Consider the following 72,089-nt stretch of genomic DNA (forward strand, 5'->3'; position numbering starts at 1 on the left):
TTGTTGAATGCCCATGTTTTTGAGTAGTATGACAGAATTCAGAGACACAGACTTTTTTTTAATTTCATTTAAGAAATAAGAGCAATATTAGGTTGGTGTTTCTCACTTTATCAGAGGGTTTTTAAACCCCATAGAATTAAAGGCAGAGAGGTTGCTGGAGTGCAGCAGGTTTTTTTTCCCTTGTCATTTATTTTAATATAACAAAGCAAAGCACAATTTAAGCTAAAACTGCAAGTAAAAAATATCTCTCCCTTATTTAAGCCTTCCTTCTCGGTACTAGTAACATTATAATCCTGTTTATTCTCCAGTGAGTTTAGTTTGTAGGTTCTTTCAGGGGAAAAGACTTTGCTAAAGTAAAATAAAACACTGAGGGAAAATTCCACCTTTTTATTGCCTAAACAAAGAAGATAAAACCCCAGACTTCTCCCCTTTTTCAAATCCTCTTTGAAATAACCCAATGAATTCAAATGGTTTAATGGTTCAAACTGAGAACAAACACATACCCAGTTACTCTTTTGAGCAAACATGTAAAACATGGAGCTACAGCGATAAGGTAAGGTTACTGAGGCACTTTGTACTTACCAGAGCTTTAGCCTGTATTACTTGATGGACTCCTTACCAGTTTTGACTTTTCATTGACTTTCCTCACCTTTAATTTAAGACTTCATCGACTTTTCTTGTCACCTTAATCCATTTCTAACATTAAATTGTTGCACAGCTAGCTATAATGCTACTCAGTATTGATTATATTTTTTCCTCTCAATAATGTTTTGTTACATGCATTGAAAAATAATCAAAGAAGCTTCCCAGTGCTTTGCTGGTTTTTAGTAGTTAATAATTCCACTGATTTTTTAAAACACCTTTTTTTGGTGTTTCATTGCTCACTTAACCCAGGTCAGTGTTTTGGTGAAGGGAAAGCTGTAGATGAGATGTGGTGCAGTTGCTGTGCAGAATGTATTTGATCCCTGGGGTTTGATGTAAGCGGCAGCTGCTCGAGAGTAAATCCTTACCAGATCCTGGTAGTGGCTTTTCTAGACAACAATATCTTGTTCCTGTGGCAGATGCACAAATGGTGTCTGAGTTGGGTCACCACAAAAGGAGTGGGTGACAAGGAGAATGAAAGCTGTTCTCAGCCCTGGGACTTCCCAAATATATAACCTACCGATAGGGAAACACAACCTCCCTGAGGATTTGAAGTTCATACTTAAGACACTCTGAGCACCCTCCACTAATGACCAGCTACAGATGAGCCCCTCAGGGATGCAGTGATGATAGAGAAGTGAGACGTTTCCATATGTTAAGGTTTGCACAGACAGTGCCTGGAAAGCCAGGACTAATTTATTCCATGTCCTTGCCCTTAAATGGTGGCAATATTTCCTTTCCACGCATGTTTTTCTTTTCATGTACATTTTTACAACAAGGTAGGGTGTCACCTCCACTATACAAACTCAGGCCTGACTAATAGGCATTTCCTTTTTATGGAAGAATTGGATTTACAGAAGCGAAAATATGAAACAAAATACAGTATTCTACAGGCAACTACTGTATGGAATAACACTGTGTTAGCTGAGGCTTAAAATACTCTGGGGAAATTTAAAAGTTGCCTGAAGAATTACACAAGGAAAGATAAAATCTTTTTTTCCAGCCTCAGGATTTAAGCTTGAATTTATTGTTCCGTGACAGGGTGTCTCCTCTCACCATTTAGTGGATCATAAAAAGAAAACTTAACTTCTCTAGTAAAAAAGGTGACTCATGTTTGCAGGCCAGGCTCTTTAGTGATGTGCCTGGCTGGATAGGTCTTCAATGTTTTTTTGGTAGAGAAAATATGGAACATATCCATGATAAATATAAAATGTTTTCTATATTTTTTTTGTAGGAAGACTGTGTTCATTGCTGTCTCTCTCCTTGCCTGTGTTGTCACTATAAAGGCTCATTCCCTTGCTTGAACATTATGCAGGAGATGTAACACAGGGCTCATGGAGGGCAAATGACAAATCTCTTCTCTCATAAGTCTGCAGTCTCACCCAAGGCAAAAAGGTACAGCTTTGTTGTCCTCAAAGTCAGCCTGTTTAAGCGGATACATTATAAAAAAATAAACTGTAGAGTTTAAAGTTATATAAGGTGATGTGTTCCAATACATAATTCCAGTAGCACCTTTAAAAGTATATTTTGGTTTGTTGGTTTTAGTTTGGTTTTTTTTCTCCTTGTGTCTGGTTTGGTATCTTTTTTTTTTTTTTTTTTTTTTTTGGTTAAGGATGTGTCCTCTCTGACTTTCTTCTTTCCCATAATATTAGAGTAACCGCCTAATGCAACCTGGTCTGTACAGGTAAGTGCTGACAAGTAAATGGTTATGTGTCTCTTCCTGGCAGGGCATTAAAACATGCTCAGAGAAAGCTGTGTAATAGCCTCCACCACAGACCTCAGGTATGACCTCACAAAACTCTGATTTTCCTCATCATGTTCCCTCTCCTCTCCATGGTCTGTCCAGCCCTGGTAGAGCAGAGCCTCCTGGGGGCTGAGCCCATCTCTATCCACAAAAATCTGAGCTATGCCTGCTACAAACTCTACGTGCTAGGAGAATACAAATCAATGACATTAAACTACTAATGAAAACTCTTACTGACTCACGTCTTTTATACAATATTGAAGCCTATATGGTTATTAAGCCTCTCTGTCACAGTTAATACCAGCTTTCAGTCATATCTTTGCAATTGAAACTAAGGAGGGGACTAATGGATGACCAGCTATTTTCTGCTAATACACTGTAGAAATGGGTGTGCCCAATCAATTCTCAAGAACACTCACAGTGAGGAAAGTACTCAGAGAAAGTCAAAACTATTCTTTTTAAGAGATTCTGCATTTAATTCTGTAACTGCAGTTTAAAGGGCAGAGGGAGTTGTTAAATTTCATTTCACATTCACACTCTTCTCCTGTCAGCACTCCTGTGGAATTGTTGCTGCTGCTCATGCATATTGAGGGGGAATGTGCCCCTTTGCAGGCAGAGTACAGCTCTGCAGCTCATTCCCAGCCATTTCCTAGGTGTTTGACACCATGATAACATTGCAGCCCACAGGATTTCCCATTTTATGCCCTCATTATTTTTTCTTCCATCCTACAAAGGATCTGCTTTTGCAAAAACTGTCTCTATGGCAGAGAAGAGCTGGATGTGACATCCTCACAAGCTCATCAGCAGATTCTGCTGCTCCTTCAAAGCGCACCACATCCTTCAAAGTGCACCACACCCTTCAAAGCACAGCATGTCCTTCAGAGTTCTGATAACACCTGCCTGTCAGCAAATGAGAAAGCAGGGCAGGAGCCAAAAGTTAAAGATCCAGGTTGCACATTGCTGCTGGGAAGCACACCAGTCCCAAGCATTTTGACATCAGAATTACTGCCTAGACCAGGAGCTATCCCAGAGTGCCTTATGCCTCTGTGGATTAGCAGGTTGTGCCATGATTCATGAATTCCTATTCTTTCTTATTTAGACAGAAGGTACATAAACTGTTCCAGTCAGCTTCAGTCTCCAAGAAGAAAATTAGTACAGAATATAATGACACAGTAGGAAAAAAGAAGTCAGTGCTTCACCAAAGCCTGGATTGTGGTTCTGCCCTTGCAATTCAGGAAGGGTGCCCATAGCCAAGAAGCTCATAGCTGTACCATGCAAGGAGTCATGTGGTGTGTGTCCCAGCAGGACAGCTTTCATTACATGCCATGGCAGTTTCTATGGTGTGTGGTAAGGAGAGACAGCACAGTATGACAGAACATGTGGCAGTGCAGTTTGGAAGGCAAAGCTACAGAGCCCTGCTGTTAGAGTGCAAGCTATGGGGTAAAATGTCTCTGCTGCCACCAGGAATGTTTCACAATACAACCCTTCTAGCTTCTGTTCATTCATTTCTTTTCATCCTTTTTTCAAAAATCAAAAGTCAAACCCTGAGACTGAAGTGAAAAGCAGACATGTCTCTCATCAACATAACACCTGGGATGGAAAATTGTGAATGTTCACCAGGAACCATGTAATAACCCCTCTGTTGTGCTCCCGTTCCAGACACCGTTCCCACCAGGATGCTATCCAAAGCTTCCTTTGCTGCAGTGCACTCTTGCTAGGCACTGATTGTCTGACACAAACTCCGAGCAGAGAGAAGTTGAAGGAGGCAGTTAAGTAATAGGATGTCTTTAATTCCTTTCTTGTTTAAATTGTGTGTACTCAGGTGAGAAAGGATTTTATTTTTCTTAGCTGAAAGAGATTATCAGCAAGCTTGAGAACATGAAAGAGTACCACAAGCTGGAGATAGTTCAGATAATTTTTTTGTGATGAAAGTTCTAAATGACGTTAGTACAAAGTAAGTACATATGGGTGCTTGACATGGACTAATATGTGATGGCTGGAATGGCTGTTTCTCTTTGGTTTTATTAAGTCACTGTTATGAAAAAAGATGGTGCATTATGCAATGTTTTCAACAAACATGGAGCAAAAGGTAGCTTTTTTCTGAGGAGCTTTTATCTAACACACAGGATGAAGAAGAATGAGAAGGGCTATAAGCAGAAAGGATATGTAACGATATGTAAAAATGCTGGCATTGAAATTTGAATAGGCAGGTAATAGAGCATTGATGAAAAAAGCCAAGTGGGGAAAAATAGAAGAGCAAAGAAGAAGGGAACAATAGTCAAAGAGGATGAAAAAAGGAAGGAGAGCACATTTGCTATGGCTGGGGGGAAGGCACTGGGAAAGGTGTGTTGGGGCATACTAGCTTTTCCAATTGAGGAAAAAGTGTTGAGAGCAAAAACAGATATAACCTCTTGACATTGGAAAGAATCATATTGCAGACCTACACAGTCCTTGTTGCTTAGGCCACTATTGGCTGCCATGGGCAGGGATATCTGTTTGCTTTCCTCCAGAGATGATGAATTACTGTTGTGATTTCTCACATTTAGTGGGCAATATAATCCTCGATTTCATATGCAACTCTCGTAATCACATCTCAGACAGGGGAATACAGAAATATGTCTAGGACTTTAGGTAGAGTAAGAGACCATTCCATTGGTGTTAATGACATATTTGTTGTGCCTTAACTGTTCACAGTTCAAATAATTATAAATACTTCTGTCATTATTTGATGGTCATCTCAGCACACTATTGGTACTTAGACTCTTTGTCAGTGCTGAATCAGGAAAGTTTTGCACTTGTTCATTTCATGATTTCTACTCCAAGAAGTCTTTACTTTCTACAGACTTCTTATCCTTGTGGAAAGGGAAAAAGAGAGAGTACTTTTAGGGGATCAGACAAATATATCATTTACAAGCTGCAAAATGACTACTTTAAAATTTAGAGGAAAATGAATATACTTATGTTCATAAAATTTCGGTAGGGTCTACCCAGTAAAGACATGTACTTGTCCATATGAACTGAACTCCATCAAAAAACAGTCAGGCATCGAAAACAGACCACTTACATGACAAACCCTTTTCCATGTCCTAAGAATGATTCAGCAATTTTTCGTCAGCTTTCTTGTAGTTATTTTTCAGACAATCAAAAAGATGAAAAGTTAATAAAAGTAGACAGGTGTAGAAATTGTCTCTTGACTTCTCAGCCTCTGTATATCGCAGTAGCATTTCTGCAGAAATCCTTCTCGGCCAGTTAGACAGTATCCTGAAAACAACCTTGTATCAAGATAATATCCCTGAGGATCTAACTAGACATGAATGAAGAACAAACATACATTTTACATTCATATACATAGAAGGAGTATTAAATATTCATCTCCTTATAGCAACATTCATAACTACAGGTAAATATTTGCTCTAAATTCATCTTCAGTCTACATGTTTAGGTAAAATTCCCATAGGTCTCTAGATTTTGCTAAAGGTATGTGGTTAAATTCTTTTGCTTGAAATACGTCTACTGCTGTTAACAAACCCGGACTTCTCCTCTTCCTCCCCATTCCTGCCCTGATCTTTACTCCTCACATACCCAGATTACATTACTGTGGATGGAAGCTGCTGCCTCAGCCCTCTCTTAAACCTTTTCTACAATTTTCCCCTGCTTTTTGTAATAAAGTATCATTATTTTGAATTAACTCCTTCTTTCCTTGTATCTCTAGATTTCATTGCTCCTTTTTCAGAAATGCAATAAAACACTTTCCCATCCTTTCAATTAATATGCATTATAGTATCATTATTTTGAATTAACTCTTTCTTTCCTTGTATCTCTAGATTTCACTGCTCCTTTTTCCCAAACACTTTCCCATCCTTTCAATTAATTTGCATGATAGCCTCAGCAGTCCTGGTGCTGACTGCTGCATCTTCTTTCTTCCAACTGCTCTTGTGTTGCTTCCATCCAGCTTTTTCACAGCTCTACCACTCAGCATAACATTCATGGTGGACCATATCACTTTTCTGTTCAAATTTTCTCCAAGATCCTCTATTGCTCTTAAAATTCATGTCTTTTTCTCTATCTTGACCCAAATTTCAGATCTGAATCTGTGTCCTATATGGACATTCTTGTCACCCACTTATTATCTTTTATGTCATCCTTGACCATAAAACTGTGCTGCAGAAGTCACTATTATATCCAGGTCTGTGTCCTCATTTTATTTCAAACATTTGGAAGGATAGTTTTTTTCATATGAAGGCTGCACTATTAACTTGTTCTCCCTAACTAATGAAAAGAATACTCAGGTTACCTAACAAGTACAGCTGAGTTGCCTTTGGTAGGAGGTAACTATGCTAAATTATACCAGAAGAGAAACTGGCCAAAATACAAGTTAACTTCTCCATTTAGAATTTCTTACTGTGCTTTGATTTATCTGTGCCTTATCTTCTGGAGTTTCAGCTGTGAAGGGCAATAATTATCTTTATCCTTATACTGAATACCACTGCTGTGGCCTCAGTTCTTTCAAGCTGGTAAATAATGAGATACTCATGAAATTCTTACTGGGTGTTTTGCTTTAATATCTCATCTGATTTCCGTGGGAGGTTTACCTGACTAAGATCTTCCACAAAGCAGAATAATTTCTTGTTCCCCCTACCAGGTAACAAATGCCAGCTTAATACATCAATCCATCATCACATAGTTATGTGTTAAGTTTAGCCAAAAGCTCCAATAATAAATTCTAATCTCCTTAAGATAATAAAATAGAAAATTAATGTGAACCTATTGTAAATAAAACTGAATTCCCTAAAAAGCAAGGCCTCTTTATACCTTAATAACACAATGGTCCTTCCACCTGTCAGTCTAGAAACTCAGTACCACTTGGTATGACATAATTTATTTTGTTCTAACAAACCTGTTAGTAAGGTGAGCCCTACAGCTGTTGGAGAGAAGATTGTTGAGTGGCAAAACATTAAGTCAGTTCTGCATGGAAAACAAAACTGCACTATTATCAACGGGGCAGAATTGAAGTTGTTTTTTGAAGCACTGGAGCATATATTTTGAAGTGCAACCCTTGCTTTTGCTAATAGGTAAGAGTTTAATTCAGTTGCTTGGGCAAAAATAGAGGCACTGGAACAAGACCTGACTCTTTGTTCAAAGTTCTGCCATGACCATTGCCAGGCATGAAAAGGAGGAAAATTTAACACATCACCCTGGTTCTGGCCAAGACAGGGTTGATTTTCGCAGTAGCCAGGAGGTGGCATGGTTAAGACACAGAGGTTATTCTATACCACCTGACATTAAAACATCACCACAAAACATTTTCCAGGGACAGGGGTTCCATACAGGTCACATAGAGTGGTGGCACAGTGGGGTTTTGTTGGAGGTCTCCATATGGTGTAGTGGTGAGCACTTGCTTGGGAGTGGTTCACCTCTTTACACTCTGTCATTAATATTGTTACTGCTACTGTTCATTTTCTTATTTCATTGCTGTTTCCAGTAAATTGTTCTTATCTCAACCCATAATCTTTACCTTTTGTACCTCCAATTCTCCTCTCCATCCCACTGCAGGGGAGGGAGAAGGGAAATGTGGGAGTGAGCCAGCAGTGCGTGGTTTGGAGTGTTTTGGTAGGAACACTAAATTGGGGAATACCATTCCTAACCCACAACACACATCCTGTTAGGAAATGTGGAAATTAGCTACCTGAAGGAGAAATGCTTCTCTTCCCTTTACAGTGAATGGCTGTGTGATATACCAAAGATTTTTTTTTAATTTCAGGATGTAGTGTTACTGGGTAACACCCCACAGGCTGTACTATGATCTATGACACAAGACAGAATGTTCAGAATGGGCCCCATTCTTCCCTTGCCCTAATTATTGTTTCATTAAAAAATAATTGTCTATCATCCCAACTCGTTGGTACCTCGTGACACGGACACACAAAAGTCCACCCCAAATCTCCTGTCATAACTCATCATGATGCAGTGCTATGTGAGCCATGGGTTGTCTCCATAGTAGAGAATATTGCTCATGTCTGGCAGAAAAGAGTTTGCCTGAGGGCTAGATGAAAGATAAACAGGGCTAGCTAAAAAACCAAAGAGTTATTTGCCAAATGTGAATGGAGTAAATTCTCTTGTGATCCATGATGCAGAGTATGGTACACATTTGATACTTGTATGTATCAGGAAGAGGAGTGTCTGCCAAAAGGCAGGGAAAGCACATGCCACTACCACTTTCTTTCCCAGATCCCTTCATCCCTTGTGGTAATTTAATTTTTCTCTTTCATCCTGAGTAAGTGTTGAGCTTTGCTAACACCAAAAGAACAATTCGTTATGCTTTGTGATAATTGGTCTGTTGGTAATTTGAAGGTTGATTAGTTTTTTGTTACCTGTAATTACAAACAGCCACTCTTAAGTGTTGTTTAGTGCCAATATGCTGCTCTAGTCAAGAATAATTTAGAAATTTCTCTTGTAATTGAAAGAAACTGCTGATGGTCAGGCAATCTGGCTGATGGATGGATCCAATACGTGTTCTCTCGTCGTAGATGATACCAGCAATGAAAGGACCATGCACTGGGCTTGTTATGTCAGTTAATTGCCATTTGTTGTTAATCAGTTACATACAACCAGCACAGATAGTCTCCATTGACCTGCAAGAGGGGTAATCATTATTTGGCACAGAGTCCTGCTCACTTTAGTCCCTGGGCTCTTGACAGAAGATACAGTCTTGTTTCTGATCCTCTCCTGATTCAATCTGGATAGTGATGGAGTGGAAGCTGTAGTGCTCAGACAGGGTTTGGGTAATATCTCTCAAAATCTTCTGGCTGTCTGTTGTGTCTGCTATAGATAGCAAGCAGAAAAATAATCAAAACACATACATTTTTATAATACTTTAAAGAAGAGTAAGTGTTTACTGACAGAAACTTGTACCAATAAGTTTGTTTGAGAAGTGTTTCTTGTCCTTTTTATCCTTCTTTCAAGAACCTCCATGTCAGCAAAAGATTGTTCATTCAAATGTGGTTGGAAAACGCAATTTTTGGCAAGAGCTAAGCTAAGAGTAATCACCATAGAAATTCAGTCTGGCAGAAGACTGGAGAAAACAAGAAATACTTAATAAAGATTAGTTCATCCAGTCACAGGGTAGCAGCAGTGCCCAGTGATTTGGGTGGCTGATAGACCCTCTGTTTTTGGGAAGTGGGGACACCATGGAGGACCTCACCTCCAAACCTGTCCTTGGCAAAAAGCAGGTGGATTTTTTTTATTAAATAGATCTTAATATGTACAAAGCAAACATATGGATGAGAAAATTGATCCGTAGAGTGCACAATTTGTCAACTCAGATAAGAATTACAGTTTTAAAAATATTTTAAAATATTAACTGTTCCCATGGAGTTTTCTCTACATTCTAAACTATGTTTAAAGATTGTTTTACAATTAGAGATGCATCTGCAATGCAGATTTACCCTATAAGTTTTTGTTATAGGGATCAACAGTTTTCAAGTTTGACAAATCCACTCCAAAATCTATTTGATATTGTGAAAAAAATCCAATCTGAGCCTAATTCTTCTAATTTATTTAAAATATCTTGTGGTTTACTTTCTTGCTTCACAGCCTCTGTAGTTTTCAAGTTTTGGACTAAGTAGAGGTCCCTGTTGTTTTGGAAGGATTTCTGGGAAGATAATTTGAGAGCTTTTCTTGTTATTGTTGTTGTTTTTATCTTTCCAACAAAATCATGACAATTTTTAACAAGCAACTGATATACAGTCAGTTTCATCCAAATCAGGAAAGACTGACCTTTACTAGACAGCAGCTGAATACTTACTCCCTGCTTACAGAAATTTACTGACCTGTGGCAACGTGAGCAGACAGAGCAGTTTGATTCATTGTCAGAGACCAAAGATGAAGGTTGTGAATAGACTCCACTTTCTCAACTGCTAAAATCCTTGCTTTCACTTCATCATAAGTAAATCCTTTCGATGTTCCTGAAAAGGGAAAATAAATGAGAAAAGAATATTTTAAGGGATAGAAATGATGATTGATAGAGAAAAATGTATCATGAACCTTTTTTCACTTAGATGTATAATTTTTAAAAAAATATTTAATGCTTTGGAAAGCCCATATATTTCAGAGTTCACTGTGCTATTTAATCCTACCCCTTGTTATATACTTGTCCATGGAAGGTTGAGACTCATGTGTGTTTGAAGAGATACCCTGAGGGTTCTGCTTACATAGGGTGAGCTCTTTAGCCAGAATATGTCCTAGTTTTGCACCAACACAATTTGTAAGTGCAGATTCTGTGGCATCACTTGAACACCTCTGGGGCATTTTGTCCTCAATACATTTACACAATAGAGAAGCATCTTTTTAGCAGAGAAGGAAAGATGAATGTGAAGATTAAAATGATTTGACTCAGGAATCTTAAATGAGATTAGATCCCAGGTCTAGTTATTGAGTAGCCAGTGATTTTTTTCCTAGACAAGTCTTCTTACAATACATGATGGTGGTGACCCTCTTTCAGAGTGAGGACAATTGTGACAGGATGAGTTGCAACGTGAAATTCAGAGTTTAATCTAAATCCAAATTTGAATAAGAAGTTTAACTTCGCATCATCCCTGGAGTGAGGCATGGGAATCTGCAAATGCACGTGAGCAGCTATGAGCTGGGATGCTCATCATGATCCACTTGGATCAGTAAACTGAAAAACATTTTTAATTCCACCACTTATGAAGTATAATAATGATGAGCACAGTAGTGGTTAATTTTGTCTTTTATATCTTAACTGATACTTACTTGTAATTGTCAATGACCTCACTGTTGTATGCTTTGTCCTATCCATTTATTACAACAATGATATGCTCTATGGAGTACTGACTTAATAGAATATGATGCTGACATGCTCATGCTCTTTCAGAGAAAACCATGGACAATCAGTGCCTACGTGACACAGTCAGTCACAGGGGTTGTAGAACTGACGGCCTGGGACAAGGCTGGATCCATGAGATAAGAGCCACCTCCAACACCAGCTCCAACATCCAATTTCTCTTCAGAAAATTCTGGGCAGAATGCTATTTAGGAGACAGGAGACTGGCTTCAGAGCCCCCTCCAGGAGGACAGTGTAAAAGGGCTTGCTGCAGGGGAAACACAGCACTGTGATTTTGGCATATCAGCACTGCTGATGGAAGGTGGGAGTCACTGCTCTGAGAAAGAGACTCCTGAGTGTCAGAGTTTGCCAGACCTTCCTGATGGTTTGATTTTTTTTCAGTAATGAAGACATCTTCTGATTTTTTGACAGCCAGAGTACAGCCAGCTGATGCACTCTTGTCTAGGTACACTTCTACATGGATGTATCTCTATCTCACAATCACTGAAAACAAAACAACCCTAGAGTGAAACTTTACTGTAAAACAATATTAGAAAAATTATTTCTTGAAACAGAAGAAGGTGCAAAGTGAAAGAGAGAAGTAAATAGCCATGCAGACAGTCACACTGAGTATCCATTCAAAACCTGCACCATTAGAGCTACTTTTCTCTTTAATCCTTATGTTTTCATAGCTGAGAAAGAGGCTGCATTATGTTATTCAGTGTGAGGAAGGCAAAAACATGCCTCTGTGAATGCTCAAGTCATTTGGACTTAAAAATCAAATGTTCAGGTCCATAGCTGGCAGGATTAAATATTGCTAAGCCTAGTTCTTCTTGCTGCTGATGTACTGAGAATTGCCTATTCCAGTGCACTTGAACATGACTGGAAAGGCCCAATAGCTTGCTTTTCTGGACTGGTGTAACTAAAAATCTGTTAAACTTCTGCCTCTTGTACTCAGTCTATTTAACAGAAATAGTTCAAGGCGCAGTCTTTTTCTCTTTCTTTTTCTTTTTCTTTTTTTTTTTTTTTTTTTTTGCACAAAGACTTGTATTTCACACAGGTAAAGGAAATACATGATGAACAAGGTGAGCAGGCATCTCATATGCCAAAAGGGTGATAAAAAGCAATGCTACACATACGACAGACAAAAGCAACTCAGAGGTCATGAGCAAAACACCAATAAACTGATTTTTACAAAAACTAGCATATGGATAAACCTAGAGTAATAGCAGAAAACACTTTTGATTAAAATTGTAAGTAGGTTTAAAGTATGATCAGAATTATGAGAATATTGGAAACTGATCCAGAAGTGTGTTATTATAATTTTTCAGCATATATAAGCATTGTGGAGAAAGAGAGAGAAAAAACAAACTCAAAATATAAGTTTATTGATTCTGGAATCAGGTCCTACCTTCCATTAGCACAATCAGAATATCCCTTAAAATGGTGATGGTACTTGCCAAAACAAAGATGGAAAACACAAATGTGCAGATTGGGTCAGCTATTTTGTATTCTGGCTAGAAAAATATGAACACATCACTTTGTTAATTTCATTTTTGTTGGTTACTGTAATTTTTAATTAGTTAATATCAAAGACTGATATATTCAATTCATCTAGTACGGAATGAGTGCTGGCCTCCTTTGCCAGGGAGCCTCAGCACAGGGAATGAAGGTGCTACAGATGACAAAAGGGAGAGACACTGAAGTATCCTCTTGGAACACTAAGAGGCAAGTGTTACACTCTCAACAGTCATTTCAGTTCCCAAATATAGTTCTCTTTGACTAAATTACAATGTATATCATTAAGACAGAGGAAATATTTACATAGTACCCAATGTCACAATGCTGTGAAAGTAACACTTATCCTTAATTGCAAGGAAGGCAAGTGAACTAGTAAAACTAACCTTAAAGAAGATGATAAGCGCACTAATTAGCACACTAATGCTCTGGAAGAGGTCTCCGATGGCATGCACAAAGGCTGCCCGCAGGCTAGCATTGCTCAAGGATGGCTTTTCTGGAGGGGCTGACACGTGTTCCCCCGCTTGTGCCCCATGGCTGTGCCCGTGGCCGGTCTGGTGCAGAATCAGGCTTAGTCTGCAAGAGACATAAAGCCGCAAATACCAGCGGATATACTGCATCTCTGAAAGCAGTGATGTCACACACATCATCACCCCTCTCACTTCTGAATGCTGAACAGTAAAATCTGACACATTAAGTAGAAATGCAGAGTGGCTAGGCAGACAATTCCTGCGTGTTTCAGTGGTTTGCATACAAACAAGAAAGTCTGTGAACCGGGTAATTAACGAGACCTCATTTTCTACAGAGTTCTTGAATATTCTGACATCGAATAAAAAGTGAGATGGAGATTAATCTTTTCCTGGAATTTTGCTTTTCCAGTGTGCAGCTAACAGAAAGTAGCAGAGCAACTGCGACTTTCGATGAGAAGCGAGATCTCTCTTCTCAATTCATTACTATGTCCTCATGAAAATCATAAGTATTTAATATTTTCGAAGCCAATATCTCTCTATAGTTTTTCTATTGAATTACAGCAGCAGGCTCAAGTTTCAAATATTACATGGAGATGAAAACAAAATAACTTACGAGATGTTGGCGAGCACGGCACAAGCAGAGGTGATGAGCATCACTGTAGTATCAATATCGTAATCAGGGTGTAGCAACCTCACGCTAGCCAAATACGTCAACACACCAGTCACCATCCAGACAATTATCATAGACATCAAAGCTCCCAGAATTTCTAGGAATTAAAACAATCTGATTTTAACAGTCAGAAGAGAAATGCAAGAAATTTTAAGAGTTTTATGGTAATGGTTCCAAGCTTGTTGAGCTTTATAGCCAGGAGACCTGCATCTTTTTGTATGTTGGCAGACAAAGCTTATAAAGAATGGGCCAAATCCTTTCTGGTCATAGCAAATCCAGAGGCTTCCCAGGGTGGCCTTATGCATGTGATGGCCTAACCTTGTTCTACCTGCCCCTACTTTTGTCTCCTTTCCACTGTTGAGTTCATGTGTCATTCAAAGAAATTGGGGAGATGAAAAAGATCATTTGGGCAGTTCTGGTAGGAGTAAAAAGAACTATAATGGGAAGGAAGGATAAAAGAGCAAATCTTGTGTAGTTTCCTGACCCTGAGAGTGTGGTGTGAAAACCCCAAAGATCAGCCCTCCTTCCCCAGCAAGGTTATCTTGGTCACAGGAGCAGAGGTTGGAGGGAAGGAGAGAGACACAGCTACTCAAACCCACTGGCAGACATAATCCCTGTCCATTAGCCTTCCCTCTTTCTGCACACTTATCACTTCACACTTCAGAAAAGCAGTAACAGCCACCATAGAGGTCCTGCCAGCAAAACTTATCCTGGAACTCATCCTGCCAATGCCACAAAATCGTTTTTGTGCCACCAGCTGTGATGAGAACAAAAGAAGTTATTTTTTCCCTGGGGCAGCAAAATTTAATTTTGTCTCTATTGGCTCTGAGTTGGGCTCAAATAAATCCAGTCCCCAAGGCCACCTTTTATTGCACTGCCATAGGAGAGGTCCAGGGAAGCGCATATGAATGTGCAGCATGCTTCTAATAGGATGAGGGACTAGTAATTGCCATGTGACTTGAATTGGTAAATGAGCACAACTGAGACAGTACCAAGGAAAACGAAAGCTCACAGTGAAAGGAAGTAGATAGCCAGAAAGCATCTGCACAGACTTCCACTGGCAATCCCCTGAAAATAGCTTAGGATTTTGATTACATTCTTATGAGGGTCACCCCCTTTGCAGCAGTCCGGGCTCCAAATACTTATCAAATAACCATTTTTGATAAAACTGGCAAATAACAAATGAAAGTGCACTGACAGGGGAATCTAGTTTTGCTTCAAAGTAGAGAGAAGCTCAAATAAGGCATACATTTTTTTTCTGCAAGTTAGAGGTTGAAACTGCAAATTTGGCCCAACTGAAGGTGTCAATGGTTGTGCTATCATGGGCATGAAAGCAGCCAACAGCTTTTGAGAACACCTGTGTTCATATCTGTGTGGATGTGTGCATATCCTCCACAACAGAATATGTTAAAGTTCACCTTTGCCTACAAAGGTGAAAATACATATTAATTTTCAATGTGTTATCTTAGCAAAAGTTTAGTCAAGTTTACAGACCAGTTCAGCAGCACTAAGTTCTCAGTTAAGTTTCTTCAGAACTATTAGCACTAACAGAGCACAGCAAACAATAGTGTAGGATTGTGTGGGAATCTTTGAATCATAGCAGAGGGAAATTGAGGTGCAAGAGAGTTTTTGTACCTGGAAGTAGGTTTGGCTCACACTATCAGTCTTACTCAATATTGTGCTTCTATCTGTGCTGTTGAAAGCAGCTGCACTGGCTCTGGTTTGCAGGGCAGGAGGCATTCAGATGACTTCTGCTAAACCTGAACCTGTCATACAGTCTTTTCATGGCAATATCTATCAGTCTGGGAGCAGCAGTGAACAGACAGCTTCCAGAATCATGGAAGGCTGCACCTGCAAGACCTCAGTGAAGAATGACTTTATCACCTGACTCCCCTCAGCTGCTCTATTAAGATACCTATCTGCATGTTAAACTGGAAATAGAGCTGGGAAAAAAAGCAAGAAACAGGATAACCATCATGGAATGCAACTAAATAGCCCCTAAGGTTTGTTATAGGGCTTTCTTTGCAGATAAAAGGGTAATAAAGGATTGATTTTGAACTTCTGCATTGCAATGAGAAAAAAAAATCTACTTCAGACTGAGGATGAAGTTACATGAGGTGGCTAAACCTGCCTACATCAGCAAGAGAGAAGTCTCTCCCTTTTTTTGCCCCCAGGCTAAGAGAGCATAAACACAAAAAGTAATGAATGATTTACTGATGGTAAGGCTGCAAAATTCAGCTGTGTGTTGTCTCTGTAATACCAGCCATTCCTGAGTAACACTGAACCTCCCTCTCACCCAGTTTGTTTCCAGCAGAGCTGATAGAATATACTTAGGGAACTACATAAAGACAGGATGAGCATGGCATTATGTCTTCCCTGGTACTTTCTGTGGCTACAAACAACCTTGGTCTACAGACATTCTGAGCCGGAAACTGCTTCTGGGCCTTCATACTGAACATCCTTGAAGCATTTATCACCTGAGTCCTTGGTTCAGGTGCACAGGTGTCTAGAGTCATTTGAGATACATTGGCACCTCCATGTATGGCTTGACATGAGACGTGTAATTTATCCATAGACTTCTGGAGTGGCAGCTGGGTTTCAAACAGCATGAGTCATTCACATATGAGCAACTAAACTGAGTCCCAAGACATCCAGCAGGAGATTAAATTAAATTTAATTTAATTAATGGGACAATTAAATTGAATTGTCTACCTGTAGGTGTGAGCTAAGCTACCTTTATGGACAACGGATGTCAAATTAATGGTGATTGGCTGACTGGAAATACATACTAGTTTCTTAACTATGAGCATCTGACCACATTTGACATGCTCTGGTCTTGTGCTTGGCGTTCTGTGCAGTCTCCTGTGGGTCTTGTGTGACAGCTGCCACTCCCATGTATAAGACTCAGACATCCTAGGGATGTAGCACTAGACTTCTATGCTCAGGCACCTGAATGGAGTCTAGATTTCTTTTGAATGTATCAGACTCTATATTTATATGTGGTCATGTATGTCTAGCATTGATATTTAGGTGTCTAAACCTTGAACATACTCTGAGACATTTTTTCTCATGGTTAATGTTTTGCTGGTGTCTTGTCTTTTGTAAAAACACTTGTGTTTGATTATAAGGCTTTTGATATCATGTGTCATTGGTAAAAATATTGATTTTGATTAAGGGCAGGGTATGTTAAAAACCTGCCTGTGTTTGCATCTGATAAAAACCAGCAATGATAAAGAGAATTGCAAGGAGAGGATCTAAAAAAGGGCAAATGTTAAAGGATCTCACTTTTCTACAAATGTAACATTGACTTTTTAAAATAATTTAATAATTTGCTTTATAAATAGATTAAAGCCTCATTTTTATGGGTATCAGTACTTTGATAGAAACTTGTATTTCATTACAGATTGAGGACTTAGTCCTCCTCACACTCAGTTCAATGAGGGAAGTTGCTGTTACCTCAGCCAAAGGTGGCACCAGCCCAAAACTATAGAAAATATAAATCTGAAAGACACACTTGTAGATAAGAGATGCTCTTTACTTCTTTGAACCGCACTGCCTTACTCTGTTTGTCTTGAGTCCTGGGGGCTTTGAGAGCATTAATGCACTCTCTCTAAATGCCTGCAGAACTGTGTTGGACACCAGCACGTTTTCCAGTCCCTGGCTATGATAACCTCTCTTTCCCATTCCACATGTTCATACTGTGAGATGTTTGCTACCTGCTCGGTGCCACCCAAAAGTTAGTTGCTTAGTAGGAGGTTTGGAGGCAAGCCACAGCGAGAAGAGGCTGATCAGGAAACTCGTCAGGTCCACCAGGATGTGTGCTGCATCCGTGATCACCGCCAGGCTCCCAGCAATCTGCCCACCTGTGCGAAACACACATCCACATCAAGGCTCTAGTCAGAAGCTTGAGTCAACCAGGTCAAACTCAAGACCTGCTTTGTTGTGAATAAGAGGGAACACTCAATTTTCAGTCATCATACACAAGACTCAAACCACTCCAAAGATCATTTCATTTTGTACCTCATTCATGTAATAAAAGGTATGAATTGATAGAAATACATAAGCCAAATTCCTTTGTAAGAGAGAGAGACCTAAAAACAATAAAAGTTGTGAAACATTAGTTCTGTGGTTATTTTACTGTTGGACTGTGAAAATCCATATTAGGAATCACATTTTCAGTATTGCCCCACTATCTTTTCACAGAACACTGATATTTTTATGTATATACAAACATTCAGAGATGTAGCTTATGGGACTCATTTCCTATTTGTTATAGGAAAATTTGCATGTTCTTCCTGAGGTTTGGATAGCTAGATGCCAGACTGTTTATTTGTCACAGGCAACACTTAAACAGGAATACATGGAAAGGTCCCAGTCGAAGGCCTGTGATAAACAACTAACCATTTTAGTGAAGGCATGGAGAAAAATGTTCTGTTTTCAGGACTAATCTATCACTTTACATCTGTAATGCATGATTTAATTTTCCTGCTAGAGCTCATAAAATGTGGCTGAATATCATTTTACTTTGCTGGGGTTGGGTTTTACATGAATTCTGAACTAAAAAACCGCAAACACCAAAATCAAATCATTTTAGGTTATTGTAATCCACATTTTTTTTAACCACTAAGCCAAATATCATAGTTTTGCAAAATTCTTCTAACCATGTCTCAGGGCTAAGGGCAGATCCAAATAAACTAAAAGTTTGTTCTTAACTGCCCCCACTGCTGGTGGCTGTAGGAGAAGACAAGGATCACAGGCAGGACGCTGTCCTGCCAACTCATTACAGCAGGAGAATCTTTTCATCAGAGTGCAAATGTAGAAAAATGGAAATATGAAATAATAGAGCCAAAGCATCTAGTTTCTGCATTTGGCAATACATTTCCATTCTTCAGTCATTTAATTAATTGCAGTTCACCCATTTCTCCTAACCACAATCCATATGAGAATCAATGAATCCTGAGAAACTTCGTAAAATGACTCATTCAAATCTTTGGCAGGATACCACTGTCAAAGGGACTTGTAGGCACATCTCTTGTTTCCTTATAGATGCAATGTCTTCATGCCAGTAGGATGGACTGTCTGTTTAATTTTCTCCTGTATGCAGATTTAGATTAGAATACCAAACATCGTATGTTTTGTCACCACAGGAGAATGGATTTTGCACATGTAAGGCATATGTTATTTTTCTCTGTTGCCTCCCATTTACAATTGCCTGAAAGTTACTTCCCAGAAGGGAGCATGCATGGCTGCAGAATTTGGGGGCACCTCATTCCTTGCAGTAAAATGAAAAATTCAGCAGAATAGGTGTTTCCCAGGACATGCACAGATATAAATACACATATACTTTTTGGTCATGACACAGCTTTCAGGCTTTCACTGCTTGCAGCGTAGCTGTATCTCAAGTGGGAGGCAGTTTTGCATAGCAGAGGGAAGAAGGCTTGTCTGACAGTGTACAGATGTTAACAACCAAGGCAGCAGCTGTCTTTCAGCAAACAAATATTTAAAACACAAGCTGCATGCAAAATCCCATCACATTTTAGATATTGTATTTCCCTATTCTGTGACACAATATCTATATATACACAAAAGCTTGCTTCTAGCCTTCTGCCTTTGAAAAATGTTTGCAAATTATTATTTTATATACTGTTCGTGTAACTAATACCTTGGGTAAGTTTCTGAAATCTCAGTCTACTTATCTGAGCAACTCGGTCAAGTCTTTATATTCTCTTCTGACATGAAGACGCAAGCCAGGTTTGTCTTTCTTTCTAGTGCCCAAATGGAAATAAAGTACTTTGAAGTCCACATTTGGTCAGTAGCCACTAAAAATCTTCAGAAAGTACTTTCATATCAGGGCTCTACACTGGGTGCTATTGGTTTGACTGATATCTCCAAATCTATGGAGATTGCGATGGGTCTGGTTTAGAAGAATGGAAGATAATTGTCTTTCAAAGACAGTTGGTGTATCAGGCTCAGTCAAGTGCCCCTTCTGGGACAGCAATAATGGCCAGCAGAGATGGTCTGAGCAAAAATATCACGAAAATACCTAGGCATTCAAACAAGCACAACTTTTCAACCTCTCTGAGAGGGATGCAATTTTGTTTCTTCTGTTTAACATAACAGTGCCCACAGAAGCTGTTTGCCCTTAGAGTAAAAGGAAGGAGAAGGTATCCTTTACTTTCAAGAGTAAAGCCTGTGTAATAGTTATAGGCTTTAACTGCTCTGTATCAATACTCCCAACAAGTGGCCTTTATGGCTTATTATTCCCCACAATGGATGTTTATAGCTTTGTATACCACAAGCAGTAGAAATTGTTAGTCACTCAATGGTCAATCATCAGGCAGAGGCAGTCTTGCCTAATGATTAAAAAAACTAAATGTATGGTTCATAATTACAAAAATCTCCATAGAGCGCTGTCTGTAACTGCAGTTAATAACTGGTTTGTCAAAGTTTAATGGTCTGAAGCAAAATGGTCTTCAAGCCTGTTACTTAAGCTGTCACTGCAAAAAAGCTGTATGATTCATTAAGCAAAATGAAACATTTAGTTAACATATCATCTGTCCTTCCAATTATCCTCTAGCGTTGCTGCATTCACCAAACTTAAGCCTACTGATTATATGGTTTTGTTAATAATGCATTACTTCTGGCACTGGAAATTACTGCATGGGGATTAGCAATATGCATGGGTTTTCACAGGGGAAATTCATATGACCCACAGAGAATGGGGCTTCAGGCAGATGGAGAGCGTGGGAGGGAAGAGTTGGAGAAGTCTCTGCTGGGTTTGGCAGCGAGGGTAGAAGGCAGAAATGCAACAACTCTTTCAGTGCCTCCGCTTCTCACCTATGGGGAAGACAAAGCCTTTCTCTTTCATTTTCATGTGGCTCCAGAGGTCCCTGAGCTACGAAAATATGGGTTTCAGAGGCCTTCCTGGCTGATTTTTGTTACATCGTCTGGAGCTCATATGGCAAAGGTCTGTGGGATTCCTCATGCCTTCCCTTACCTCACCTTACTGTGGAGAAGGGCAAGTTAAAGAGCCAGGAATTATCAGTTGGATATAAATATCACAGAATCCATGGAGAGAGCAGATCAGTGGGACAAAATGAAAGCTAATGCTCTATGAGCAACCCAAATACTTATATTGGATATTGTAGGATGGGTCCAGAAGTGAAAGCTAATTAGGTAGGGGAATAATCTTCCATTGATCCAGAGACACACCAGCAGGCCAATTTAAAAGATAGACGTGCTTGATATAAATACATTGACTTAACTGCAGAAAACCAGATGGCAAATCTGGCCCTGGATTTCCCTGGATTTTGTGGAGACTCTTGCATTTATTATCAGATTCTGCTGCTAGCAGCCTTCATCAGTGCTGAGTCTCATTGGCCTGGATAAATATGTAAAATCCTTTAATCTTTAAAAAAAAAAATTCCAGTTTATTAGAAACCTTTTGTGACATCATGCTAAGACATATAGCCACTTTTAGTCAAGTTTAAAGACCTGGGAGAACAGTTCAGACTATTAACTGATCTTTATATTCCTACCCAGATACAGTCCTTGAATGAACATATAAAAATACTTTGATAATTTCACTTAACCCCCCCCCACACACACACACCCCTCCCTGGTGATTCTTTTAATGACTGGTGACAAAGGAGGGTTATTTAATCCCAGCTACTGTGGGTCCCTACAGGCACAATGTGTACAGAAGGCATGAATGTGACTGTGCTGGGCACCAGACTGAGCTCTGTTTGAAAACACATACTCCCCTGTTATCTCAGCAATCATGAAGAAGATGCAAATTACTGATGCTACACAGAGCTTCTTCCTGGCTTGATGCTGCTCCCTCTTTCTGTTCTCATAGGCCTGTGAGTAGCCGTGACAGTGATACACTGGATTAGCTTCAGCAACTTCTGCTTCCTGCTTCTGCCTCTCTTCATTTAAATTCTTCCTAAGCCAGCCCATCCTTTGGGATAGAAAGAAACAGAAGGTTAAAAAAGAAAAACCCTAGTTATTTGGGCATCTAGCCCTGTAGACCCAGAAACTATGTACTTAATGTTTTCAAAGGATAAAAGCAGAGCTGTGAACAGCAGCACAGGTCACAGAAGAGGCTTGCTCGCACAAGCAGGGCTCTGTGGGAGGGAGCTGCACATGAAATAACTGCTCTGATTGTGTTTCCCAGCTCATTGGGCTCTCCTACATCATTTAGCAGTTTATGAAGTGCAGGGTGGCTTTCTTAGGCTGTGTATTTCATGCACACCATATGATTTTCAAAAAGTCATACCTCATGCAAATAGTTACCAAATTCAGCATATCATGGAGACAATTCTAATGAAAAATTCAGGATTTTATTCCCAATAGCTTTGTCAGGAAGACTAGTAAAAAAAATTGAAACTTTAGCTTTGTCAGGAAGACTAGTAAAAAAAATTGAAACTTTTTCTCAAATACAAATGGCTAAAGATATTTCTTTCCTTTCTTTACACCCAGAACTATTTTATCTTAAATTTCCAGGTATGTACAAAAACTATCAGTATTCCTGCAGAACCTGAGCATAGAAAATACTGGACCAAAAAATTCAAAGGTATTTAAAAAATCATTGAAATCAATTTTTCATAGTATGCTGACCCCTTTGTGCCACTGCTTTCACAGAAAGGTGAGGAGTTCAGTAGAAGTGGCTCTTCAAGCATTTCTCCATCACAAGGTGATTTCCCAGCCAAATCTGCTCTGCTAAAAAGCCTCGGTGTTGTCCCTGTCAGGGTTCCACAGCAAATACACAGTGGGAATAGAGAGGTCCAGGGCCATCACATTACAACTGTGGAAACTCCTAGATGACCATGATATCTGGTGCTTTCACTACAGTAACCCAGAGACTGCCCAGGGGAGCCCCCACGGTGCTTTGGTGAGCAAGGATGTTCCCTTCTTGTTGTCTTTCAGCTGAAAAGAACCCAAAGGCTCACTCTGTCCTACAAGGCTCGACTGAAAACCACTACATCTCTCCAGATAAAGCATTTGTTGCCAGAGCTACTCCTGATGTGATAACTGTGTATTGAGACTGTGGCATCAGAAGGTGAATTCTGCTGAGATGCACACACATAACATCCATATAACCATGCAGCTAATTGAGGTCTGTGGGTGCAGGGCCTACCCAGGAACACAGCAAACTCCACTGCTTTATTTCAAGTCTGAAATTAGCCTGGGGGCAGGATGTGGGACTGGGCTTAGCTGCCCCAGTAATAACAGCTTCTTTACCCCATTCTGATTCAGACTTTCTTTTGAGTCACAGAAAAACTATTTCTTCAGCTGAGTGAAGGAAAGTTGTGCTCCAGGAAGTAAGATGGATCCAAGTGACTGTCTGTAGTGTTTCTGCACTTATCACTGAAGTGTCAAGATGCCTAAAATCTCACTGGAAAGAAATCAGCTGGTGGCTGCCAACCTGCAGTAGTCAATGTCAAGAAAAAAACTGTACTGAAATCACAAGCTTTTTCCAGCTGCTTTTTATGGGCAGCCTGAGCGGGCTGCAGCTGCTCAGCAGGTCTGAAGTCCTGCCAGATGCCCCACACCAATGGGCAAGAGGCTAAGGCACCTGCAGAGCTGTGGATGCCTTGGCCTTTCGTGTTCATCGGCACCACAGAGGTACTGGCAAAAGGAGAAAAGCTGACCCGCTTTGGCAGCCAAGCCCTGCAACTGTAGATAATCAGTATGGGTTTGGTTTTGTAAATATTATTGAGATGTTCCAAGGACGCAACATTCCCCTGAGTCAGCCTGCTTCCCAGCCTGGTTAGCATGTGGTCTCTGTTTGCTCAGTGGAGGTGACTGATTCCCCTTGTACATGAGGGGCTTGTGTGAAAGAGCAACTGGTCAGATTTAATGCCTGGTGCTTGGAGACGGTGAGTTTTCTTAGTCCTTTTGTCAGCATTTTTCTTTATTTTTCTCTCAACAATGAATAAATGGAAGCTGGGCTGCCTGGGGAATGGGCTGCCCATCTGGCAGCTGGGGTCCCTACTAGCCAGTCCTTCTCCAGTCCTTTAGCTTTATATTCATCATGGTCCTCATGTGCTCTGTGTCACTTTTGTACAGTATTTTCCTGATGAATTAGACACAGAAGGTACAACAAATTAATTCCTTCCAGATGGCTGAATAAAATGCTGCAGTTCTCTCACTCTCCCCTGGAGATCAGGGCAGGCAAGATTTTCTTTATCGTGATCTCTCTCTGGAGTTAACTTCCAATGCTTTTCTATAGTTTGCATGTAAAATTAATTTCCCCTTACCTCAATTTTCATCAGCTGGCATTGAACATTAAAATCATCTTAATTACATGAGTCACGATCAGCTCAACAGCCTGTCAGGGCAGGGATGGCAAAACTGCAGCTGCATATTTCTGAGCCACCAAATCCTTTTCTTGCTGTTAACAAAATAGGTTGCTCTGTGATCCCACTCCTTTTTTTTTTTTTTTTTTTTTTTTAATCTTCAGGTCTCTTTATCAGCTAAGAAAACATTGGGGCATCACAGAGGGGCAGGAAACCACTATCCACAGATATTGTTGGACAGATGCAAAAGCAAACAAAGATAACATAAACCCACAAATGTCACTTTTTTCTGTCTAAAGGGCACCTAAATAAAAGTGCCCCAGTTGCCAGAGGTGGAGAGCATTCACTGAACTCACAGAACAGCATCTGGCCCAATGAGTTCAAAAACTCCTGCCAGCTCCTGTGCATTATTTTTCTCTTCCAAAAGCAGCCTGCCACTAATTAAAAGAATCTGAGAGGCAATTTTATAAAAGTGTAAATCAAAAGCTTAAGGTGCAAAGATCAGCTCTGTTGAAAGAGAAACCCCTTCAGAGTGTGTTAGAGCAAGATGTAGCCTTTGAGTATCAGATCTCTGCACCTGCACGTTACAGAGTCACAGATTAAAAAATAATCTTTTCTCCATTTCAAATTCTCTTTTCTTTGTAAAGAAGATAGTCAGGGGAATGTCACAGAAAGGCTCCTACTGAGTCATGCCCAGAAGGGGGGAAGTAGAAAATATTAATACATATTGCAGATTCCACACAAATCATTAGCAATAGCTTTTTATTACAACTTCCTTTTGTTTGTTTTCACTTGATCTGCTGGGTGCCTCGATCTGCAGGCTGATGGCAATAATTGCCATCCTCCTAGACCATTATGAGTTCCCCAGTCAAAAGAGTAAAATTTGGAATCACTGCACTTCCCACAGGAGATCGTCTCCTTCACAAGGGAAAATAGTAATTTTCTGGTGCCTGAAAGGATAATGAAACTGCCTTCAGAGAAAAATTTATCAAAGCCATAGTCACCTCCCTTATTCTGGCACAATTCTGGTGTCGATCTTGAATATTTCCAAGGCATTTAAGACCCTGTTAATAGCCTGGCTGTCCAGTTTCTCATTTTCCTTATTGTGGGCACAAAATAAAGGCAAATATTTATATATTTTCCTACATTTAGATGTCTAATAATTGGGAATTTGTGCCTTGGTTATTTTATTTAATTGCATTTTGAGGGCCTGGCCCTGCATACATAAATGTACTGTCATTAAATTTCCTTCCTCAAAACAGTAAAGCAAAGGTTGCCTGGAGATAGACCAAGGTGTATGTAGCCAAGTGTGCAAACTCTGTCATGATCATGAAGGAATACATAAGGACAAAGTACCAAAAATGAACATATCCAGAGAAGGGTTACTTCCCAGTTTTACAAATCTGGAGGCTGGGAAGTGGCTGAACCAGAGTTCCTGCCTAACAGCCCTTTACAGATCTTTATTCCACAGACCCAGTTGACTTGAAAGTGTTGAGTTCCACAGTTTAATTATGATTTGTGTAAACATAATGCATCCTTTGTTACTCTGAAGCTGTCTGCCTGCTATTTTAATTAGTTCTTGTACTGTTAGAAATAATGAATGACTATTCCCTGTTTACCTTCATCACATCATTCATGATTTTTTGTATCATTGTTACACCTCTGAACCATCAATTTTCTGAGCTGATGTCCTAGCCATTTAATTTCTGTTTCATACCACTTACTATCTTGGTTCTAATTTTCTTTCTGAGATGAAGTGGCCATAATTGAAGTGGGCATAATGGAGATGGCATGTGGCCAGTCCTGGGGAGACACAGTCCTTTCTAAAGGGTCCTAATGTCACCAACAGGAGGGCAAAGGCAATGGTATTGATTTTGCTGAGTCTGCTAAAATACTGTGTGCTACTGGGACCAGCTGGCAAGCCAGTACAAAGGAGGCATAACCACAGAGCCCTCAGATAAAACACTTCAGAAGTCACAAGAAACACCTACAGTTTTCCTAAGCATTGAATTCTGTAAAGCATAAGGAGTGGTGGAAAGCCTTTATTTGATGAGGACTCTTTGATCTCATAAGAGTTTTCATATTGCCTGCAGGAAGGCAAAAAAAGAAAAAAATATTCCCTACGTGCCTGTTATACAAAATCACTCTTTACCTGAAGAAATCGTCTCCCAGGCTCACTTCAAACTTTTGCCTATTGGTATGAGCCTGGCAGACAGGAATCAGTCAGGAGCCTAAGACTGATAGGCAGCAATATCTACAGGTCACCTTAATGCCCTGTGTTAAAAACTTTTGCATGAAGACAAGCCCTAAGGTTTTAACACATCTTTTTTACCTTCAGCATCCCCCCCCACTCATTTTTTTCTCTTGTCTCAGAGACAGAACAAAACTCAAAACCTTGAGACTAAAAGCCTTGAGTTTCATTGTGTGATGGTATTCAAATTTCCACTAAAATGACATATAAAGAACATAATCAGAAATTCAGTAAATCATGATGAATTAAGCCAAAATCACAGTATAACTGGCATGATCAGAGGTAAATTCATAGATATAAGAAGTGGAATATTCCCTGATTTAATATTACACTGATCAATTGACAGCAAGAAATAAAATCATCTGGCCTGTCTTCATTCCTGGAAACTTCAGGAATTTGATTGAACTATTACCTAGACTGTGATAAGTGGTTGTCTAGATCACTAGATAGGTGATAACAAATAAAAAAATAGCATAATAAATGATTAATCATTGAAAAACTTATATCTCTTATCCCCATAACTGATTGTGAAAAGACCATAGAAAACCATCTTAGACGCCTAGTTCAGACCTAATTTAAAGAGAGATGGTGCAAATCTCTTTGAATGACTTACAGACAACACTTGCCTGAAGCGGGAGGTTCTGAGCACTCAGCTTCAGACCCTTTTACCATTATATTTCATACCCTTCCTCGAGGCTGGTGGGAAGTGGTCTCGTCTCCTGAAACCCATCCTGAGTAATGTCTTTGTCTGTTACCTGTAGGAGAAGGTGTAGTGCACCTGGTCACCTTGGCAGATGATGCCACCCTGGGGGTGCAGCTGATAGACTGGAGGGCAAGGCTGCCATAAGCAGGCTGGAGGAAGGGATCAACAGGAGGCTTCTGAAATTTTACAAGGATGCATGAAAAGTCCTGCACGTGGGACTGACAGACCTGTGAGACCACATCTAGAATGTTGTGTCCAGTTTGGTGTCCCTAATTTTGAAAGATAATAAACTGGTGCAGGTTCAGTAGAGGGTAACTAGGATAGTTAAAGGCTGGAGCACTTCTGCAGGGATTGGATTTGTCCAGTCTAGAGAAAAGGTGGCTCCTTAAGCACCTGGCTGCTGCCTGCCAATATTTTTGAGGAAGCTATTGAGAAGATGGAGCTTTTTTGCTGTCCATGGAGGAAGAATGAGGTCGTTGGTCATAAAATGAAACAAGTTCAGATCGAATATGAGGGAAAAAAAAGACTGTGAGGTTAATTCAGTATGAGAACAGATTGCCCAGAGAGGTTGTGCAGTCTCCTGAGAGACTTTTTTCAAATCCTGAGAGATTTTTTTCAAGACTAGAACAGAGACAGCCCTGAGCAACCTTGTTCAGTCTCTTGGCTGATCCTGCTCTGAGCAGGAGATTGGACTAGAGACCTCCTTGAGGTCCTTTCCAATGTGAATTTTTCTGCAAGCTTACAATTGATCTATTTTTCATAGGGCTCAGTTAAAGCCCATCCCCTTGTAAGCCTTTCAAGTTTAGCATGGGAAACCTCAATGCATCCAAATCTGCTAGTGACTACAAACAGGCCTGGCATGTGCAAAAAACCCTCCTCCACAGCCCTGAGTACAAGGAAAGGGTCTGCTTTCAGGCTTCCTACTCACATGGTCAAGATAAAAACAGTTTTGTTCTGTGTGTACTTTAATGATGGCATGTATCAAAAAGAAAGAAGCTGGAGGATGGCAAAGAAATATGCAATCTGTGTGCAAAGTAAAGTCTGTTGGAAGCATTAGAGCTGTTCATTAAGCCTACACACGGGGAATGGAAAAATGTGGTAATTTATACCAAAGGCTAAAATGAGCTTATTGCTACTGATCGGCTTAAGACACCTGAAGCTGTGCAGGCAGCTGTTCTGTGTAAGCCCAAGCCCAGTGGGCTGCATTCCCTGATGGGCTGGCTCTGGCCTGTGGGCTGGCACCCTGGGTCACTGGGCTGGTACCTTGGGTAGCTGGGCTGGCACCCTGCACTTCTGGGTTGTAATGGGGAGCAGGACTAACCCTCGGCTGCCAGCTCTTCCCAAAAGGAGGGAGATTGGCTCTCAGTCCCTATTTCTGGTTATTTCTGGGAATGGACAGAGTAATTAGATTGTGCAGTTAATTAGATTTCGTCTGACAGAAAAAGCCAAATGGAAGTGCAGCACAAGGCTGGACAACAAGTCCTCCTCCTTTTGGAGAACTGTGTTACCATCTCCATCTCTCAGTCACCTCAGGACTGCCATTGGGGAACCACCCTGGGGCCAGCCCTCCAGCTCAGGGGCTGTTGTATGTAGCTGCAGCCATCAGCCATTGCAATTGTTGCAGTGATTCGCCCCAACTAACTTCAATCCGAAATTAAGAAATAATTATCAGAAACAAATCAACTCCTCCAGAAGGTGAGTCAGCTCAGATGGGAGGATCAGCTGCCAGATATTCTTTCCCCTAGTGTGCATCCTACCCCTCTTCTTACGAGGAATATTCCTTGTTACCAGTGATCGAAGGAAAACAAGGCTTCCTCATAAGGAAGCCTAAAAATTGTCCCTGTCTCAGGGTTTGTCCAAAATTCTCCCTTGTGTCCAGAGGTGATGAGGGACCAAAGGACCTCAAGCACTGAAGCTGTTTCCACAAAACTGCAAACTTTCAAAAAAACTGACAGTCTTCAGTAACTAAAATGAACTACAGAATCATATGGGATCTTTCTGAAATAGAAATATTACCACAGAAGTAATTTTGGACAGTGCCATGTATATTTATGGAGCCACGTAATAATATTTAAATAATAGCCCAGACATTCAAACGACAAAAATACGATGGCAGTGACCCCAGTATAAGAACATGGAGAGACAGATTTCCATTTGAACTGACAGTGTTTATGCCAAGTTTCTGTCCCACGCGTTTTAAGAGAGCCAGGCAATAAATAACCTGAAAACCAATGAGATAATGGAAATGTCAAGAGGTGCTAAGCTGTAACTGAGCAGCTATTTTCTTTAAAAAATACTTTCTGGTATGAGTCAAAAGGAAGAATGAAAATGAGTTAAACTGAAAAACTATCTTCTGATGGACATTTATACTAATTTTTTAACCCAAGCTACAGCATATCTTATGTTTTCAGAGGATCTTTCTTCACTCAAACAAGCATTTACTCACAAGATCTCTGGCACATGAGAGGTACTTCAACTCTAAGTCCAATAGACTATCCACAGGAATAAAGCATTGCCTTTCTTTCAAACCAAATGGATAATTTACACATTCAAGCATGAAGGAGCCTTGAATCAAACACAGTGTCAATAGCACAATTATAATTCAGCCTAGAATTGCAGCATAATCCATGAGGTTTTGCATCCTACAATAAATCTACTAAGCTTATAAAATACATAGCAGGAGACACTTGCTTCAATAGTAGATTGGTTCAATCCATCACATACGCAGACACATCAGACTGCTGTCTAGTAAATGCTTCAAACATTTAAAAAGAAAGTTTGGGAAGGAAAAAATCAAACAAAACATTTTGAAAGTAGTAAAAGATACTCCCTTCATACACTGTGAAACTTTCTGGGCTTTGACTCCTGCAGCCCCTCAGCAGATTGGTGATCTCTTATTGCTCAGAGACAGCAGTGGCAGTGAAGGAAACAAAGAGTTGTGTTACCTGTCTAGGGCCAAGGAGTACTTCTTGGTGTCCCTCTCGACAAGACAAGCTCTTTCAAGACCCTTTTTGGTAGCCATAAGGAAAGTCGACAGGGTTTTGCTTGTTTTTTTTTCCCCCTTAAACTCTCTTTTCTCTGTTGGAAGCAGATATGGGCAGAAATGTCCTCTTGACTTATGCAGAAGTCTCTGCCAAGTATTTTTAAATGAAAATGTTTTAATAATCTCCTCAATAAACCCACCGCGAGAGAAAGCTGCTTTCCTAGTCCCAATGGCGTCACTGCCATAACAACCAGTAACTTGCTGAGCACAGCAGATTGGATGTTTCAGGCCTCCCTCCTTGTTTTTCTTTTTTTCCCCTCCCTGTTTGATGCTGGATATGCTTTTTGGCCACGCAGTGAGTGCGTGCTCTCCCAGTTGTGGGCCAGGGGTCAAGCACAGCGTGTGCACATCAAAGTCCACACACGCACTCATATGGACACACTGAAAGGGAGAAGGAAGGTGATTAAAACAGCCTGATTTGCCTGGAAACAGTCAAACCCCTGTTTGCCTTTCTGCTTCCTTGGCTTGTGAGGAAAGCAAACCTCCCTCACTCCATTTTTGTGCAAGCTCTTTAATGTAAGAGATTGCTCTGAAATCTGATTTCTACCCCTATCATATTTGCTCCTAATGGTTCAAAACAGAAGAGACTGCTCATTACTGCCATTTGCAACACAGGTTATTGAAATCTTTATTTCAGCAGGAAGGACTGCAGGTTGTTATTTCTGCTTTATTCAGTTTGTTAGTTCTATCAACAGTCACAGTTCCTGGAGGGCAGAAGACCTCCAGCCTCACCTATCTCACAACCTGACCTCAGACATTCACGTCACCACTAAAGGGAAATTTTGCACTGGTGCTATCTGTGTTTCACTATATTCTTGGCAGAAACAGATTGTGATTGAGATCCCTACCTGTGCACAGTCTTTTCAGGAGAGATTAGCACTGGGCAGTGAGTAAATGCTCAAGGCTGCACTTAAATTCTGCAGTCTTTTTTACTGTGGGTAGCCTATTATGGACATGATGAGCTCTCCTCCCTTCCCCCATTTCGCAGAACACATACTCCATCTGAGATTCATGAGGGCAGGGGGTACATTTGTACATGATATAAATTCAAAAAGTTGGGTTAATGTCATCAGAGATCCATATGTCCTGCATGTCAGCTGTGCAAACATTTCTCTGGAACCTGTGAGTCAAGTGGCTGACTGTATCTCAGGTGCTTTTATGAACAGCCACAGCAGAAATACATGTGTTTTTTTTTCCACAGTGTGCTGTCACCTTTGCCTCTCTAATGTTCTTTTCTTGAGAGCCTTTTCCCAGTTGCTTATACTCACCTATGCACCCTCATTAGTCCCTTTGGTGGAAGAGATCGATTTTATGACTCATGCCTGGAACTTCCTATCTCCTTCTGAACATTAAAAGGTTGGTCTTTAATGTTTTTTTAAAATTGCTGCCACTTACTGGACCTGACAATGCGGAATGCAGGCAAGGCTGGTTTGAGAAGAAACTGGTATGCAAGGGTGAATAGTATGGACCCAGGGCATTTGCAGAAATCTTACAAAACAGAAGTACCACACTTCTTACCACCCCAGAAAGGCCTTTAAGTAGCAATTTTATTCTACTGCCAAGAGGGAGTAAAGGAGGAAAAACAAGATGGTCTTTCCAGCTGTGCACCCTGGAACCTGACAAAGGCTTATAATTCATGCCCTGCAAGGGCTTCTGCTGGCTCCTCTTCCCATAAATGTCAGCCTTATTACAGTGTTTCTCTGAGCTTCTGAACTCATCTTTCCTTTAGAAATTACCAAACAACCAAATCCTGTCACAGACTGGAGATGCCTGAAAAATAAACCTGGCCTAAGACCTGATTTACAGTGGATCTCAGCCTTTCCAAAATGCTAAGCTGAAGTATCAGGTCTAAGTACCCTCAATTTAAGGGAAATTTAAAATCCACTTCAGAAGATTACAGATAAAGCCATTTTCTGTTTCAAGCCACTGTAACCATGTAACTTTTGTTAGTGAGATAGATGAGTTTCCGTCATTTTGCAAAAGGGTCTTGAGCCTCAGGTGCATACCAGCAAAACAAAGCCATAGATCATTCACAGCATTTAATCTAGACTTCTGTTTCGTGTTCATTATTGTCAATGCTGGTGGTTGTGCTTCTCAGGAGACAGGCTGTGAGGCAGGATAGAAAGAAATCTCTTCAGAGCTTTCCACAAAGACTTGGGTTTCCTCTTTATACAGTCTCTGAAACTCATTAAGAGAGAGACAGCAGCTGTCTGTGGACTTTCTGTTTCAGAAAAAATATTCAGACCATCTCAATAAATTCATCTTAGCCTTTCAATAATAAAGCAGTTTGTTTCTGAGTGTACATTAAAAATGTCACATATCCAATCATACCAGTTCTAATGACCCTAGTCAAGGACATTTCTCAAGATTTACATCCAATACAGGCATGTGAGGCATCACACTGGCTTTTGCAAATGAAAGCTTCTCATCATTATTATCCGAAATCTCCATTAATAAAAAAAAAGCATAACCTTCATCCCATTTTAACTTTAATCAGCCAGACTTTAAATATGGGAAAAGAAAAAAACATCCCCTCTATCTTGTCATTATGGGAGTAGATACTGACAGCTTAAATGTACAGAGGAAAAGTCGGTGCATCTATTAATTGGAAATGCCAGTGAAGTCAATCATTTTTATGAGCCATAAGACAACTTAGAGATCATCTGCAAAGTTCCTCTCTACCTTTCTCTGGCATCAGTTCTAGCAGCTCTATACTGTACTGCTTGTAACCCAGGGATCCAGGCACTTGTGATTTCTGGGGCTTGGTTGTTACAGTTTTTACATTCATAGTGAGAATACACATTTTCACCCAGTGAAGATCCAGTGCCTTCCAGCCATCTGTCATTTTGTGATCCAAGGCTGGAGGCAAGACAAATTGAAAGAAAAACCACTTTCCTACTCTTGTGAACCAATGAATGCAGTAACCTTTATAAGTGAGTGTCAAAAGGAAAAAATCTACCTCGATTTAAATCCAATTTAAAAATCATTAAAAACATGTTAATGTTAAATATTTTAAAATAATAAATTTTTAAACTTCAATATATTTATCTTGGGTTTGCTGCCAATATTTCAAAAGAATGGAAACTTTTGATAGTAACTGAACTGAGAGGTAGAAATCATCTGCAATGCTTTAGATGGGATTTTAAATTGCACAAAGTCATTGGGGAGAAAAAGACTTTTCAGCCACTTGTCAAAGAATTTCAAGTTTGCATTGGGAGTGGGGATCTAGCAGGAGCACAGTGTGGTACTATTTTGTGCGGTACTATTTTGTGGTGTACACCTCTACCTCCAACAGTAAAAGTCTATGCTGCTACCAGATGAAGTGGGAATCCTTCTACAGAGCCTGGAACTTCAGATCAGGAGTATCAGACACCTACTCCCCACACAGGAAAGTGTCCAAGCTCAGAGCTTCTCCTGGTGAAACCAATGGAATGAGACAGCTCCTCCCTAGACAGGCATCTCTGGAGGAACTCAAGACCCTGCTATGAATAATGAGAGAGCCCAGGGTGCCCAGGCTGGGTAGGGAGCACAGTGGTAAGCAAATACAAGAGAGGATATGGATGAATCTAGACCCCAGAGAGGGAACCCTGAAAGACACCACAGGCTTGAGGCTTGCATAGCCACAAACTTCCTATGGTTTGTGCCAGGCCTCTTGAAGGTTTTCTTTCCAAGCTGTGATATGAATATGGGTGTTTTCTCCATGGTATCAGGGAAAAAAGAAAAGGTTAGGCTTAGCATTTTTGTCCTCTTCATCTTATTTATTTAAACTTTTACTTTGATCTCATTTTGTTGGCGCCAACATTTCAGAAGTGCTCTGAATTACCTTCCCAGTGTTTCATCTCTCATGGTTGAACCCACATTGTACAAATAACCCAGCTCTCATTAAGTTCCTTGGAGATATCAGACCTTCAGAAGTAAGTAGTGCCAAGAAATGTTAATTTGATACAAAGCTGCTTTGCTTTTCTGAGAGTTTGGTAAGCTACTTTGGTGTCTGAGTGTCCCAAAAGTCCTGTTCAGGAGTAGCACAGTCTACCCTTAGAAGTTTTTCATTCTAGGCTGTAGCTTAAAAGAAAAAGACAGTGCAGAAAAATAAATGCTAATATAATCTCAAATGTTATTGTCAAAGAGTGTGTCAGCTTTTGTTACAAAAATATATTATCTTTCTCTGAGCACTTTGTGGTTTTCTGTCTCTTTTCCACTGCAATTGCAAAGGGCTTCTGCTTGGTTTTGTTTTTATGATGTCTGAAGTTGGTTGGGGAATTAAGCCTATAATTGCATTGCTAACAAGTATTTCTTAGACACATTTATTTTTCCTTAGGGAAAGAGACTGTTAGGAAAAGAGTGCACATATTTTGGCTGCAAAAGAGACAGCTATGACATTTGGCTCCTAAGTTACTACCTGGATATCATTTTAATTGTTTGGGTGGGTTTTTTTATATAGTAACTTTACTGCATTAGTTCCTTTATTACACTTTCAACATATATTTTGTTGTCATGCTCTTCCTAAGTATATTTGGGTCATGAAGATGCATTACAATATATATTGAGAGCCAGTTTGTTAAAGACACAAGGAGTTCTGCATTATTTCTCACCGGTGCAAAACTAATTGTTTTTTCTCAGCTACTGCATATATATTTATTTTCCATTTTATCATCTCTACAATTGCAGTTTGAATTAGGAAAAGGACAGAGTGACCTGGTAAAAGCATTTGCAGGGACAATCTGTATAAAGGCTTCCCAGCAACCAGGATTTCTCAAGCCTGTTGAACTGCAAGGGGAGTTGAAATAGTCCTCACGTCCTTCTTGCCTGGGCCATGCAGGCACTGGCCATTGCTCAAGCCCTTTTTCTTTCCTGCATGACTTCCAAAATTTTCTTTGCAATAATGTGCAATATTGCTGAAAGGAAGGAAACCAGGGCTCATAATTCAAATGCTGAAGAATCATGAAACTTTCAAGAAGTGAGCTGTTTGGGTTTTTTTGCTTATTCCCTCTCTAGTTTCTGAGGATGTACAGGGCACTCAGGTGTGGGGGCTGGGTGCACCCCAACTGCAGGGTGAAGGTTCCTCAACCACACTTGTGTCATTCCACAGGGATGGTATGCCTGAAACATTCTGGTGAAATGTAGAACGTCTCCTGGAAATTGCTACCTGGGTAAGATTTTCTTTGCAGCCACATATTTTCTCTCTCTTTCTGCTAAAGTAAAAAAACTTAGAAGTCCAGCGTAAGTCCAGGACTGGGACTTCAAAGACTGCCACTCTTACACTGCATTATGGCACCCAGTGATGCACCCATGATGTAAGGGATCCAAATGGGACACACTAGATGTGTTTCAAGGCAGAAAACACCAGGGGATCCTGGATCCAGCATTTCAGAGGTGTAGCACGTATGTGATCCCCAGGCAGTGCCCACCTAGACTCCCAGACTGGCTGAAATACATTGACTTGCAGCCTGAGGTTCAACCTGTGGAAATAGTTGAAACACTTCTAGTTCAGGGAAGCAAATCACACTGGATAAGCTATAATTTTAATGGCATTTTCCACACTTGCATACCTTTGAGCTGCCTGTTTCCTCCTCAGATTCTCTGGATACCTTTTATGTGGTGTATATGAAGCATCTGGATATTAAATGAAGAGTTAAATAATGGATCTCCTGTGTATGGAGCACAGTAAAAATTACACAGTGAGTTTTTATAACTTTTTTAATATAATAAAGTTAAAGAGACTGAATGCTGGTTTTATGATATGAGATTTCCAGAATGCTCCCAAGTCAGCAACAAGCTATTCATAATCTTTTATTATAGCATTGTCATGATGACTGTAATCAAGTCCCTGAGCTACCTGATGATACCAGGGATAGCATCAAGCTGGTAAATAAGAATAAGTTTGCATTTAATATGACATTTAAAGACTCTGGTTCTTGCTTTTTTTTCTTTTTTTTTTCTTTTTCTTTTTTTTTCAAATATTAAAAGCCTGTTGATAAATTTGGATCTAGTTTTCTCTTTTAAAAATGTTTGGGTTTTGTAGTTATCTGTAGGATACCAACATATAAGCCGATTTGGTAAAATACAAGTTAGTGTTCCTACTACAAAAAAAATTCTTCACCATCCTCCTTCCACACTCCCCCCCTGTTTGGGGTTTTCAAACACCAATAAAAATTTGATCTAAGCAAAATCTGTCAGTAAGTAAGTAAGACCATGCTGATTATTACAAAGGTTGGTTGCACTCATCTGCTAGGTTTTTTCCTGCATATCAGTACTAGTACATTGCAGTGTCAATTCCTGCAGAGCATCTGAGCTAACCTCATAGCAAGGGCTGGATCAGAGGGTTTGCTTTGATGCCCTGTTCCGTGTGTTCCTAACATTTTGAGGTGCCATCCGTAAAAACAGGCCTACTGTTGAGGTTTGTGCACATCAATAAATTAAGTAATTGCTCCAGTCAGCTGTGTGGTAGTGCTATGCAGACAGTGGTGTATCACAGGCATAAGATTTGCATTTGGAAAGTGTAAGTCTTATCCACTTGCTAGCACCCAAATCAGAACAGCTCTTCCCCCTTTTTAGGCTCATGTCTGGGCCACCCATTCCTGTAGAGCTTACACAGACTCTTCTTAAAACCTCTAATGATGGATAGTCCTCATGCAGTCTATTTCTGTGCTTAATTACCTTTGCTATGAGAAAGCTTTTCCAAATGTCTAACTTAAACCTCACTGTAATTTAAGCCATTATTTCATGATGGAGAATTAATTCCTTCCCTCTCTACAGCTACCTTTTATGTGTTAGAAGTGGCAGTCGTGCCTCTCTGTTCTTTTCCTTTAGCAAACAGCTCCAGTTCCTTCAGGTTGTTGTTTTGGACCGTTCTCTCCTGGACACACCAGCGGCTGCATCACTTCTGAGCGGCAACAGCCGGGCACACCCTCCAGCTGGGGCCGTGCCAGCCCTGAAAGAAGAAACATTTCCACTAAGTGCCACAAAGACAAAATCCTGCTTATAAATCTCATGGCAATAGATACTTCTCTGGAAACACTGTAATGTTACTGACTTTGGTTCATCTTGTGATTTACTAAGTGGCCTCTCCCCCCAGCCAGGTCTTCTGATGTTATACTAATGCTTAGCCCACTTTGGCTACTGTATATTTGAGTAGACAATTACCACTACCTGATAAATACCTTTCACTTGGTCTGATTGACTTGCATCCTCTTTTTTTTTGTTTGTTTTAATAATTTATTCAATTTGTCAAAAGTATTCTGAATACCAACCCTATTTTTAAGTCCTTCAGGTAACCCTTTCCAGACTGAGGTCATCTGAAAAATTAATAACCATATCCTCTATGCCTCTGATCATAGCAATAATGAAAACACTGAATAATGCCGGAGAAGGACAAACCACAATGAAACCTTCATTGAATTAAAGTGCATTAGAGTAACCTATTTTCAATTGATCTAGCATGGAACTCACAGGTGTGGATGCCTACCTGTGATTGCCATGGTGATGGTGTATTATACAGCTGCAAGTCCAACAGAAGCAATGATAGCACAGTGAAAAACTTTGGAAGTTATCCTTATTTTCTAACAGCAGTATAAATCCTTTCTGGAACCATGCTTTGACCAGGGTAACAGATGGTGTCCTGGAAAGAGGCCTCAGGAATTTCTTTCACACCTGTGCCCAAGAACATGCGGAAATGTTGGCCTGTGCCTGTTATTTTTCTGAAACTTTGCCGTTCACATTTACAACATGGAAAGACTCAGTTCAAGGCATTGGGAGTTGATTAATTGTGGGGATTTGATGGCTGCAGCTTCACACCAGTATCCTGGGGTGGCGAGCACATGTTCCTGCTTGCGTGGCTCTGCATGGTCCCCATTTCCTTCTGCCTTGAAAACTCACAGGATCCTTCCCCTTTTCTACAAAGCCTGCAAAGAGGTTTATTTGTTTCAAAATAATTGTACATTAAACTGAGATTAAAAGTCCTCCATTTATTTTTGCATATAAATTAGGCAAAATTAAGGAAAAATATCTCCTATGCATTCAAGAAATTTTTCTGTTGAAAGAAGTAAAAGAAAAAAAAAAAAGAAAAATTTCTGTAAAACCCACATCTGTTTTGGTTGCAAGGTAATTTTTCTTTGTAAAATAATGTTTCAGAAAAAAAATTCAAGTGGTTCTATTCAATGTCATTTCATCTGCCTCTGAAGTCCCTGTAATGACCTTTGCTGTGGCAGTTTTTGATCAGCAAACAGCACATAATGGTTTAATAAATGAGTTGTAGCAGTATCAAAACCAAGGAGCAATCATCTTAGGAAGACATCAGTCAAAAGGAGCGAGTTCAGCTGAGGGCCACAGAGATGCTCAGGGCAGGAGCACTTGCCCTGTGAGGACAAGCTGAGGGAGCAGGGGATGGTTCATCCTGGAGAAGACAGCTTGGGACCATCTAAAAGCAGCCCCCAATGCCCATAAGTTGGTCATCAAGGAGATGGAGCCAGGCCCTTCACAGCTGTGCCTGGTGGGAGGATGAGAGACAATAGGCATCAACTGAAAAAAAAAGAGAGAGAAATTCAGGCTGGATATAAGCAGGAGGGTGGGACCTCCTGAGTTCCCTTCCAGCATGAATTTTCCATGATCCTGTGATTTGTACACTGACAAGGACACAGCTGTGATTTTAATTTCCACTTTGAATCTCCTCATGCATTTAGCTCTGAATTGCACATGTAGTGAAATATGTTATTTAGTGTTTTTCATGGTGTAAATAATCTGAACAGCACCTATGACACCCAGTGAAGAGACCCTGGTTGTAATGTAAAAGTAAACAACCTGTTTTAAGAGAGAGAAATATGTCATGCAGTCTGAGGAAACATCTGCAATTAAAATAATTGCTGCTCTGGAAAATGGCACTTATTCAGGAAGAGCCATTGGTAGGTAGAAACAGTTGTAATACATCATTTTCCTAGCACCCAATCTACAGCAGTTTTACACCACAGATTTGCAGTTTAAAACTTTTGAGTGCAGTGAAAGATGATTTATCTGATCTATATGGTACAGTCCAAATGTTCTGTGATAAAAATGAGCTATTGATCTGAGGAGATTCTAATTTAGATCTGCTCACTTAAAAAGAGTAATAAACTGAAACAGTCTGGGAAGCTTATGTTTCAAATGACTTATCAAGGAGTTAAAAAATTTAGTAACCTGAGCCAGCAATAACTTTAACAGTAGCCAGAGCCCTAGATTTTACTGAGCCAAATTTTCCTGAACTATTCACAGAAGTATGTGGATAATAGTCCTTTCTGTTACACTGATGTCCAGAGAGATGCTCATTTGCACTAGATCTTATGAAAAGAAATGAAAAGGAAAAGACATTCTAGAGAGTTCAAAACATAACCTTAGCAGTGATAGTGAGTAATAGCTTTTTGGTCATAAAGTGTTGTAGGTAAAGTATGAAGAGGTCAGTCCTATTTTCCCATATATTTTCCATTGCTGAAACTTGAGATTTTGCCAAGGATTTGGTGACATTTCTAGAAAAAGCTTGATTAATGTTTTATTGCTGAAAATCTAAGTGGGTACTTTGGCCATCCAGTTTTTCATAACCACACTTTGATTTTTACTGCCTAGCCTACATAGCTCTGTTTTTTTATGAAGTTTATGAAATGAGTATGACTTTAGTGGGTTTAAACACTGCAGAGGTGAATGTACAAACTGCTGTAAGATTGCACTCAATTTCCAGTAACCCAACAGGCTGTACTCTACATGGTTAGGTGTACTGTGTGATATTCCCATTAATGATCTGGATAACAGAAAAGCGTGGATGTCCTCAAATGTGAAAATAATGAGCAAAGGGGGACTGAAAGCACTTGAGAGGGTTAGAATTTAAAACAATACATTGGAGAAATGATCTGAAGTCAGGAAGATGAAGCAAGGCACAGATAAGAGCAAAAAGTGCTACACTTAGAAAGTAGAACAAAATGAAAAAGTAAAAATAACTGGGCAGCAGCAGCACAGCAGAAAAGATTGTTGCAGAGAAGTGTAATCTAAGCATAACTGATGTCACGCTGTTGCCAGAAAGGCAGCTTCTATCCTGGAAAATGGACAGTAGTGCTCCTCTCACCAGCACTTTTAAAGCTTGACAAGGAGCACCATGTCCTTGTTTAGATGTTACATATCCACAGAGATAAAGACCCTCTGTTTGATGTTAAGAAAAGTGGCACTTTGAAAATGTTTTCTGTAGGGCATGACTGAAATACAAAAGGTTTCACTTAGCTTCACAGGCTGGTAGGAAAGCAGAAGAAAGGTGATACTGCAGTGGTTGTGCAGAAGACAAGAAGGACAAGCAGCAGATTAGGATAATTTGCAGCAAAAGAGAAAGCTGGACAAGAAACTGCCTGGTTAGAATAGTTAAACAAAAGGCACAAACACTCCATCACCCAAGGTTTTGAGAAATGTTTAAAACATATGAATTGCTCCTTCAAAATGCATTTTATAAGGGGAGCCAGGAGTTCCTAGCTCTTAAGTAGACTCTTATTAGTAAGTAAGAGGAGTCCCAAGCAAGATGGCAGATAAGATTGCAAGAGATCTTACTCCAAGTTACAATGATAGACTCCTGAGATATGTAGGATCCGTGTTTAATTATCCATGATAACATTTGCTTCAATTCTCCCTGTAAGGAGACTGTCTAATCACGACATGATACCTATAAGATGGCAGAGAATATTTGTTACAGATCTTGCTTTCAGTAAAATAATAAAATGTGCATCAGCACAAGACCAGTAGTCCAAAACAGGAGTTTCAGCAGTAAGACACAGGTTTTGTTTGATTTCTATGACAAAGGAGGGCTGCTCTAATGGAGGTGAAATCATGGTTCTCTTTTCTGAGTGTTGAGTGTGACCAGGGCTGCTCTGTGCACATTCTCTCAGTGCCCCAGGAGCACTGCACTACTGTTGCACAAGCATTCACAGACAGAGCACATTCAAAATAAATAGATTTGAAGGGTTGTTTCCATGGGGCAATGCTCCAGTCCATCAAACAGCATGGTTGGTTACTGTCCAGATGTTCATGAGTCTCTGTTGTGAAGGTCCTTGCAGAGCACATTCAGCTGGATCTGGTGAGACTCCCCAAACCTCTGCTCACTTGTTGTGGTCCTGCATAACCACTCCAGCACATGTATAGTCTGTTTCTACTGAAAGTATTAAATTATGCACAAAATCTCTATCTTGACTATGTACCAAACGCTGTGCTGTGTGTCCATTTCTGCATCTGCGCAGTGTCCACTATTTACCAGTATCTTATCTACACACAGTCTGGTCAGTTCTGCAGCAGAAACTGCCTGGGTGGGTCCTTTGGATGGCTAGGTTCTTGTCCAGGTTAATCAGCACATCTAACACATAAATACTGCTTGTCAATCCATCCAGGCACAGCAGGAGGTGCCCAGGGGAATCTCCAGGCCAGTCTGACACTCCCACTGGAGGGCTCTTGTAGCAGTTGCCCAGCAACTCTGCTGTGCAGGGGCTGAGAGCTAAGGCAGTACCCTCCTCACAAGGCAGTGTCTTGTCTGGGCAGACCCCTTGTTTCATGCATGCAGAGGATGGCTGGGAGCTCTGGGATCAGGAATTAAGGGTGAAGTGCGCTGGCTGCACACCCAGGCACATCCCTGATCGCCAGCTACACCACACTTACAGCTGTAGGAAAACTTTAATTTCAAACTTAGGTCTCATACACTGAAATTCCATGGCTTTTGCCCCACACACATGCACAGAGCAAAGGGTACACGTTAAGCTCCAGAGGGGAGTGCTGTATGTGCCGAGCATCCTCTGCACCAATTATCACCTCATTAATTCCCATGGTAGTGCTTTTACTCTTTCCCAAAAGAGAACTTTCTCTATGTTTTCACTACCTGTCATTGTAAACCAAAGCTCTTTGTTAAAATCTTCGCTTGATGGACAAATTTAGAAGCACATAAGCCTGATGAAATAGCAAATTAATAATAGCCTGCCTGTATCGGGAAGTAATAGAGATGTTGTAGTTTAAATTACTGTTTCAGAGTTGGTAGAGAAGATCTTTCATCTGCTGTATGCAAACTAAAACTTCCTGACCCAACAATGATGTCTGTCAGCAATAAGCACAAAGCCCTCCTTGTATTTAATCTTTGGACAGATTTCCCAGACTGGGGAACTGTACATTTTACTACATCCTTGAAGGTTCTTTCCACATGATTTTTCCTACCTATGTAGTGTAGAGAGGACAATGATGGTACAAAATTCAATTCAAAGCATTTCAGCTCCTGCTTTACAACCAGCCTTATGAGACTTTTGATACTTCTCTTAGCATTATCTGTGCAATTAAGTTAAATGAATTTAATCACCTGCACATGAAATGGTTTCACATAGTGACTGGTAGTTTCAAAATAAAAGACCACACTGTATTTTGGAGATTTGGATGGGGAAAAAATAAGATGAAAGATATTTAAAGGGGGTGAGGGGAGGAGGAAAGAAGAAATGTGCTTATTATATAAGAAAATATAGAAATGCCTATTCCAAGGAGCTAATTATAGATTTTTGGGTCTGTGATCAACCTATTCTCCAGTTCTTGACTAGACACAGAATGAAACCTCTGAAAAAACAAAACAGATTCATACTGAGGAAAATTCAGAGAATCAAAGACCAAGTAATGCTCTGCTTTGTACAGAAAAAAAAGCCATAGATAATTTTTTTTTCCTAGTTAAACAGCAAGGTGATAGTTATAGTGCCTATAACTTTTCTGGAATTAAATTTTCATTTACAAACAAGGATACAAGTCCCTTCTACTATAGTGTGAAAATCTTAATAGTTTGAGGATAGATATCATATAATCATAAAATCATAGAATAGTTTGGTTTGGTAGGGACCTTAAAGACCATCTAGTTCCAAGATCCCTGCCATAAGCAGGAACACCTTCCAATAGACCAGGTTGCTCAAAACCCTATCCAACCTGGCCTTGAACACTGCAAGGAATGGGGCATCCATAACTTCTCTGGACAACCTGCCTCACCACCCTCATGGTACAGAATTTCTTCCTACTCTAAACCTACCCTCTTTCAGTTTGAATCCATTCCTTCTTGTCCTGTCACTACATGCCTTTTTTCAAAAGTCCCTCTACAGCTTTCCTGTAGGCCCCTTTAGGTACTGGAAGGTGCTAGAAGGTCACCCTGGAGCCTTCTCTTCTCCAGACTGAACAACTCCAACTCTCTCAGTACCACAGAGATCATCTTCATGGCCCTTCCTCTGGACTCACTCCAGCAGATCCTTGTCCTTCTTATGCTGGAAACCACAGAGATGAGCACAGTACTCCAGGTGGGGTCTTGACAAAGGAGAATAGAGAGGAAAGTCACATCCCTCGACTTACTGGTCATATCACATCACCTGAAACATCAGTGACAGCTCTTCTCAAGAGTTAATTCCTTCAGGATTTCTTTTCATGTGCATCCACTAGGAAATGTGGTAAGACAAGTGTGTTTGGCTAAGAAGTTTTTAACTGAATTATAGTAGGGCCAGAAAGAGCTCATGGGGATGAAGTTCTGAGGATTTCAGCCTCCCTAGCTGTAAGTATCAAATAATATCACTGGTCTTGTCTGGAAACCATTTTGAGATAAAAGCAACCTAATAGCATTGTAGGAGAAAACCCAATTCGGAATCAGAAAGTGCCATACTCAACTGGATACTCCATCAATATAAATATCTACTGGCTGCTAGGAAGCTGTTTTAAAATAAATGGAAATAACATGGTTTTGTGGTAATTTAAGGGAGGAAAAAACAAACCCTCCTTTTTACTAAAGAGCCTTACTCTTTATATGAGCCTAGGGGATTTCTACAGCTTTCAGCATCACAGCATCTGAATGAAGGATTTATGTTTATAGTCATAAACACAAAGAGCCCCACAACTGCCACTCTGCTTCACACTCAGGACTTCACAGACGCAACCAGAAGAGAGTTCCAAAGCCCGTTGGAAATGATTATACTCATTCCAGCTATTTCAGTGCCCTCCAAATAAGACCTGTGCCTCAAGCACAGGCTGCTTGAGCCAAAGTGGATTCTTCTTTTGCCACACCATTGTTTGATCCTCACATTGAACTGGCAGTGCTTGAGGCCTTACACAATGTTACAGATAAAAAAGTCTGTATGTGGGTCTTGTGTAGTGTCATTGCCACAATATGTGGCTGGTAGATGCTGAAGGTTCCAACAAGGATGGGCAGAGAAAGGATTAATGACCTGCATGAAAGCACCTGAAGTAATAATATGCCTCCAGCCACACAGGCAACTGCCTTTCAGCCCGTTAGAAGTAGTCACAGCAGAAGTGCTGAGTACTAAATAGACACAGAAACTGAAGTGTCAGACTTAAGCTATATTCAGTAGCAGTCATTTCTGTGGAATTTCGGAGTATTTTGGACACCGGGTATAAAAATGCAGCATATTTTTTGCACATGCAAAACTGATAGATTTTTAAGGGCAAAAATACCAGTGATGATATTTACATTGCAGGAAAAAGCTATGTTGTTTTCCACAGCTAGCAAAGTGGAAATATCCCATGAATACCAACCAAAATTCCAGATTTAAGGAGGATTTGGGCCATTTCATGCATGACTAATACATGCAGGAGATCCACACACTCATGGATGGGTGTCTAAATCAGTCTGAACTATTGCAAACGAATCCTAGTAGGAAGGTATCCAAATGCAGTGTAGAGTTTATTTGAATTTCATTATGCTGGAATATGCTGGGTGCCTGTCCCATCTCCTGCAGTTCCCACCTGCTTGCACTTGTGAGATGTATCAACACGACTCTGTCACTTGCTTTGCCATATTTTATCAAATGACATTTCCTCTGTGTTTTGCTTTCTCATTGTAGACCAAATTTTATTTTTACTAACAAAATGCTACTCACCTGACATCAATGCAGTAACATCTGTGCAAGAGAAGACTGGCTGTGTTTATACTCACTCTGCTGCTGACTATTTAGACCTAGTAAAGGAACTTGGGAAAAGACCAGGCAGTCTATCAGCTATTAACTTACAGACTATTTCACACTTCATATGCCTTTTCTCTGCTTTCAGAACTGTGTTACTCAAAAATGCTTGTCAAATTTTAGTGACTTTTGCAGCTTGTGCTCACACTGCCTGCATTAGTTCACTGAATATGGATTTCCAATACCTCTTGTACATTCTCATAGTTTTTACAACTAGACTTCTATCATCATCTGGAATAGCCAGATGCCAATTTAGCTCTGTCCTAATTGCTGCTAATGAGTTATTGATGCAAGCAGTTGCTTTCCATCTCATATTGCCTTAGAGGTGTTTATATAAGGCTCTTTAATGCAGTATCAGGAGAAATATTTCTTAAGAGCTAGAGTCTGGTATAGTTTTGTTGATTCTACTTCTGTACAGGTTTAGTGAATACTGATCAAGATGGTGGAGGTCAGAATACTTAGAATTACCAAGGGCAAGAATGTAAAGGTATGGAAGTACCTGAAAATGTACATAGCTGACTAAGGAATGGTACTGAACAGTACTGGCAGTAAAAAATGCCCAGGCATCCAAGCTAAACTGAAATTAGTGACAATGATATGTGAAATGAAAATAGAAAGTGTCAGAGCACAAACAAGGTACATGTTCATTGTAGGCTTTTAATTCTCTTACATGTCTGAATCATAAAAATGGGAATTGCTGTCCCAAGAGACAACAAAATAGGGAAAAATTTTAAAACAGGAGATTTCAGAATCATAGTAGTTGTATTTGTGCAGGCAACACTTTTACTATCCAGCAAAAACTGATATTTCAGACACCTTTCTAAACTGTAAAGCAACAACAGAAAGACTCTGAAGCACTTTTTCTTGAACGACCAGACAGGTCCATTCCCAAGTGTGTTTCAGCCCAGCTGCCCTACGAGGCCTAACTAGCTGACCAGGAGGTGGAGCCGAGGTAGTAGAGAATTAAAATGCTCCAGGGAGTGCAGGTGACCTGGAGGGGGCAAATGGCGGTGTGGTGTGGCAGTTTGTGCAAGCAGGGCACAACCACCCTCCCAACTGTCTTTGGTGGATTGTGAGGTAGGTGTGTGGCTGTGTGGGTTGTTTTTTTTTGTTGTTGGGTTTTTTTTTGGTTTTGGTTTTGGTTTTGGTTTTGGTTTTGTTTTGTTTTGTTTTGTTTTTTACTTTTTTTCTTTTTCTCCCGCAACTCAGTTGGACCCAGAAGGGGTTTCCAAAGGAGTGAAAACCATTGCTGCTGTTCTCAGGGAGAATGTGCTAACCCAGGCAGAACCCCCCAGGAAGGACACAGCTGTTCATGCCACTGGCTGCACAGTGTCTGAGCCTGGTGTCAGTACCAGAGGACAGTGGGAGAGATGCCCACATACAGCGTGAGCAGCTGAATGATTTGCTGTGCTTAGTGGCAGAGCTCAAGGAAGACGTGGAGAGGCTAAGAAATATTAGGGAGAGTGAAAGGGAATCTGGTGGAGTCATACCCTTTTGACCATAAAAGAAGTCCAGCAGGAGATGATGAAGCCCTGCCCTCCTGCCATCAGGTAGATGGAGCAAACCAAATGGATGGGTGGGAATGGAAACAGGTCCCTGATCAAAGAAGTAAAGGAATCCCCTCCTGACCCTCATCACCTCCCACGGTGCCCTTAAAGAACAGGTATGAGGCCCTGGCCCCAGAGAGTAGAGGGCAGGCCAGAAGAGGATCTGTCTGCAGGGTCTCTTGGTTGCACCCTGTCTACCAGATGGATTACAACCACAGCTATAAAGAAAAAAGAAGGGTACTTGTAGTAGGTGACTCCATTCTCGCCCTATATGCTGACTGGACCCATCCCACAGGAAGGTCTGCTGCCTTCCTGGGGCCCAGGTGAGGGATATTAGTAGGAGACTCCCTGAGCTAATCCAGCCCTCTGATTATTATCCACTGCTGGCAGGCAGTCCAGGCTGCCAGTGATGACATTAAAGAAAGAAGTACTAGGCTAAAAAGGCACTGGATTGATTAGCTGATGGAACAGAAGCACAGGTGGTGTTCGTCTCAGTTCCTGCAGTAGCAGGGATGAATAAGGAGTAGAAAAACTCATCAATAGGTGGCCAAAGGATTGATGCCACTGGTAGAATTTTGATTTCTCTGACCATGGGGAAAATTCCATGGTACTTAGCCTCCCAAAATCAGATGGGCTTCATTTATCTAGCAATGGCAAAAGGACTCTCTAGCCCATATGTTGGCAGGGCTGATCAGGAGGGCTCTAAACAAAGTTTGAAGGGGGAAGGGATTAAAACCAGGCTCTCCAGAGATTAACTTAAGGGTGGAAAGCCTGAGTTAAGAGTAAAATCAGCAGCCCAGCTGAAGTGCGTGTGCACCAGTGCAGACAGTATGGGTACAAACAGGAGGAGCTGGAAGCCATCATGCAGCAGGAAAGCTGTGACATAGTTGCCATCACGGAAATGTGGTAGGATGACTTGCATGACTGGAGTGCTGCCATGGATGGCTACAAGCTCTTCAGAAGGGATAGGCGAGGTGGAGGGGTGGCTCTGTATGTTAGAGACTCTCTTGACTCCGTAGAACTTGAAGTCAGTAACGATAAGGTCAAGTGCCTGTGGACCAAAATCAAAGGGAAGGCCAACAAGGCTGACATCCTGGGGGGAATCTGTTACAGAGCACCTAACCAGGATGATGAGGGTGAGGCATTTTTCTGCAAGGAGCTGGTGGGTGTCCCAAAATCGCCAGCCCTTGTTCTCATGGGTGACTTTAACATGCTGGATGTCTGCTGGGAACTCCACACAGCAAAGAAGAGGCAGTCTAGGAGGTCCCTAGAGTGCATAATTTCCTGCTTCAGCTGGTAAATGAGCCTAACAGGGTGGGGCCCTGTTAGACCTGCTGTTCACAAGCAGAGAGGGGCTGGTGGGAGATCACTGTGGCACAGTGACCATGAAATAAGAGTTTTCAATACTCAGGGACTCAAAGAGGGCCATCAATAAAACTTCTACCTTGGAATTCTGGAGTGCGGGTTGTGGCCTACTCAGAAGACTGTTTCAGAGAGTACCTTGGGAAACACCCCTTGAAAACAAAGGGATCCAGGAGGGATGGACATGCTTCAAGAAGGAGCAGCCCATCCCAGTGTGCTAAAAGGCAAGCTGACAGGGAAGACAGCCAGCTCGGCTGAACAGGGAGATTTTGAAGGAAATTAGGGTGAAAAAGAGATCTTACTGACTATGGAAAAAAGGGCTGGCTACTCATGGAGAGTTTAGCAATATAGTTGGGTCATGTAGAAAGCAAATTAGAGAAACAAAAGCACAATTTGAACTCAATCTAGCCACTTCTGTTAGGGATAACAAGAAGTGCTTCTTCAAATACATCAACAGCAAAAAGAGAGGCAAGGAAAACCTCCATTCTTTGTTGGACATGGGGGGAACATAGTTATCAAAGATGAGTAAAAGGCTGAGGTACTTAACACCTTCTTTGCCTCAGTCTGCAACAGTAAGAGAGTTGTCCTCAGGACAACTGGCCTCTGGAGCTGGTAGACAGAGACAGCAAGCCAAATAGCCCCTCTGTCTTCCAGGAGGAAACAGTGGCCTGCTGAGCCACTTGGATCCTCACAAGTCTATGGGACCAGATGGGATCCATCCTAGGGTGATGAGGGAGCTGGCAGAAGAGCTTGCCAAGCCACTCTCCATCATTTACCAACAGTCCTGGCTCTCTGGGGGGGTCCCAGATGTTTGGAAGCTGGAGAATGTCAAACTGATCCACAAAAAAGGCTGCAAGGCTGACCCTGGTAACTACAGGCCTGTCAGCCTGACCTCGGTGCCTGGCAGAGTTATGGAGCAGATCATCCTGTGTGCAATCACACAGCACCTACAAGATGGACAAGGGATCAGAGCCAGCCAGCACGGGTTTAGGAGAGGCAGATCCTGTCTGACCAGCCTGATCTCCTTTTACGATCAAGTGACCTGCCTGGTGGATGAGGGGAAGGCTGTGGATGTGTCTGTCTGGACTTCAGCAAAGCCTTTGACACCATCTCCCACAGCATACTCCTGAAAAAGCTGACAGCCCATGGCTTGGACAGGGGCACTCTGTGCTGGGTTAAGAACTGACTGAAGGGCTGGGCCCAGAGAGTGCTGGTGAACAGTCCCTAGTGGTGTCCCCTAGGGATCAGTGGAGGAATGTCGATCAGCTGGAAGGCAGGAGGGCTTTTCAGAGGGACCTGGATAGGCTAGAGAGTTGGGCTGATCCCAACGGGATGAAGTTCAACAAGGCCAAGTGCCAGGTCCTGCACTTTGGCCACAACAACCCCCTGCAGCGCTACAGGCTGGGGACAGAGTGGCTGGAGAGCAGCCAGGTGGAAAGGGACCTGGGAGTTTGGATTGACAGGAAGCTGAACATGAGCCAGCAGTGTGCCCAGGTGGCCAAGAAGGCCAATGGCATCCTGGCCTGCATCAAGAACAGTGTGGCCAGCAGGAGCAGGGAAGTGATCCTTCCCCTGTACTCTGCGTTGGTGAGGCCGCACCTTGAGTATTGTGTTCAGCTCTGGGCCCCTCAGTTCAGGAAGGACATTGAGGTTCTGGAGCAGGTCCAGAGAAGAGCGACCAGGCCGGTGAAGGACTGGAGCACAAGTCCTCTGAGGAGAGGCTGAGAGAGCTGGGGTTGTTTAGTCTGGAGAAGAGGAGGCTCAGGGGAGACCTCATCACCCTCTACAACTCCCTGAAAGAGGTTGTAGCCATGTGGGGATCGGTCTCTTCTCCCAGGCAATCAGCAGTAGGACAAGAGGGTATGGTCTTAGGCTGTGCCAGGGGAGGTTTAGGTTGGATATTAGGAAGAAATTTTTTACAGAGAGAGCAATCAGACATTGGAATGGGCTGACCAGGGAAGTGGTAGATTCACTGTCCCTGGAGGTTTTTAAGATGAGACAGGACGTGGCCCTTAGTGCCATGGGCTAGTAACCATGGCAGTGTTGGATCAAGGGTTGGACTTGATGATCTTGGAGGTCTTTTCCAAAGCGGTTGATTCTATCATTTTGCTCATAACAAGTAAGCAGGTCACTGCTGAATGTGCTACAAACATGTTACGCTAGTAATGGTACACAAGTAATATATGCTCCATGCTTATGATGTTGGAATTCAATATTAATAACAGCATTACAAATGAGATAAGCAATCTCACAACCACACATGGCTCCTGTTGTATTGCACAACTCCATTGATATTACAGAGCTCCATCAGATCAGATCAGATAAGGCAAGCAACTGGGTCTGGAATGGTTAAATTCATTCCTATTCAGGTCACTGACTTGGATTTCTAGAAGGCTATTATCTTCCACAGAACTGAGTTTCTCAGTAGCAGCTCTACCTCAGTTTCCAGAGCTGCTCACTACATGCCCACAGTCTTGCTGCTGGTGCAACTAACTGTGCAAGAGGTCCTGATTGCAGGATTATGTATTGGAAAGCTATGATTAGACTTCTGGAAGACTCAGCACATTACCACAGAAAATCTCACTTAGGCTGTAATCCTTAGGAAGAAACTATAAAGTGATATTTCATGTTATTGGTATGGCACTGTCTTGTAAAACTCTTTCTAAATAGTTAACTCTGTTTCTAAAGAACAGTGCTAAAAGTAGACATTAATCAAGTTAAGAATCAGTGAATGGTTAAGAAAGAAAATGGGGTTTTGACATGCATAGTTAGCACTTCTTTTGTCAGTTTTTCAAACTATTCCATTTTACACCTATTGGGATTAGTTTTTGGAATTCAGCATTCCACAAAACACATCTTTAATGCAGTACTTTTATTTTAGCAAATTACAATTTGATTTTTAATTTCTGGGTGGGGTTTTTTTTTGTTTGGTTGGTTTTGTTTGGGTTTTTTTTTACTTTTGTATTTCATTAAATGTAAATTCTCAGATTTTTTTTTCATGTTACTTTTAGTGATTTGATGCTGGTTTAAACAAGGACAGTAGTGGCATCAATCAGAGATGCACTGCCAACAAAATTTGGTGTATTTTTTTCAGCAGAGACTATAAAGGACATCTCTGGCTATAATGTCATCCAGAAACGTGGTTGTAAGAGAGGTTCATATCTTCCTGTTTGCTCTCACCTTGAGATTTATTGTAATGGAAGTTAGTGTCATAAGAAAATTCAAGGTTGTTTCCCTCCCAACATCTCAGTGCAAATTGCACTGAGCAGCAGGAGAGAATTGTTTTTAATAGTGTAAGAAACTGCAAGGTTAATTTTGGAAGCATTTCAAATATTCTACCATCCAGTATTGTCCCTTTCTGTCAAGCATATGGTAGATGCTCCTTATTGAAACAGAAGGGCACAATAAAGTTCAGATTGCTTTTAATGCAGTGATTGGTGCTTAAGCCAACTGTGTTAATAAAAGAACAGGACAATTATGACAAAAACTGTCATTGTATCTGGACTACAGCTGCTCACTGATATAAGTCTTCCATAGAAGAGGCACTGTTTAACCTCAGACAGTGGAAGGTAAAAGGAGAAAGTTGCCCTTTCATAGTCACCTTTCTTCTAGACATGGCATTCACTGAAACATTCAGAGAGGGACTTGTACCAGCCAGTATTTGTATCTGTTGCTGAGGCACTGACAAAGGCAATTTCTTCCTTTTCACATGTTCTGCCTTCCATTTCTGAATTCATTCTTTATTACAACAAGCACTTTGTGGGTGGGTCTCAGTTTGGGATAAATACACCTAAAATTAGATGTTTGCAAGTGTCTATAGGTGATCTTGGTGCCTCAACCACTGCTATAGTCAGTACCCTCAGTGAAGGTTACGGAGATCCAGCTGCCAACGTGGTGAGAGCTGAATCTCTCTACTGACTCTGTGCTCCTTAATCTAATAGTAATTAGGGTTCTATTCAGTTAGTAAACATAGGTGTCCAGTGCCGTTTCAGATGACCTAGGAAATCTCCACAGCTGGCAGATATAGCCACGACCTTCAGGAGACCTGTGCTCTTCTAGACTTGCAGCTGAAGGCCAAATGAATATCTCAACAAATTTACAAGGGCATCTTGAAAAGCACTAGGCACCTATATTTAGGTACCTGAATCAAGACCTCACATTTAGATATCTTAATTTAGATGTCTCAGTCTTGAGCTGAATGTACTGCATACAAAGGATTTTCTAATCTGAGTTACCTTTAATCACTGAAGAAGTCTGCAAGAATCACATGTTCCTCAGAGAGAGGTGGGGACTCCTGTAGCACCAGATTATGGGGATGATCTTTATGGATAGTAAATCTTTCCATGTGTGGAAGGCACTGCTGTTAAGCTTAAGAGGCTAAAGAAATCCAATCACAGAACAGGAGAATTAGAGTGGCAATATGCGGTTTCATCTGCTCATGCAAAGAGAAGATATTGACTGCTTCTGTTAAAATGGGGATTCGATAAAATATCAATGTCACAGTTATTTTAAACAGCCTTAATACATTTTTTTTTTTAAATTAGATGAGTCAGTAAGTGGGAAAACAAGTTTCCAGACCACTTTTAGCACAATACTGTTAGAATAATAATTAACAGCTAGCAACCCACATATTCTTAGTGAATGAAGGTTTACTGGAGCAAGACGAATAAAAATAGAAAATGTCTATTTAAATTCCAAACAACCATGGACTCCTTTTTCCTGTAGGAACTGAGAAATAATTAGCATCTCTGAAAATTAGTTTATTGATTTTGATGGCTACATATGATTCAGGTACTTCACTTCAGCCTAAATTGAATATTCTATTTCTAGTGGTTTCCATAAAATACTATCATGGAAATAGAAGAAAGACATATCTTGGATTCCTGGAAGTGGCAAGAGAGACAATTACTGCAATTAATAAGCATTTTGGCAGTACAATTCAGTACTTAACCCTTACTGGGTCATGGCTCGGATAGACTAGGAAATGCACTGAATTTGTTGAATTGTCAAACCATTCTTATTGTTTTAACAGTGTCTTCTCATCTTTACATTGATTTCTTCCCCTGAGCTCTGTTCTAAATCTTAGTAAGTCCCCAAAGACAGTGGAACCCAAGTTTCAGCCTGGTTGTGGTTACAGACTTCACCCAGGATCTTTTCTCCACCAGAGCTGAGAAATTGCAATCCACCAGCTGTCCACTGGCATGGGTTGTTAAGGTTGTGTTGTCCCAGCCAGAGATCATACTGATGGCTTCTGCTTTCTCTATCAGTGAAAGAAAGTAAGAGACAAAACCTGCTTCCTTCACTTAACTTAATGCTTCATTTCTTTTCCAAGACTTGCCACAGCCTGAACAAAGAATTCACGGGGATCAATTCTCCCACAACTAGTGCAGAAAGAACAGCTCAAGGAGAGGTCTTCCCACCCTTTCTTCCCAGGGGGTTTTGTGATAGGAGCATTGAAACCAGTGTCTCAACAGTCATCTGTTTCAGTGTATGAATGAATTTCCAGAAGAAGTGGCCTCTCTTCTCGGAGCCTCCCATGAAGCACGTTTCTCTTTAATGTAGTGGTGAGCCAATATGTGCATTTATGGAATGTGTGCTGAAAGCACTCCGGGTTTGGTAAGTAGCAAATCTTCAGTAGGAGTCATAGCTGCTCCATGAAACAAGAAAAGCAAGGTCACACAAACCTCACTGCCTTCTCTTCCATCTCCACAAGATGGAAAGTAGCCAAAGAGATGAGAAATATGTTGTGTGGGAGTGTACAGCACATTTTCAGGCGATCTTCACAGGTCTCTTGCCCGTGGCATGACTGATGTGAGCTTCATGCAGGAACACTGTCCATCTTACGTCCTACCTATTGATGGGGTCTTGGTGAACCTGCTTCATGGTCATGCTTAGCTCTGATCCTTTCAATAGCAAGGATTTGAAACTTCAGACGTTTTCAGAGGCCCAAGGATCAGACAGGCTTGGTGCAGTTTTGACATCAGACCTTAGGATCAGAGTTACTTTTGGTGCATGAGGGGGTGGTGAGACATTTTAAGTAAGTAGTCAGATGTATTTCTGTCTTCTTGAACCTGCACAATGACATTAGAAGAAAGAGTGTTATGAGTGTACTTACAAGGGAAAGACAAGTTTCTAAAAACTTTCTAAGAAAATAGTCCAGAAGGAATTCTGGAAGTTAAAAAAAATTCAGAGGAAAACTGTAGGAAGGATTTGTGACCTGAAGAGAGAAAATCAAAGGAGGTGAACTTAGCTTTTGAAAGCCAAAGAATGTTGCAGAGTGGTTAGAAGTGTCTATAAGAGAAAGATATCAGATAATAGCATGATTTCGAAAGAAATAGCAGGTCGTTCCTTAACAACAATATCGAATGGCTGAGGCTGAAGTTTGAAAATAAATTGAAGAATTAATTAAGCTGTCAGCTAAAATAATTGAAAACAGAGCAATTCCATTTGTTTTGCAGATAAATTACTTTGCAAACAAAAAGTTTTCTCTGTGGGCATGTGGATGTTTTCTATCTATTTTCAGTACAAATATGCTGTTCAATGCCTTTGTGGTTCAACTTTTACTAGCATGTTGCCACATTGATACAAGGATTACATTTCTCATTATGCTTTGTTGCGGAAAGGTCTTATGATGTATATAGTTTCTCAATAAAAAGGGAGAGACAAGTATAACAAAATATATAAATTAATCAGATTTGGAAATGGTGAGTTTAAGCAAATCACACTTTCTGTATTTGGAGCTGTTTTCAGAAGCATTCTGAGAATAAATTATACTGATTTCAGGATTCAAAATAATTAAAGGGGAGGGAAAGGTTTTCTAAACAGTTCTAGTTAGTACATGCTAGCTGATTAAGTACATGATTAAGTACTTGTTGCTCAGATCCCTCTTAATCAAGACTTGTTATGTTTTTAAAATATATATTCAGTTAAGAAAAAAGGAAGTTGTGTTTCTTTCATAAACATGAAATTCTGGTTGAATATATACCTATACTCTTGAAAACTATGCTGGTAGTACATCTGACTTTCCTTTAATTAAACTATGAGAATACCTGAAAATTGTAGAGTCAAAGAAGTAAAAAATTATTGCAAAACTGACTGTATTTTTTAACCTACTTATCCGTGCCAACTTTTCTGTCAAATACGCTTTAGTGAATATAATAAGTTTGTATGTCTGCTAATATTTCATAAACTTCATACAAAAAGAGTGTGAAGACAGGTCAGTTGAACTTTATGGACCATAGGTCAATTTGCAAGATGAAAAAGAAAAAAATAAAGAAAAGAAAAGCCCAAATTCCACAGAGAGAAGGTACCAGCTACACGGAAAATTGGTTAGGTCTTACTTTGCTGAAATTCTTTGCTTTGCTCTGTTTAGGTGCCTCCTTTGACTTCCTTCCTAGTAATGCTCTAGGGAAAAGTTACACAGATGGCAGAAATTTGCTACAAGAAGATTTTACTGTCATTCCTCCCTTTAATAAATGAGAATGTAATATTCATTAAAAAGATTCCAAACTTCAGTCATCCCCTAATGATCATACAAATTCCCTCATCAATGCATAATAGAACAAAAGAGATCTGTGCATTAAGTATTACTTCTACCACTTGCTATGGCATTTCATTAAAACGTTGTATTTCAAAAAACATTTTGCAGAAGTTACTTATCAGATTTGCTTATGGGACACATCAGAGTAAGGAGGAAATGGCAGATGCTTCCCTGCAGTTCTGGTTTGTTTTGCTTGGCTTGGCCAGACTTTGATGTGACACAGGTAAAATCCAGCATAAAATATTTATGCATGGTGTTGACTTTTATTTCTGCAACATAAATGAAACACCAGAACTCCCTTCAGGATGTGGAAAGATTTCATGAAAATCCTTGCAGACCCTACGACTACAAACAAGCAATAAGAAACTCTGTGCTAACTATGCCCACACTCTCACTTGAGCAAAAACAGGAAGATATGTTTAGTTGGGGTGCTGGTTGGTGGTGATTTATCTGTCTTTAGGTTGTTTTACATAATATTTTTACTCACAATAGCACAGATCCCTAAAAAAAAAAAAAAAAAAAATTGCATCATAAGCCCTGTTATCTGTCCAGAGTTATGGACAGTGGTGAGAAAAAGCTGCAATGAATTACACTCGAGAAGTAAATGTTGACAGGAAAAATCTCAAGTCAGAGTTAGGTTGGGAAACTGGGCTGCCAGTAGGAGGGAAGAAAAAGAAGGATGGACATTTGAAATTTAGTCCAATTTAGGTTCCTACTCTGAATTGCTCTCAGGATGCTCTTTCCCTTGATTACCTGGGGAGTCCACAGAAGAACTTTGTAACTTAGGTAAAGTGTCTTAAAATTTCTCACATTGACCAAGACCTCTTCTTTCAAGTGCATTTCAGCTATTACCTGCCTGGAATAGCTGTGGGGAAATCATACATGATTGCTGCTTTCCTTCTGCTGGAAAAACCTAAAATTTAATTCACCATGAAATAAGACCATATGTTTAAATGATAGCTAAAATGGCTGTGAAGCTGCTCAAGCTTTGTGAGGACAGAAAAAAACATTAAATGCCTGAGGAGATTAGCAAAACAGCAGGCCTCTGATGGCGTGTCCTTCTGGTCAGCGTACCATGCTCAAGGGTTGGGAGAGCGTATCACACTGGGAACGACCCCCCACTTAGACAGGGTAGGTCTGATTGCTGTAAGAAGATATCTAGAGCAGTTCAGTGAACAGCAATAATATTTTTTGGGTGAGAAATGCAATGTAAACCTCTTGACCTTGGTGTGCTTATCCACTTCTGAGGATAGGAGTTTCATTTTCTCTTTGTAACAGCATGCTGGAAAATAACAAGTCGAGGCTCTGGATTCATCTCAGGTGAGGTTCATTTATCAGGTACCAAGTTTCTCTAAAAGCAATTCAACTTCTACATAACAGAGAGTCAGTAAGCATTAGATTTTTTTTACTAACTTTCTTCCCAAGTCTGTGAGTACAAGAACACTTCAATACCGAGGTTTTTCTTTATCTGATGATGACACCGTTCAAAAGGGAGTGGGGTTGAAGTGAGGAATACAAAGTCATGCTTGGATTACTTTAATCATTAATAAGTGCTCATTTATAATTGGCAAAAAATCCTCCCAGGTTTCAGTTGTTAGTTCAATGGATTAACAACACAAGGACACTGACCTGCCGTCTCTTTGCAGGAGGAACTTGCTGAGTGGACATGCAGGAGCACTGAGCTCATCATGCATACTGGGCAGGGAAGGATCAATTCTACTTCAGAGAGGGAAGGTAGAGAGCAGAAAATGTGGCAGAATTAATGGAAAGGTGGTGTTTTTTGTTGGGGGGGGGGGGTTTGTTGTTTTTGGTTTTTTGTTTTTTTTTTTTTGTGCTATGCTTTCTCTAAAATGTGACAAAAAGAGAAATCTATGTTAAGTCTGAAAGTATGACTAGGTGTAAAACCAGATTGTACCATTTAAAGGGAAAAACATCACTCTAAGAATTACTTTGGCTTGTCAAAAATGTCAGGCAGAAAAGAGGATACAACCAAGCAAGCAATGGATTTAAACCATATCGGATTTGGGGAACGAAATGATCATTGCAAGAGTTCTCCAAGAAAGGAGATGCTTTTGCTTTATTTCCATTCCTGTTTTTCACAAGTAATAGAAGAAATCTAATTTCCATCATTTTCTTGCTGCAGTTTAAATAAGTGACAAATTATGGCAGGGTGTTTGCTGTGGGACACCGACACAGCTCTTGTGGATCAACACACTCCTGTTCTCTGGACCATGAGCTAAAGCTAAGGAAATAGGTGGCTCTAATCTGGCTTTACCCCTGCAGGGCTCAAAGAAGTCAGGCTGGTGGTTGTCTTCCATCAGACAGGACCCTGTCCCAGAGATTAATTTACAAAAATTTAAGCTAGAGAAGGAATTTGACCAAACCTCTGCAACTCTAACCCATTTAGATTGCTGTCAATTTTTAGCATACCTATTGGCAGGATCAGACTCCCTAAGTTAAATCCAGCTGATGGATCAGTTTTTCAATTGGAAAATGCAGTTGTATTAAATTTTGAGAGTACAATTTGATTGCATTTTTCAGAGGACAAAGTCCAGCTGGCTTGTTCTGGCAGTGTCAAAATGCCTTTTGTATTTTTGTCTCAATTTTATTTAAGAAATTAAATACTGTACATTGTAGGAAACTTTTTTATAATACATGGCATTATCACAATGAAATGTTTTTATTGGTTTTGACTGAAACTATCTGAACTTTTACTCAATGGAAATTTCACCATGGTGGCCCTAAGTTTTTGTTTAGAATTGAAAATAATGACAGAGAAGTCATTATTTCCTAGAGAACAACAACAAAAAATCACTGTTTTCCATCCAGGTCTATCACTGATAATGATTGGAGAGAAACTGAAGAGAAAGTTGAAAGGGTTTGGAAAAAGTAGGCAACGTTCTCAAAGCAATAATATTTATGACATGTTCCTATTAGTATGATAGCTCATTCTGCTCTGTCAGATGTTAGGTTGATAACCTACTGGAAAGTTGCTGCCTAGTAATGAATAAATTTTCTTATCTAGTATATACAGATGTTTTCATCCCTAGTGACTATTTCAGGGTTTATACCTTTTCCTACTCTCATATCTGAGCAATGCCCACACAAATCAAGCCTCAAAGTGAATTCCTTACTGGGACTCAAGTTTCCCATTTTGGAAATGGTACTTTGCCCATCAGTGTCCCTGGTGTAGAATGTGGTGGTGTTCTTACCTTTTTTTGGCATCTAAAATTTACACAGTTGAGTCTACCCTCATCAGATGAAGAGACATTTTCACTGGAGATGAATGGGCTCAAAGGATCTCCCAAAAGTAGGACCTCCATTTCTTCAGGAACATTAAGGCAGGTAAATACCAATCTGTGATTAAAAAACCCTCTGAAATATATAATTTTCTTAAAGAAAGTACAAAGAATGGGGTTTTTTAGCAAATCTAGAACTGTTTTCAGGAGATGTTTGGCTGAAGGCTCCTGAGCAGTGTCATTCAATGTCACCCTGAAGATAGATTTTACCTGGGTACCCACCAAAGTTCCTGCTCTAAGGAAGCAAAGTAAGTAGATTTATAAGACTCTGGCATTTTGCACAACAGAACTAATATAGTGCCATATCTACAGTCTGTTGCCATAAAGAACTGTGGATTTATTATTTGAGATGCAAAAAAGCTATTGACTGGACTTCGTTTCCTTAAGTCTTCAAGCTAGATTCACAGACAGTTTCAAAGCTCTGGGTTCAGCACTTGTACATTTTTTACTAGACAAAACACAATGACAGAGCTCTGGCCTTCTACTGAGTCAGAGAATTTCCTAAGAAAGATTTACATGAGGACTGATTATCCACATACTCCACAGATGGATTTCTTCTGATTCCTACATTGCTGTTACTCATAATGTACTTTACTCAACACTCGCTTTAGCTTTGATGCAAAGATAGTTTTGCATTTGTTCATGTACAACCTACAGTTTAACAACAGCTCACAATTTTCAATACTTAAAGAAGGCTTCTAAGAAAGATGGGGACATATTTTTTTAGCAGGGCCTGTTGTGTTAAGACAAGAAATAATGGTTTTAACTTAAAAGAGAGAAGGTTCAGACTAGATGTAAGGAAGAGATTTTTCACAATGAGGTTGGTAAATCACTGGCATAGGTTGCCCAGGAGGCTGTAGAAGCCCCATCCCTGGAAACATTCAGGGTCAGGTTGAACGGGGCTCTGAGTAACGTGATATAGTTGAAGATGTCCCTGCTCATTGCAAGAGGGTTGGAAACAGAAAGCTTTTAAGGTACCCTTCTAGTCCAAAACATTCTATAATTCTACCAATTTATCTGATTCTTGTTTTTCCTCCATTTACATCGCTGTAACTCAAAACACTTAACTAAGGATATAATACCTTTTGAGGTAACCAAACACATAAAAACTGCTTGCAACCACCCAGATAAAAAGGAGCAGAGTCTGGCTTGTCCCAACCCTGTGTGCAGCTGTCCATGCAATGCTGCATCCAATATGACTGCTACTGGGGGCTTTTCATAAAAATCATGACAATAAAAACAAATGCAGGGGGTGGAACATGACCTAGAGGCTGTGATACTGCTGCAGATGGTCAGAATTGACAGGAGGGACCTGTATAATTCCTGTGGGACAGCAGCTAAAAGGGGCTGAATGGCAGGTGATGAACTTTCTCTCAAATGTATTAAAAGGGGCTGAATGGCAGGTGATGAACTTTCTCTCAAATATATTTGCCATGTGAGCACATAACATGGCCTTTCTCCCAGTGTGCATCTTGCAACTCTGTTTCTAGCTGTGATTTGCAGTCAGTCCATTTTTTGCTCATGTAAGAACAGCAGAATTATTAATATTTCCAAGTGTATGTCACACAAAGAAGAAACAAATGTATGTTTACATTTATCTTGCTTTGTGTTTATGGATAAAAAATCCTACAGACCCTCCCCTCTAACAGACAGCTGCAGGTATGCACAGGAACCCTGCAAAAAAAAAGTTTTGTCAACTACAAAGGTGTGCTGTAGCAGCATCTGTTCCTTTGCAGGGCAGTGGTGCTGTGGCAATGAGTGTGTCCCAGCAGTATGCAGAGACAGAGATGCTCAGAAAAACGAGGGGTAGCTACCAAACAGCATTTAGAGAGTTTCAGAAGTGTTTGCACTGATCAGATGCTGCTGATCAGGAGATACCCCACAGGAATATAGGAGTCCATAGACAACAGGTCGTATTTCACACAATAAATTATTTCAGCCTTCCTCCAACCCTGTCAAAGAAAGAAGGAATAGAGGGGATAGAATTACAAGTGACCCCAATAAAGTTTGATCTTGGCTGGGAAAACCATGGTGAGCAGTAATAAGGGCTGGTGTCAGAAGGCCATCTGTGAGCTCCAGGGATGGGATTTTCAGGGGCAGAGCTGCAGCTCACTGCATTGCAGAGGCTCCAGGCAGCTCCCACCAGCCCGTCCTGCTCCAAGGGCTCTCCAGTTCTGTTCAGATGATTTTCCTGTGCTGTTTAATTGCAAGATCTTTCTAGCTCCTTACACACTTCCAAACTGCAGGTTCATTATCTGAGCCCTCACTTTACCCAAATTCTCTGCTCTGAGGGGTCCCACACAAACACACAGGAAACATTCACAATTGCACCAGAGTTCTTTTTATACTTAAGTCAACAAGCACCCTGTAAAAAAGTCACACAAAATCAAGTTATAACTGGGAAACTGTGAAATAGGTGTAACATGAAGAGAAAGGGAAGGAACTGATTTCATGAGTACATTAGCAGGGAGAAACACCAAACATAGAACCCTCCAAGGTAGTGACATTTGGAGGCTAAATCAAGATGATATCCACAAAGAGACAACAGAGAAATCTTACTGTTCCTGTGATGGTTGAGGCTGCTATTAGGACTCCTGCCATTCAGCGAAGCAACTGCTGTTGTCCTTGGGAGCACCAATTCAAGATCCGCTTCAGTGGCTGTAATTTAATAGCAAAGGCATCCAATGTTGAAAATGGGAACTTGGCAGGCATGCCTGGGAGAAGAAGGGGTTTTGTGTGTGAATCACTAAACCTTCAAATTCCTTCTGCAGCTCTGCTTCTCTCAGTCATTTTATTTCCAGGAAATGTACAGCCTCAGCATGTCAAAAATGAGAAGCATGGATAAGCAGCTAGTGTTAAAATCACAGAGGTTTATATTGAGCTGCAAAGTCAATTTGAGAAAAATTAGGGAGCCCAAGGAAGCAGAACCCTTCTCTCTGTCCCGTTCATGGATACTCCTCTTGAACTGGGCTCTGGACTGCAGTCTGTCCACTCACATGCTTGATTAGGGATTTAGGCAGCAAACTTCAGGCTTGGGCAGTTCAGTGAAGTTGCTGAAGTGGCCTCATATCCAGAGCTCATGGAGATGCTGAGGCTCCGATGTCACAGCATGTTTGCATTCCCTGAGCCCCTGGTGAGCACAAGCCAGCACAGGTCAGCTCCATCAGCAAAGCATTGGGCTGTGCAGAGACAGAGCAAAGGCTGTAGCACCTGCAAGTGACTTAATCAAAGGGGGCACTACCCACACCAAGAGCCGAGAGAGCCACGCCAGCTCCAAATGAGCCAGCACTGCTCTGGATGCTTTATAAGTCGCTACTAAATGTCACATGGACAACAGCATCAATCTCTTCTTCACTACCCCCTGATTCATATATGAAATTGGCATACCAGGCACTTTTCCTTGGTGACCCAGCTTTGCATGTTCTTTTCATTTGCCTGTGGACTCTGCATCAGCCACAGATATGAAGCAGCTTGGTCGGTCACTAAGCCCACAGCCAAGGCCAGGGCAGTGAACTTTGCCTGGTCCCAAGGAACACCTCCCTCTTACACCCATGGTCTTCCAGTTCCCGTTTAAATACAAGCTCTGGCAAACCTAGAAAGCACTATTGCTGCTGAGCCTTCCTAGGTCTCCTCTGTTGGGCTGATGGTCATAATACAATTGATACACATTCAAGAAGACAGTGTGTCCTGTTAGTGTTAGCTGTTGTTTAACATATTAGGATGATGTGTTTTGCTGGGATGAGGAGTGAGATGAAGTCTTAACAATTAGGTCTAATGCCCATGGCACTTTTAAGCACTTACTTGAATGCAGGATGTGGCCATAGCCGAGACAGGTCATGGGCAACCACATGAATAGAGAGTGACTGCTGCTGAATTTAACTGTGGTAGAGTGAAATCTTTACAATAAAGATAGGGGCTTAAGTGTCCATGTCCATATAAGCCTCAAGTATACCTCAGAGTACCTGCTGGGGTGGGGGGAGCCAGGCTAGACTGGTCTCCAGCTGCGCTGGCCAGAGCCTTGAGCAGAGCCCAGCTGACAAAGGACAGAGACGAAGTCTCCAGACAAAACTGTTTTATTCTCCATAAGCAAAATGTGACAAAAAATCTTTTAATAAAAACCTTCCATTTCCCAAAGAATCTAGTCTTCAGTAAAAAAAAAAATAAATCCAAAACTGGCTCTGTGACTCATGCTACTACATATACAAAAAATGCAAATACATCACCCTTTCTCCCAGTTCTCTTCCTGTGCAATCCATGGAGAGGAGGCAGGGTTCTGCAGACACAACCCACTATTCAGTTTATAGAACATCTAAAATAAAAACTAAGTACCTTTTGGAAGGGCTCTGTAATGCAAGGGTGCCAATGGCTGATGCTGAATCATACTCTGCTGAGCTTTAGGGAAAAGAAAAGAAAACACAGGTGACTCTGAGCACCACTGCAACTGTAACTGATATTCTATTTGAATTAAACATTTAATTTACTCTGTCACAGTGACTGTGACCTTTTCAACTGCAGTTTAGCTCTAAATGACTGATGTTCTTCATGTTACACAAACGAAGCTCAACAGACTTGTTCTGTCAAAGAATGAAAATAGCTCTATGGGTATTTTGTCTCCCTGTTTTACAGAGATATAACAGTGAATGCAATAAAAAGTAATGGTGTGGAAGAGATCATGCTGCTGCTTTCCAAGGGTCATGTACATATGGCTGATGAGAAGCCCTGGCAATTCCACTGTCTACTGAATTAAAAAACAGTGATGGGCAGCAGCCACCTGAAAACGTGATGCACAGGTCCCACGTTTCCAGAGTCAACGTGACCTTGGTAGAAAACTCAGGTTATATTTCTAGAGGAGAACTTTCAGAATAAATGTGCTCTAATTTGGGTGAACTCTTGAACCCCTAGGTTTTCTTCACTGTCTGGGGTCTGGTACTTACAGGTGGATTGAAATGATTTTATGGGGATAACAGTCCACTGATCCCCCCTACTCTCAGCTGTACCCAGCCCCTGGTGAGAATGGTGCGCTGCCAGAGCTTGAAGGGAGTTTCAAGGTGCTTGCCCCACCTCTGTATAGTTGATGCTGGTGATTTTATTTCTCTCTTCTTGGACAACTGCAACTTCTTTCTCCAGAAAAGAGAAAGAGCACAATTTTTTAAAGTATCTCTGCATTAGTGAACCCCAGGATTTATTTAGGTGGAAAGGTAATAAAACCCATTTTCTTTTCTTATTTTTCAGATCAAGTCCTTTTCAAAGCATCTTAAGAAAAGAAATAAGGCCCCTCTCTGGATGCTCTAAGTCCCTGCAGCACAAGGAGAAATAACACCAGGTGCCACAGCAAGACACAGACAGCCTGGAGCACCTGGGAAGAAATACCTGGCAGCTGGAAGGAAGGGCACAAAAGCTGTCACTAGCTGGTTACTTCAGGATGCCATGGGGTAACCTGTGGTTATCTGTGTCACTCTCTTGATCACAGACAGCAAAAGGCAGAGCTGAATACAGCTGAATGCCTTGGGGATAGAATTCAACACAAGGAAGGAGATAATGTGGAGGCAGAAATGGCTGAGTAGGGATGAGAAGGGACAATACAATCTCTTTTAGTTGCTCTGCTGGCTTTAAGTGCTTGTTGAACTATAGCCTGGTTTAAACACACAGAGATACACCATAGACGGATCGCTGTTCAGGAATGAATGACCTGGGAGTGTGTACAGACCAGTGTCAGGTGTGCATGGAGCCATCAGCAATCAGCAACAGAAAAGTACTGTAGTGTTCTTTGCAACTCTGTGAAATTCCAGCTTGACACCGGAGAAAATACCACTTCTGACAAGAATCCACTCACTTTTCCAGTCAAGGGCTGCTGCAGCGTCTGCAAAATGAAGCAACTGGAGAATACTACAATAATAAGAAGGGTCAGGATACAGAAATCATTGGAGATGGTATATCTGATATAGCAGATTGGCATAATGGGTACAAACAGTATTAAGTCAATCTTAAGGGGCCTCAGACAGTACTTTGACAGACTAGTCTTTTTTAGTGGACTTTATGGACTAGTCCTTTGAAGCAAGCACACAAATTCCTCATCACACATGGGAGGAAGGAGTTTCCAAAGGGAGAGCAAATCTGCCCAATATGTGTACCTAAATTCATAACCTGTTTGACTAATTGCTCATAACTGACAAACTCACAGCTACCATGGCAGTTGGCCCCAGAACAAAGGCTTGTAACAACACAGACAGTAATCTGGGGATAGAGAATAGCAATATGTAATATCACAAAGGTCATGTCCGATGGCCAAGGCAAGCCCCATCAACACGTGGAAGGATGTTAGTGGTCAGCTCTGCTTTCTCATGTTTACTTGTGTTAGCAGTGTGCAGAGAGGATGCCCACACACAGTTAATTCACCTGTATATGCTGACTGCAAAAACTATATATGCTGCAGGTGAATAATGCTTTATATTAAAGCAGAGCGTGAGGCGAGAGCCAGACTTACCTCCCACGCACATATCTTGTGATATCAATATATGTGACTCACTCTTTAGCTGCTCCTATAAGAAACCAAGCAATATTTCATAAAAACCTATCCAGGGTCTTATTTCTCTTCAGGGAAAAAAATGTTAAGCCATGCATCCTTCCTTTTTTCTTTTTTTATAATTCAAGCTTTATCTCAGAGTAATGCGTTCTGCCCAAAGCTTTTCGCACACTCCTAAATAACATACAGGTATATGGATTCAGTGAACAATTATTCTTTCTGCTTTCCTATCCAATTCCTCTCTTTATTTGCAGAAGCAGTTTTCTGTTAGGAAATACAAGGATGGTTAACTTTACCCATAACCCTTCTTCGGTGCTATGCAAGACTTCTATCCTTGTTCTTGTCTCTTTACAACTTATTCCCCTGCACCAAGAAACACAAAACATTCTGTACCCTGTTTGTAGCTCTCACTGATCTTCTGCTGTTTTCCAATATTGAGGGTGTTGTTTTCTTTCCCAAGGAAAAAGAAAAAAGTTTTTCTTACTTTATCACCATTATCGTAAAAACTGCCAGGCACTCCTTTGTGGACTGTAAAATCAACAGCTTGTAGATGTGCAGTAAGAACTTGCAATGGTTAGTTATAAGGTGATTATCCATAGCAATTGTCAGCTTGTTTCAGAGCCCAATTATTAGGCCAGCAGACTGTTTATTTTGTGCATATTTGCAGAATTTTGTTCGATTTTGCCAGTAGATAATTGCTGCTGATTAGTACTCTCCTATGTTGCCTGAGAAAGATCATGTGTGGGCCACTTGCCACAGATACATTGATTGCCACAAAAATCTCAGCATGGGTTTCAGTTATTTATCACTGTTTCCCCATGTTTAGAGAAGATGAAATAGCTTTTGACAAATGAGGGCTCTCTTATGGCTTAAAGATAATTCAGTATTTCTCCAACTTTATTTAATTTAGTTAGCCCTATTGCATGTATCAATTATGCTTTCAAATTTTAGACTTTGCCATCACAATTAGCATTTTGCCTGGCACTTTGCAGAACTGCAGGGGGAACTGGATCCCTGCTCAAAAGAAGCTTCCAATCCAAGGGTTACAATGGGAGCAACCAAACAGCGTGACACTGGTAAGCAGGGCAGAGAGACATGTGGAAAGATGAGACTGGATGTGGCACTGAGTGCCGTGGTCTAGTAACCATGGTGGTGTTGGATCAAGGGTTGGACTTGGTGACCTAGGAGGTGTTTTCCAACCCAGATGATTCTATGATTCTATGATGTTCTGAAAGGAGAGAGAGCAATCAGAGCGTTTCCAACGTCAGCACCAGTTTTCCTGTCTGGGTTGTGGACCCATGATGGCCTGACAGGGAGAGGTCTTTCCTGGCTGAAGCAAGTGCACTGGGTGAGGTGGAAACTGGGAGTGAGGCTGAGCCAGCTGCTGCTGGAATAGCACAAATGTCATGGCAGCAGGGGCCAGCTCGTGTGCTCAGTGCTTGCATGAAATGAACAGTCTCCCTCTTTAAACCAAAAGAAGCTTAATGCCATAAACCACTGGGTGAAGGCTTTTAGGTCCATCCCAAACACTAATACAGGCTGGGCAGAGAATGTATTGAGAGCATCCCTGAGGAGAAGGACTTGGGGTTTTGGTTGATGAGAAGCTCAACATGACCCAGCAATGTGCACTTGCCTCCCAGAAAGTCAAGTGTGTCCTGGGCTGCATCAAAAGCAGAGTGGCCAGCAGGTCAAGGGAGGAAATTCTTCTCTCTGTTCCACTATCATGAGACCCCACGTAGAGTACTGTGTCCAGCTCTGAGGATCCCAAATAAGAAGGACATGAACCCACTGGAATGAGTACAGATGAGGACCAGATTAGAGAGACAGAGCACATCTTCTCTGAAGACAGGCTGAGAGAGCTGGGACTGTTCAGCCGGGAGAGAAGAAGGCTCCAGGATGAGCTTATAGCATCCTTCTAGTTCCTAAAGGGGGCTACAGAAAAGTTGGAGAGCGACTTTTGACAGGTTTGTGTAGCAACAGGACAAAGGGTGACAGTTTCAAACTAACAGAAGGAAGGTTTAGGTTAGATATAAGGGAGAAATTCTTTACTGAGGGATGGTAAGGCAGTCAAAGAGGTTTTTCGCAGAAGTTGAACATCCCTGGAAGCGTTCAAGGCCATGTTGGATGGGGCTTCAAGCAATCTGGTCTAGTGGAAGGTGTTCCTGCTCATGGCAGTGGAGTGGAACAAGACGAGCTTCAAGGTCACTTCCTACCAAACCTTCTATGACTCTGTGAAGTTGGGGAGATTTGACACCTGACCCATTGCTCTGGTAACTAAAAAACTCTCAAACAAAACACAAGACTGCCATGGCCCTGCTCGGCTCAGGTGCTAGCTGAAGAAGACCCGTTTCCCTCCCAACATCCACACTCCGCCGTCTCCTCGCTCTCTCGGCAGCTGCCCCGGGCTCGGGAAACGGCGCCCGTCAGACCAAACGGCCAGGTCTGGAGCGGGAAGCGAGTGAAGGAGGAATTGGCTGCGAGAACTGCCGCGAAAGATGCCCCGCTGTTTTCCCCCGTGCCGGGCAGCCCGTCCCGGTTCCGCTCGGCGACACGAGGTGGCAGCAGCCGCTCGCGTTTGGGCAGCGCCGGGCTCTCCTGCGGGGCCGGCCGTGCCGCTGTCACTTAGTTTGTAAAGGTGTTCTCCACCTCATTTTCCAGCCATTTTGTGAAAATCAATGTTCCGATAAAGAGGGGAGAAACAGGCCTTTTTCACTCGGTCTGCGTTTAATTGTTTTGTACATCGGGAACAGCGCTGGGTCATATTCCAAGCTCGGTTAGAGCTCTACTCAGGCCAGTCGTGTCACTTGAACGTGACGTAGTTAAAGAGCAAATGAAAATTCCACTCTGGAAAACTCAGCTTCAACCTGCAGCTCTCGGGGGCTTGCTGCTTGTCAAACGCCATGTGCAAGGTAAATACGAAACTCAGGGACGCGCTCCTGCTGTGAGTGCGCTCCCCGGGGAGGCAGCGAGGAGGGCGGTGCTGCAGGAGCTGATCATACTCCCCCGTCTCCTTCCTTGTGCCCGCTGGGGAGGTACGGCCGGTTTAATCTTTTGATTTAAATTCTACTTTTTTAATACTTCTAATTGAATTGCCGTGTCAGAGAACACCCACATCCACTGACTTCAGTGGAATTCAGCCCGTGTGTCTAACCCACTGTCCAATTGCAATATCGCATTTCATTGAGGAACTCTTTTGTAATTGGAAGGGCATGTGAAAATATATTGTATTATACAGCTACTTCCAGCACAAACAGCTCAACCCGTCTTGTAGAGTTTGAATAAATCTTTAGATCAAGTTCACCTCCTGAATGACCCATAGATCAGTGCTGAGCTCTGCTGTGGTAGTCAATTATTTATTCATGATGTTTTCCCCATTCTCATGACAAAAGAAAGATTTAAAGAGCCATTATGGTGTTTATGGAAGTGTTAACCAATTAAAAGCTCAAGGTTGCATGCTATTTCTTCTGAACAACAAAGTAAAAAAAATCAGGAGAATGATTGATACAGTTAATATATTTATTGGCATTAGTACATTCTCTTTTATTGCTGGGATCAGGGTGACATCATTCATCATAAAGACAGCATAATTGTCTCTGAATGTTATAAAAGGTGAAATTCATTCTCCTGGAAATTAAAGAGAACATTGTGAAGCTTCAGTTAAAAAAAAAAAAAAAAAAAAAAAAGGACTGAATGATACAGATGATAAAATGTACTGGCTTTAAATTTCTGTCCATAAACCTGGAATAAAGCTACTGAGAATTAGTCCGAGATGAAGATTGTAATGCAATAACCTGAAATTAGTTTAGGCGTTCCTCTAATATCATTTTTCATAGTGTAGGACTATTCATCATAAAATCTGTTTTCTTTCATTGGTAGTATTTCAGCTGTCTACTCACTGAAAACAGTAAAGGACTGAAGACACCAAATGAAATATATGTTATTTGTTCTGGCAGAATTATTTCTCAGCAAAGCAAAGTAGATGGAACAGCATCTTCTACCTGGTCTTTGTTTTCCACACTCAGAACTACTCTGATCCCTTGCTCCCCTTTTTCATATACAAGTTTGCCTTTAGGAACAGGCTTTGACACCCTGACAAAGTGTCTCTCTTGTGGGATTTCAATTTTGCTTAGGTTTTGCTTTTATCTCCCTGGGTAATTTCTTATCTACAAAGAGACTCTGAAGACCTCTGTGCTATTCATTTGAAGATCAACTCTGCCACTCTTGCCTGCAAGTAAATCTCATCCTGTGAGTCTGGATGGGGTTCTCTTCCAGTCTGATGCTGCCTAAGAAATGGGATGCAAAAAGAGAGAGGACAGGGGAAAAAAAGGCTGAAGGTTCTTAGGACTTCACAGGCTCCACTAAAGCTACGTGTTCCTCCTTGCCCAAGCAAACCTTTCCAGACCTGTCTCATGCTTTCCCTATGGGAGTGTCACCCATACAAGGTACCCATGGGGAGGGAAACTCCCATTGCAAATGGCCAGCATAGTTTTTTTCATGTTGTAAATCAAGGTGGATGTTCCCAGTCACTTAAAACTAGCCTTCTGAATTATGCAATAGCTGTATATGCCTGGCTTAATCCAAGTATATTTAAAATTAGCCTTTAATCTTATGCAATCCCCGATGTTCCCAAAAATGAAATTGTCAGTGCAAACCAGACCAACTAAGCAGTATTAATTAACACCAGGAGAAAACTCACAAAGTATTCTCTTTGATCATTACTTGAAGACATTTTGTGCTTACCTTTAATTTCCTCTCCTGATTTGAAATAGCAAGTTCAGGTTATAGCTCTTTGTTAGAATAATAATTAAAACAAACTAGTCTGTGCATATACATTTTTTATCCAAAGAACACTAATTAGTGCCTAGGTTAAAGGACTAATTGAGGTTAAACCTTCAAGGGAGTAAACCTTATATCCTCCTGGAGGCAAAAATTTCTATTAAACATGACAGTGTCAACCCAAATCTGTATTCCTCTCTGTTTTCTCTTTCTTCAAAAGAATCTATGTCTACTTCCAAGTTCTCATCTCAAAGGGTACAGCTTTTTAAACACTTGTGTGAGGATTTCTCTGCCCTGTACATGTTCAGAAAGTAACCAAAAAAGTTCAGACTAAAGGGGGTTCTCAGTTGACGCTCATTGCAGGGTGCCCTGATGGGACTGACCAGATGGAGCAGACAGGGGCTGATGTGTCCATGATGTGTCCAGCCCCTGAACTAGAAATGGCAAGAGGAATGAGATGCCACTGGTATTTCCCTCAGGAAATTCCCTTCACTGGTTGTTGGACCTCCACTATTTGGACTTGAAGTGGGGCCAGGCAGGCCAGCTGTACTGCAGTCCCCCGACACTGAATGGATAGGGTATCACAGCCATGCTCCGGCCTGCTCCTGGCTTTATCTTCACATGTAAGTGAGAAGTGTAAGAGGAGTGTCACCCTGGATGCATGGAGAAGGCCACAGCATTTTACTCTTTTATGTAAAAAGTAAACAAAGGAGACAATCTGCCTTTAAAGCCAGAGGCTTGAAATCTGCAGTGAGAAAAAAGGAACTCGCACTGTGTCTATCTTACACTATAGCCAAAATTTTGAGATGTGGAGAAAAAGCACAGTGCAGTCTCAAAAAAATTAGTTAATCTGGGGTCAAGTCTTTCCCCTTCTGAGAAAATCTGGAGTAATTGCTTTACCCGGTGTAGCTATTCCAGGTTTTAGCACATACTGTCCCTGACTGAACATGGACTCTGCAGCTGTCCTTGGTGGGATAGTGATTACAAGAGATAATCTTCATGTTTCAAGAAGCATTGCTGGCAGAACTCAGGGAGAAATGCCTTCTCTCTCTCCAACAGTAGCCAGAGTATTTCATAGCTATCCAGATGCATTATGAGAACTTTATGTCTTTCTCTAAAACAAATGGTGGAAAGCATTGTCAGAGAAAGCACAGATGGATTGTGTTTCTGCCAGCCATGTATCACTATGGTTAGCTGAAGATTAAATTTCTCTTTTGTATTTAGGCAATCTTGCCTTTATTTTCTTCTTAATAGCAGCTGGAGGAAAAACGCTATAAATCTGTTTATTATGCATTCACCTCATGACTACTCAGTATTTCTTATAAGCATCTCCAGTTCTGCTGCCGTTTAAATCAAGGATTGAACTCAGTGTTAGTTAACAAAGTCGAGGTCTGTTTGATGGTCCTGCCCCTCCTCCATCGGTGATCACATCGCAGAAGGCAGGGCAAGAGGAGACAAGGTTACAAATACTGGCACAGTTTCATATTGACTATTTTACTGCCATGGTGTCTGTGCTCAGTTCTTTGCTAACTCCTAAAGATTTACATCCCAATCCAACCAAATCACTGTGCAGGACTAGGTTAACCTTGACAAAGCTGTATCCTTCAGTGCTGAATTTAAAGTTAGAAAAATCGAGTTTCTTCTTACATAGCATAGCAATTTCTTTTCCTAATCTGCCACATTTAATAGCAACACACAGCAAAGTTTTCTTCTGCAGGCATTACCAAGAGAAAGGTGGACAAATAAAGTGAACTCAGCCATTGAAAGTGCTGTGGCTTCACTCAGAGAAGAACTGATAAGGATGTTTAAGCCATACAGAATGGAGGAACTCAGGTATAGGAGCACTGCATCTGACTCTGAAATGATCATGTTCTTTCTCTTAAAAGTCA

General features: G+C 41.0%; 1 protein-coding gene and 1 long non-coding RNA gene across 2 annotated transcripts; one reads left to right on the forward strand and one right to left on the reverse strand.

Moving 5' to 3' along the window:
• Positions 1 to 4,044: 4,044 nt before the first annotated feature.
• SLC30A8 (solute carrier family 30 member 8) lies at positions 4,045 to 30,346 on the reverse strand. Its single transcript, XM_050306038.1, has 8 exons — positions 30,087 to 30,346; positions 21,642 to 21,846; positions 17,603 to 17,741; positions 13,830 to 13,983; positions 13,133 to 13,322; positions 12,640 to 12,745; positions 10,216 to 10,350; positions 4,045 to 9,208 (listed from the first exon to the last, which is right to left on the reverse strand). The coding sequence occupies exons 1-8, from the start codon at positions 30,161 to 30,163 to the stop codon at positions 9,063 to 9,065; spliced, it is 1,152 nt and encodes a 383-aa protein (XP_050161995.1). The 5' UTR covers positions 30,164 to 30,346; the 3' UTR covers positions 4,045 to 9,062.
• On the forward strand, positions 23,712 to 35,957 carry LOC126635126 (uncharacterized). The gene is made up of 3 exons (XR_007627533.1): positions 23,712 to 23,767; positions 35,274 to 35,334; positions 35,760 to 35,957. It is a non-coding gene; the product is annotated as an uncharacterized LOC126635126 (long non-coding RNA).
• Positions 35,958 to 72,089: the final 36,132 nt, after the last annotated feature.

This window comes from Myiozetetes cayanensis, unplaced genomic scaffold (assembly GCF_022539395.1).
Source record: "Myiozetetes cayanensis isolate MyiCay16 unplaced genomic scaffold, myiCay2020 scf1, whole genome shotgun sequence".
Classification (NCBI taxonomy): Eukaryota; Metazoa; Chordata; class Aves; order Passeriformes; family Tyrannidae; genus Myiozetetes; species Myiozetetes cayanensis.

What these genes read in the sequence shown, in the direction of transcription:
- SLC30A8 (XM_050306038.1), bottom strand. Translation starts at nt 30,163, where the DNA reads ATGGCTACCAAAAAGGGTCTTGAAAGAGCTTGTCTTGTCGAGAGGGAC. An exon ending in TACTCCTTGGCCCTAGACAG is followed by an intron (nt 21,847 to 30,086) that starts GTAACACAACTC and finishes TCTATCCCAAAG; the next exon opens with GATGGGCTGGCTTAGGAAGA. An exon ending in GTCTGCTCACGTTGCCACAG is followed by an intron (nt 9,209 to 10,215) that starts GTCAGTAAATTT and finishes TGCTATCTATAG; the next exon opens with CAGACACAACAGACAGCCAG.